This window comes from Homarus americanus, unplaced genomic scaffold (genome assembly GCF_018991925.1).
Source record: "Homarus americanus isolate GMGI-L3 unplaced genomic scaffold, GMGI_Hamer_2.0 scaffold7626, whole genome shotgun sequence".
Classification (NCBI taxonomy): Eukaryota; Metazoa; Arthropoda; class Malacostraca; order Decapoda; family Nephropidae; genus Homarus; species Homarus americanus.
Genome location: NW_024718273.1, coordinates 6,400,611 through 6,472,699, shown reverse-complemented (window position 1 = coordinate 6,472,699; position 72,089 = coordinate 6,400,611). Strand labels below are relative to the sequence as shown.

At 41.2% G+C, this 72,089-nt stretch overlaps 1 protein-coding gene across 3 annotated transcripts; it reads left to right on the top strand.

The window, feature by feature from the left end:
• The first annotated feature begins 19,076 nt into the window (after positions 1–19,076).
• Positions 19,077–57,344, top strand: LOC121859401 (myosin heavy chain, muscle-like). 3 transcript variants are annotated; one of them, XM_042356186.1, is made up of 22 exons: positions 19,077–19,156; positions 30,793–31,355; positions 32,222–32,249; positions 32,466–32,568; positions 32,754–32,843; positions 33,122–33,284; positions 35,213–35,316; positions 35,505–35,642; positions 35,773–36,042; positions 36,333–36,503; positions 43,475–43,802; positions 44,357–44,409; positions 45,179–45,266; positions 46,615–46,732; positions 49,786–49,903; positions 50,177–50,650; positions 51,102–51,988; positions 52,742–52,820; positions 53,686–53,931; positions 54,915–55,702; positions 55,817–56,270; positions 56,395–57,344. In XM_042356186.1, exons 2-22 carry the CDS (start codon positions 30,848–30,850, stop codon positions 56,950–56,952), a joined length of 5,766 nt encoding a protein of 1,921 aa, XP_042212120.1. In that variant the 5' UTR covers positions 19,077–19,156; positions 30,793–30,847; the 3' UTR covers positions 56,953–57,344. The 3 variants fall into 3 exon arrangements, with proteins under 3 accessions (XP_042212120.1, XP_042212119.1, XP_042212121.1); XM_042356185.1 differs by having other exon boundaries at positions 19,089–19,189; XM_042356187.1 differs by lacking the exons at positions 19,077–19,156; positions 30,793–31,355; positions 32,222–32,249; ... (1 more) ...; positions 32,754–32,843; positions 33,122–33,284 and adding an exon at positions 34,813–34,849.
• The last annotated feature ends 14,745 nt before the right edge of the window (positions 57,345–72,089 follow it).

Below are 72,089 nucleotides of genomic sequence, written 5' to 3'. Positions count from 1 at the left end.
ATAAAAGCAATGTAGTTAGTTGTTTACGTTAGCCTTGAATTGGTCTACCAGGACTTTTCCGAAAAAGATTGAGACGACCAACAAGTTCTGAACGAAAGGAATTAATTTTCTTCATAATTTATCTTTCGTTGGCATGTGACTGTCATCCTAATATATTAGTAATAATCTTTAAACATAGAAAGGAAGATATACACAAAGAAATGTATTTGCCGTCAGACACAGACAGGTTTTGTTGTATCACGATAATTTCACCATACAAAACGAAAAAGAGAAAATAAGTTTGTTGCTAATGTGCAGATAATAATTATGTAAATGCAAACGTCTATCTTAAACTGTGAATAATAACGTTATGTCTGACGGAGGTTTAAGGGAACTTTACTTTGTTGCCGTCCTACGCCATCTACTCATCAGGTCTGCCTCGGTGGATTCCCAAGGTAAATAAACAGATTCAAATAGGAAACAAATGTTCAGACTAGTATTTCCTGAAACATTAGGCACAGCTCCAATACTGCAGTAATTCGAAAATAAATGTGTATGTGGCAATCGCACTGCACTTGTAGCGTATCATGTATTACCCTATTTATATTTGGTTCAGAACAACAGCTAGATCATGAGGAGATCATGACTAAGTAAGCTCTCGCGTACTTAGTCTGTCCTTCCTCTTACTATATGACTTGCGCGTCCAGAGTTCATTCGGTTCACAAGTTGATGCTGTACTTCAAGTACAGTAAGTCGTTCACACACACACACACACACACACACACACACACACACACACACACACACACACACACTACTACTGCTACTACTACTTCTACTACTACTTTTTTTTTAGACGTGGCCTCCAGCCTCCCCCAATAGCCACACCTTCGCCGCCATTTTATTACCTTAAAATTAACTATCCTAATTCATAAGTAGCTACCCTAGCTGTGTAGAATTAGTTGAGCCGCAGATCGATGTGGCATTCATGACTGTTGCCTCGTAGTCAATATCTGCAACTGTTGTCGGCTTTGGGGCCGATGCTCTCGTTCCCCTGAGGCAGAGCAAAACAGACCTAAAGAGAGAGGACAGTCGACATCTCTACCAGGCTGTAACATAACTTCTGGGCTGCTGCTTCTTTTCGGATAGCACCTCCGCGAGTTTGGCGTAGAAGTATCTTGCACTTGGTCCCATCCCACCAGAAGGTGTGAACACCAGAGGAGTGAAGCTGCATTGAACAACGTTCTGAATTCTTTCCCCATATGCCCTTATCTTGTCGTTCTCGTTCCTCCTGTGTGCAGCACCGAGAGCTAAGTTACGGTGACATAAGGCAATGGGATCCAAAATCCTGATGTCGAAAAAGTGCTAGCTGTCCCCGCGTCCAGAATCCTCGAGCACTGACGTCAACACGGGCTTTGTTGGATATGTTTGAAGTCCTATGTTGGAAATTATCACCGTCCAATGGAAGGAGGGTCGGTTCTATCCTGACATCACGACAGATTTCCTTCATCATATTTGTAGTGAAATCCCTTACTTCGTCATGACTCATGCATATGAAGCCACCTTTCTTGCACACCATAGCGTGATCGACGTCATAGGAAGAGCCACACATGCATTGGGAGGGCAAACCTTACAATGGCATCTGTTAAGACTGAAACCATTTGCCCTTATCGGTAACGTAGTTAACCAGTTCGAGGCGCCCACCTCCTGCGCTATAGCTACTTTTTTTTCAAGTTCTCCGGTAAATGTTGCAACATTTGATGTAGTTTATCACTTTGGGTGTGCTGCCGTTCTGTCGTAATGAACTGTCGAATCTTGTTTAATTCGCTGGTATCCACCTGACTTGCTGCATTCTGAGCTATTATGTGCTCAGTGAGGGCTGCCATAAGTTTGATTGAGTTTTATGTTCTGTAGCAGCAAGCTCCACTGATTAGTCAGTCCCATACCTCCCAATCTTGGTGGTAGTGCAAGGAGTGACCCTTCTGTTGGGGTTAAATAAGGGTTTTTCACTAGTGTTGGGATAAAAGAGACATTGATGGCTTCTTCCAGAGGGCGGAGGAAGGTCCGATATCAGGGATAGTGCGCATCAGGTAATTCCAGGGATGCTTGACTCCAAGGGTGAATGCCGCCAAAGCCGCATGTGGTTCTGTTTTAGCAATATCAGGCAGAGGTTGGATTTCCTTCACCCACTCATTAACCTTTCCCGTTACGTTCTCGGTGTTGAAGTCCTTCGTGCCAATTACTGCACCTAGATGTCTTTGGCCATCCTTTGTTATTTTTACCTCACTTCCGCCGAACACCTGCATTACCCGTTCATAGTGTTCTGGCTTAACAATGAGGAAGGACTTGCTGGTATTTGGGTGGTACTCTATTTATGGACCTCCTGTTGTTACCAGGTCCCACCACTTTTTGATGTCCTCCACTTTTCTTGCTCCTCTTAGGTCATCAGCGTCAGCCACTTGCCAGACCTCGGTTATTTCATATTTTATTGTATGTTGGGGCACATATAGGCCTAGTGCATACACTGCCATGGCGGCAGTGTCCCCCTGCGTTGTTCCTTCAGTTGAACTGTATGGTGGTATCTCCTCGTAGGGTCCTGAAGCTTGTTATATAGAGGTCTGATGGGTTCCTATAGATGTTTTCAACATACATTGCAAAGCTTGGACACTTGATCTTGATGTTGTGCAGTGTAGCCTTGCGGTTGATTATGTTGAATGCGTTGGAAGCGTCGACCAGAAGTACTGCTTCACAATCATGCTGCTCAAATATCTTTGTCATGGCGTGAATGACATCTTCCCCTCCAGCCTGATGGCCAGCACATATTTGCAAGTTCCCTACAGCTGCCCTGACATCATCAGTTACCATCTCCATTATGCATTTTCCAATGATCCGTCACAGCACCTCCCATACTCCTATAGGCCTACTTCCTGGACTTTTATCCAGGGGGATGAGGCGGCAGGCCGTCAGAGCATGGAGGTGATGGCAGCACGAGGTTGCAAGCTTTCTTACAAGGGGGGCGATGGCATTGCGGAGATCACTTGCTATGACGCCAAACATGTTATTGCTGAGGATGACTCTCCAACCGTTTGCATCCCGGCCTGAAGGGCCGGCCCCTCCCTGTTTTTTCAGTGCCTTTTTCCACACCATCCCTCTGTTATTTTCTCGAACAGGACAGCATTAGGAGGGATATAGGCTCCCTGGAACCTGATGCCTTCCTCTTCACTTGCAGGGGGATGATTTTTCTTCAGTTGTTGTAATATCTCTCTGTTTATTGGCAGAACACAACCGGAAAATTCCTCTGTGAGAGATCTTACTGCCAAGGACACTTTTCCCTCGCGCATCTTGTTACCAAATTTTATGGCAACATCCTCGGTGTTTTGCTTTCCGTCTCCTATGATTCTTAGACTCGCCTGCAGTGTTCTTGCTTCGCGTAGGAGATCATCAAGGGCCCTTTTCTGCCACATTTTCAATCTCCTATTCATCGCTGCCACATTTTCTTTGCACTTAGACCTTGCGTGTGTCCTCTGACAGAATAGATGGGGTATTATGGCCAGTATTTGAAGAGCTAATGGGGCAATGGGGTAGTCGTGAGTGTAACTGTTGATGAGGCAAATTATCTCCCGGATCATTTCTTTGGTGGCCGTACACTTGGGTGGTTCAAAGAGGTTAACTGGCGACCACCTAACTACTTCTGAGTAGACTTCTTAGATCCATCCTACCGCATCGTCCACCAACAAGTCTTACCAATTTGTTGACTGTGTGTCATTCACCTCATGAACAGTATTTTCCGACTGAGTGGGTTCACTTCTATCGTCTGACATGTCGTCATCAGGTGATGGATCTCTGCCGTAAGGATTTTGACAACTGTTCCCTTTCCTACAACCCACACATCGTGTGTTACTTCTCACACAAATACAGGTTGTGCATTTCTGATTCCGGCCTGAGCACTGACAAGCACATATCCCAGCCATGATGTTGACCTGGGAAGGAGAGAGCAGGTAGTTGTAGTTTGGGAGGGGAGGGGTGGAAGGTCAGTTTTGGTGTACTGGCCGACGAGAAGGGGCAGGACGGGGCCGGAGCGGGGCAGGACGGGACCAGAGCAGGGCGGGGCTGACCGGGGCTGGGCACAGGGTGGGCGGGAACGTTACCACCCATGACCAGCTTGGGTTCAAGCCAGGGTCTACGTGGCACTGACCAGCACCAGCGCCACCTTCTGTACAATCCCTGGCTCTCCAGTAACAATCACCAACATTCATTCAGGAGGCCCACAGGTGAATGGCACTGTGATCACTTGATGCACTACGTACACATTCACAAGTAATAATTCCAGTACATTTGACTGGCTGCCCCTCGGAAGATCCCGGTTTTAACGAAAAACACGGAGCTAACACGACCCCATCCTCCCTCCACAACACCAGGTCTACTACTACTACTACTACTACTTTTTTTTTTTTTTTAACGTGGCCTCCAGCCTCCCCCAATAGCCACACCTTCGCCACCATTTATTTACCTTAATATTAAATATCCTAATACATAAGAAGCTATCCTATCTGTGTTAAATTAGTTGAGCCGCAGATCTATGCGGCATTCAGTGACTGTAGCCTCATAGTCAATATCTGCAGCAGTTGTCGGAGTAGGGGCAGACGCTCTCGTTCCCCTGAGGTACAGCAAAGCCGACCGAAGGAGAGAGAAGGACAGTCGACATCTCATCCAGGCTGTAGCATAACTTCTGGGCTGCTGCTTCTGTTCGGAGATCAGCTCCGCGAGTCTGGCGTAGAAACATCTTGCACTTGGGCCCATCCCACCAGAGGTTGTGAACACCAGAGGAGTGAAGCTGCCTTGATCAACATTTTGAATTCTCTCCCCATATGCCCTTCTCTTGTCGTTCTCGTTCCTCCTATGTGCAGCATCGAGAGCTAGGTTATGGTGACAAACGGACATGGGATCAAAAATCCTGATGTCGAAGAAAGCTCGCTGTCCCCGCGTCCAGAATCCTCGAGCACTGACGTCCACACGGGCTTCGTTAGATGTGTTTGAAGTCCTGTGTTGGAAGATCTCGCCATCCAGTGGAAGGAGGGTCGGTTCTACCATGACGTCCCGGCAGATTTCCTTCAACATATTTGCTGTGAGATCCCTTACCTCGTCATGCCTCATGCATATGAAGCCCCCCTTCTTGCAGACCATGGCGTGATCGCTATCATAGGAAGAGCCACACACGCATTGGGAGGGCAAACCATCTACTGGCCAACCGTACCTTAGAGCAATGGCATCTGTAAATTCTTGTTTGTTAAGGCTGAAACCATTTGCCCTTATCGGTAACGTAGTTAACCAGTTCGAGGCGCCCACCTCCTGCGCTATAGCTACTTTTTTTTGTCAAATTTTCTGGAACCTGCAGCAATAGTTGCTGCAACATGTCATTTTGGCAGTGCTGCCGATCTGTTGTAATGGACCTACGGATCTTATTAACTTCGCTGGTGTCCACTTCCCCTGTTGCATTCTGGGCTATTATGTGGTCAGTGAGGGCTGCCGTGAGCTTAAGTGAATTTTGATGTTCAGAGTCAGCAATCTCCTCTGGATTAGTTAGTCCCATCCCTCCCAGTCTTGGTGGAAGTGCAAGAAGTGTTCTTTCTGCTCTGGTTAAGTCAGGGTGTTTCACTAGTTTGGGAATGAACTTGACACTGATTGCTTCTTCCAAAGGGTGGAGGAGGGGTCCGATCTCAGGGATGGTACGCATCAGGTAGTTCCAACGATGCTTGACTCCATGGGTGAATGCTGCAAAGGCCGCATGTGGCTCTGTGTTAGCAATCTCCGATAGAGCTTGGATTTCGCTCACCCACTCATTCACCTTTCCCGCTACCTACTGGGTCTTGAAGTCTGTAGTGCCAATTACTGCGCCTAGATGTCTTTGGCGGTCCTTAGTTATTTTGACCTCACTTTCGCCGAAAACCTCCAAAGCCCGATCATAATGATCTGGCTTCACGATGAGGAAGGATTTGCTGGCGTTTGGGTGGTACCCTATTTGTGGACCTTGCGATGTTACCAGGTCCCACCACTTTTTGATGTCCTCCACTTTTCCTGCTCCTGTAAGGTCATCAGCATATGCCACTTGTTTGACCCCAGTTGTTTCAAACTTTATTTCTTGTTGGAGCACTGATAGGCCTATTGCATACATTGCCATTGCAACGGGGTCCCCCTGTGTTGTTCCCTCAGTCGACTGTAGGATGGTATCACCTCGTAGAGCCTTGTTGTTTACTATGTAGAGGTCTGATGGATTCCTATACGAATTTTCAACATACATCGCAAAGCTAGGACACTTGATCTTGATGTTGTGCAGTGCAGCCTTGCGGTTAAGTATGTTGAATGCGTTTGAAGCATCCACCAGGAGAACGGCCTCACAATCACGCTGCTCAAATATCAATCTCATGGCGTGAATGGCCGCCTCCCCACCAGCCTGGTGGCCAGCACACACTTGTAGGTTCCCTGCTGCTGCCCTGACATCGTCCTTTACCACCTCCATTATGCACTTTCCGATAATCCGCCTCAGCACTTCCCCCACCCCTATAGGTCTACATCCTGGTTTCTTTTCCAGAGGAATAAGGCGGCAGGCCGTCAGGGCCTGGAGGTGATGGCAGCAAGAGGATGCAAGCTTTCTTGCAAGGGCGGCAATGGCAGTGCAGAGATCACTTGCTACAGGGCCAACTTGTTTGTGCTGAGGATGACTCTCCAACCGTTTGCATCCAGACCTGAAGGGCCGGCTCCTCCACGAGTCTTCAGTGCCTTTTTCCACACCATCTCTCCTGTTATTTTCTCGAACAGGACAGCATTTGGTGGGATATAGGCACCCTGGAGCCTGATGCCTTCATCTTCACTTGCAGGGGGATGTTTCTCTTTCAATAGTTTTAATGTCTCTCTGTTTATTGGCATCACCCCACCAGAAGATTCCTGAGTGAGAGATCTTACCGCGAGAGACACTTTTCCCACACGCATTTTGTTTCCAAATTTTCTTGCCACGTCATCGGTGTTTTGCTTTCCGTCACCCGTAGATTTTAGTCTCTCCTGCAGTGTTCTTGCTTCACATAGGAGATCATCTAGGGCCCCAGTCCGCCACATTGTCAATCTTCTCTTCATTGCTGCCACATTTTCTTTGTGCTTAGCCTTTGTGTGTGTCCTCTGACAAAATAGATGTGGTATTATTGCCAGTATTTGAAGAGCTAGGGGGGCGAGGAAGCGATCCTGAGTGTAAACCGTCATGAAGCAAGTCATCTCCCGAATCATTTCTTTGGTGGCCGCACACTTGGGTGGTTCAAATAAGTTAGCGCGCGACCACTTGACAATTTCTGAGTAGGTTTCTTTGACCCATACGCCTGCATTTTCCATCGACATGCCATTCCACAGAGGCGGCTGTCTCTCATTCTCCTCCTGGACACCTGCTACTGAGGGAGCAGCATTTATTAGTACTACATTATCGGGTTGAGTAGACTCACTGCTATTATTTCGGATATCGTCGGGTGGTTGGGTCCCGGCAATATCCACTGTGGCCGCCTGTGTCGGCTCCCTGCCACGTGGGTTCCGACACTGGTCTAGCTTCCTGCAATCCACACATGGTCGGTTGTTTCTCGCACAAAGACAATTTGTGCAGTTTTGGTTCGGGCTAGCACAGACGCAGCAAAGACTGTTGCCAGGCATAGTGACCAGCACCTTGGGCGACAGATATTTCCGCCTCCGACCTCTGCTATTGGGCCCATACGGACGAAGAAACTAGATCTTATGCGTATGAGGCACAGAGGTGACGGCCTGGCCTGCGGTGTCCGAGTAGTAAGGGCATACGCGCGCGTGTGGTTGTGTCGGGCACCCCCCATGTGGGCGATAATCCACACATGAGAATAAACCACTGGGAGCAAGAATTGTCACACCTAACACTTGATTATGTCACTTTGGTAGAGATAGAGATAACCATTTCTATGGTCTCGCTGATGTAACATTAGTTATATATACTCACTTGGTCAGCCGGCACTACATGGAGTGGCTGTTACTTGAGGCGATCGAAAGCGCGAGGCACTTGGCCCCATAGGGGCGAGAGTCGCGATGCCACCCTTGCTAGGGTGGGCCTATCGACACACTGGCACTGACACTTGGCAACTCCAGCCACCCACCATTCAAACACTCACAGGCTTACTTGAAGATCGCCGGTGAACACGAGCAATATTTGCGTTTAATGTCGTAAGGAATGAGAAGAGCCATCGGCGATGATGCTCAAGGTGACATCCAACGTTCATCGACACACTGTGAAATTCTCACTCCCACAAACTGAGTATATCCCCACCAATAACACTTTAAATCAGGGAAGGCACCCCAACACACCCACGCCGCCCGGGCCCCTACTACTACTACTACTACTACTTTGCTGTCACTCGGAAGAAGAGTATGATGATCATCCAGCTATGATACAATGATATGAGTTATTAAAGATGTTACCTAGGTTGGTGAGTTCTGAGGCCGATACGGGATCGGCAGGATCGATCACAGATGTTGCACATGTGGGGGTCTACATCTAGTGCAGAAGGGACGATGGCAGCATCTCTTCAGCGCTCGCACTTGTCTGCCTCGTGATGCAGTCGGGCTAACTCGAAAGTATTGACACCTTCTTGTGTGGTGATCCCCCAAGCGTTACGGTGTGCAGTAATCGTCTCCCAGGTGAAAGGGTCGATTTGGCACTTTCTCAGGTTGTCTTAAGACTATCCTTATACCTTTTCAGTTGCCCACTAGCATTATGTTTACTATTTGTTAGGTGACTGTAAAGTAGTTGCTTTGGCAGTTTACTATCGTCCATTCGGGTAACATGGCCAGTCCAGCATAGTTGGTCGTGTGCGGGACACTGCCGTTCATGTCATCGTAGAGTTGCCTCACAAAGGCGATGAATTTTGGTGGGCAGCCAAAACGGCTGAGGGTTCTACCAGATGGCGTCCCTGTTGACCGTGTCAAAGACCTTGGTTAGGTTGATGAAAGCCATATACAGGTCACGACGCTGTTCTCTGCACTTTTCCTGTATCTGACGGGCAGCAAAGAACATGTCAATGGTGCCACGCCATGGTTTAAAGCCACATTGAGATTCTAGAAGAAAATTTTGCGCCTCAGGAAGAAGTCTTTTTAGGAGGACTGAGGTGATGATCTTGCCAGCTACGGACAGCAGCGAGATCCCGCGGTAGTTGCCACAGTGTGACCGGTGTCCCTTGTTCTTGTAAATATTGACGATGGAGGCGTCTATAAGAGCTTGGGGGGATGTCCTGCTTTTCCCATATATTATCCAGGAGAGAGTGGAGACGGCTGGTAAGCAGAGGTCCTCCTGCTTTATACACCTCGGCTGGGATTCTATCAGGCACTGAGGCTTTGTTACTTTTCATCTACTTGATGGCAATAGCTATCTCATCCTGGAATGTAGGATAGCTGAGGTAGGTCAGCTCTGGATGCTAACAAACCTGCTGGGTAGTCACGATTTCGACATCAATGTTTCGGTTGATCAGTGAATGGTAGTGCTCTTTCCAGCACTGAAGGAGGCCGTCATCATCTTTAATTATGGAGTTACTGTTGGATAAGTGAAGGGGTGCTGCGCCACGAGTGATGTGCCTATATAATGTTTCAGTGGAATTGAGAAATTCGCGCTTCTTGTGCTGATCTGCACATTTTTGTGTTTCACATGCTTTATTTTTAAACCAGTCGCTCTTTAGATTACGAAGTTTCCACTGGGCCACCGCTTTCTTCTTGTTAAAGGTATCAACTTTGATCCGAGACTGAGGGTTGTTCTACCAGTTAGTTGAAGCAGCACGTTTATCATCGACTACATTGAATGCTGGGTCTTTTTCATTAAAACAGTCCTGGTGTTTTCTTTCGATCTGGCCGAGGGTCTCTCTGCAGGTTTTTGTCATGAGTGTCGAGAATACCCCATTCAGCACTTGGATTTGAGTTGTTTGTTATCTGGTTGTCTATTAGCCCATGTTCGAGCTGCCCTCTTAAAGCACGTGCTACTGCTGGATCCTCCAGACGCTTTGTGTTAAAACATCTTCTGGAGGCTTGCTGCCTTCGCCGTTTTGGGGGTACGTGAAGTGAGAGCTTGGCTCTGACGAGCCAATGATCAATGTCGCTGTGGTCTGAGCCATACATGGCACGGGTGATGAGGACATCTTGATGAACTCTTTCTCTGACAATGATGTAGTCAATGAGATATCAGTGTTTGGATCGTGGTTGTTGCCACGAAACCTTGAACCTGTCGGCCTGCCGAAACAAGGTATTGGTGATAGTATGGTTGTGTGCAGCACACTTGCTGAGGAGGATTACACTTACCTAGTCCATTTCTCCCTATGGATCCCTGCCATATGTCAGCATCTCTGCCAACTCTGGCATTGAAGTCACCAAGGAGCATAACCTTATATTCACTGGGGATAGTGGTTAGCATTCTGTCGAAGTCGGTGTAAAAGGCCTCCTTGATGTCATCCTCTGCATCCAGTGTTAGGGCATCTGCACTGATGAAAAAGTTATGACGTGAGTGATTCAGTGGGACTCGGAGTGTAATGAGGCTCTCGTTGATCCCTACAGGCATTTCAGTTAGCCTGTGTACGATGCTTTGGTGGATGGCAAAGCCAACTCAATAAATGTGGTTTCTCTCCACAGCAGTGCTTACCCTTCCAGAAGAAGGTATAGCCAGACACTCGATCTGTGAATTCTCCCACGTCTGGGAGCCGGGACTCACTAATGGCTGCTAAGTCGATGTTATACCTAGCCAGCTCTTTTGCCACAAGGGCGGTTCCTCTTTCAGGACGCTCATTTGTACCAATATCCAGAAGGGTCCTGACATTCCATGTGATTTTGATTGTTTTTTCGACCCCATAAGGATGAACTTACTGAGTGCGGATGCCCAGTTAGACAGGTTTCTTAGGCAGGCTACTTTTAGGGTACTTTTTCTGGCCCCCTCCCCATGTGAAGTGTGCAGTGGTTCCTCGAAAGGACTGCTCAGTCCCATAGACAAGACTGGATTGCGCTTTTGCCTAGATCCCAGTGCATAAGCGACCAAATTATCTGTGCCGCCCATGAGCAGAGTTGTGACTAGAGACTAGAGACTCCTGTCGCCATTCGTCAGTCGTCATAGGATTTTTGGGGGTATAGGAGTTTTGAAGATGATGAGGAGTGTGATGATCTGGATGATGGCTGCGCTTTAGTTGATTTATGTGGTGAGGCAGGAGTGCAGGCTGCAACTACATAACTTGGCTCTACCTTTTCCTGATCCAGTGGTGCAAGGGTTTCAACGACTGGGGAGAGAGAGAGTTGGAATGGACTGCCGATAGCCCAGTTTTCTTGGGTTTTGCCTCAGTAGTCTGTCCATCAGGCAATGCCTTCGTCCGCCGGTGTAGTCGTTGGGTTTTAATGGTGGTCACCTCTTCCGCCTATACCACCGTTGGGGTCTTGTTGGAGCTCTGTAAGCATGTCTGCCTGATGCAGGGCTCCACCGCAGATTTTTCATTTGGGGTTCACTCCCGTAGTCTTATACCAACAGAGGTTAATCCACAAGGCAGCGGGGAAATGGTTGGTAGGCGCCAGGACGTGTCTACATGCCAGTGGGCCTATACACTATCCCTCTGGGGCACTCTGCTACTCCGAGATCCCCTGCTGGTCTAGCCTGGGCCCACGAGGCACCCAGTTACCGTGTGTTGCCACGAGGAGGCCCATCAGAGTCTTGAAGTCTTGATAGTGAAGAGGGGGAAGACTTATGCAAGTTGCTTCCCTGTTCCACACAAGGGCTAGCCAGCGGCGGTAGCTGAAATCGAGAGGGAGAAAGCAGTGCTTACACCTTAACACTAACATAATGTTGCCAAACTAGACGCATTTCACCACCTTTTACATACACACACACACACACACACACACACACACACACACACACACAAACACACACACACACACAACACACCGATGGTCTGCTTTCATCATGCCGGTTTAGTATAACAGCAGCAATGTGTGAATGCTTGCACTTTAGTGAACAGTCATAATAGAAGGATTTTCGAATGTGCGATCAATATTTTTTCAGCTTGTGAGTATTTTGGTTTATATGTCCAATTGACCTTTATTTATGACTGGTTTTCCTATATATATATATACATAAAAAATGATCAAATTGATGAATACATTTGCAATATAGTACATTATACAGGGATGTGATTTCTCCGTTTTTTCCGGTTTACCTGTTTTCTCCCATCGTTTTAGAAGACCCACATGAATCGCGTAGATCCGTTGAGAAAAATGAGGGGGAAGGGGGCTAGGACCATGACGAGAAAAATTTTTGACAATAAATAACAATAATTGACCCTCCTGGGTCGATGGGTCTGCCGTGCGAGGACGATGAGCCAGTATACTGAGTATAGTGGCCGCACTCTACATCTTTATGCATGACATCATAATATACTCTATTTCTCATTGGCTGAATATTCCTTGTTTTGCATTCCATTCTTCGATTCTTTAGCATTTCATTGATCAAAGATCAATGACGTCATGCAACACCACTATTATAATATGCCCCTCCACCCTATCCACTTGATTCTCCCTCCCGTGCAGCCACTGGCGGGGAAGAGGCTAAGCATTTTCAATATTACTAAGTTTCTATAATCATCTTACACTTACTGATGATTTTTTTTCTATAATCCATGTCATATTTCATAGTTGTATAAGCAACTCAGTAGGGCCTGTTTGTGTCCCCCAGGAGGTCAGGGCTGTAAGGCACGTGTGTGTCCCCCAAAAGGTTAAGGCTATGAGGCATGTGATGTAAGCGCGCCGGTTTCTCTACTCTTCACACTGCCACCCTTATCTTACTCTTACTTCAACTGTCTTAGTTCTTTCAATTGTTCTTTCTACTTACTTCAGTTCACTGGTTACTACGTAACCTCAGTTCTTTTTGGTAGCATGTCGAGGGTCTAGGCACATGGGTATTGTAATTCTGATATCAAGTCACTTGGACAGAAATAAAGGTAAAATACTGTGGGAAAAAATGAATACTCCTAAAATACTCTAAGGACAGGTTTATTAATATGAAATCAAAGGGAAAAGGATATTATTAACATATAACTTCAAGGTGCAACTCCTCGGCTTTACTCAACTTATAAATTATTCAGATCCTGTACTCTCACTGCACATAACCTTACTGGTGTTACATTACATTAAATATACAAGGACCAATTCCTTGTCTTCTCTCAGGCCAAACCAAGTGGGTGCCTGACTTCTCCCACATCTTCTAGTGGTACATTTCATTACAGTTACCAGACTTTACTCATAGTCCCAAGTGGACAACTTTACTTCTCACACATTACTAGGTACTTTCCATTACATCCAGTTATAAGACAAACTTGCATATGATACTTCACAGACTGTTGGTAGTGCAAATGAGATGCACTCACAACATACACGTTAATACTGAAACCAGCAAATACATGGGTCCACTACCCAATATGGGATAATTATTTCCAGTGAATTATCCCCAAACATATACAACAACACTGTGGGCCATATAACTCCAAGGCATGTCCCAGGGTATAACACTGGCGCCTCTAACAACTGACGACTGCTGTTGTGGTCGGTGGAAGCCAGCCAGTCTGGGGTCTGAGGCCCACGAGGCGGACCTGCCGTCTCAATCATGTCGAATCACCGACATCAGCCATATATTGATCACGCTAGACATCCATTGGCTCCGGGGCAGTCGTAGGGTGTTCAAATGCCCACCCTGGAATCTGGGAAGCAAACGGGAGAGGACGTCACGGTAGGGAAGCATGGACAACACAATCACAACAAATCCTTCGTCTCGCAACGTCAGATGACATTTACTTTACGTTACTTCTTACACTGGGTGAATGACAATTCCACTGTTAAGGCATGAACACTGATAATTCACTACAATGACTGAATCAAACTGAATGGCTAAAACGGTGGGAACACATCTACATACCTGGGAAGCAAACAGGAGAGGACGTCAAGGGACGCTCTCTCCCTCTCACCCGTGGTTACATACCCCTGAGTTGCCAGCGATCGCTACTCATGCAATGACAGAAATTACAAACAAACCAACTGTTACACATTCAAGGATGACCCTCAGTTGACAAAGTTCTGGCGAATTACTAAAGTTGAGCTACACAAACTAATTCAAGATTGAGCTTGCCAGTAGAAAGTGGAATAACAACGTATTGACAACTGTGTTCGAAGGCAGGACTTACTGGGAGGGATCCTGACTGTAAAACGAATGGGAAAAACGCGTCTCTTCCTAGGGATAGCTAACCAGCTACCCATTCATGTTTTGCGTTCGTGGAGTATCAGGTTCTAAAACAGACAGCAGTCAACGTGACCATGACAGTGTGAGTCCCAAAGGAGGTCAGGGCTTTAGGGCAAGTGTGTGTCCGGCAGAAGGTCGGGGTGTAGGTCATGTGTGTATGTGTCTCCCAGGAGGTCGGGGCTGTAGGGCATGTGTGAGTCTCCCTGGAGGTCAGGGCTGTAAGGCATATGTGTGTGTGTGTGTGTCTCCCAGGAGGTCAGGGCTGTAGAGCATGTTTGTGTGTGTCTTCCAGGAGGTCGGGGCTGTAAGGCATGTGTGTGTGTGTGTGTGTGTCTCCCAGGAGGTCAAGGCTGTAAGGCATGTGTGTGTCCCCCAGGAGGTCAGGGCTATAAGGTATGTGTCTGTCCCACAGTAGGTTTTTTTTTTTATGTTAAGGTGGGGAAAGGATGGAAGGCATGCTGGGGCTCAAGGCACAGCCAAACATGAGGGATGGAGAAGTCACAACATATAGTTGCGGGGGGAAAGGTTGGAAAAGAAGTTTAATGAGTTAAACAGAGGGGGACGACACCCCTTGTTTTACATATTACAGAGTTTGTTGGCTAACTAAGCTAACCTAGGATTTAGAATGAGGTTGCACAATGGTTATTTTAGTAGACAATGACTAGATTGATTTTACAATTACAAGTTTATTAACATCTTATACTGTATTACGTTATGGACTCACTTGATTGTGACTTGTTAAATGTGAATTTATATCATCTAAGTTTTAATCTAAGGTGGATCACTGTGGCGGACATAGATGGGTCGCGGGTTGGGTTGTTGTAGTGCGGGCAGACTCCGGGGCCACCAGGCGTGGGGTCTCCCTCCATTGATGTCTTCCCCACGTAGGTGGTCTGGGCTGTGAGGGTCGTCCAGGAGCTTGTCCCAAACCTTCTTCCCTAGGCGATGGAACCTGAAGTTGAGGGCCTGTTTTATTTCTTAGGTGGATGGTTTCCACTGTCTCCTGGTAGGGTGGCGCTTGGCCACTGGCTGACCTCAAACACTTGTTTTGGAAGCTCTGTAGTTGTTGTAGTCTAGTCTTCCCGAGTGTGACGAGTGGTATAGATGGGTACTCCAACACAGGCCTCACCAGCGCCTTGTACAGGTGAACTTGTATCTTCTCAGGCATCAATTTAAAACGTTTTAATTTGGCTGCGGCGACTTTGGCTTTATTTAGTCTGTCCTTCACGTGTAGGTATTCTACTTGAACCTGAAAGAAATATTCATGTTTTCTAATGTAAGTTTAATTTTCCCCACTGGCCGTTGATTAACTATCCCACAAATTTAACACCAAGGAAGCAGTGAGTGTGGCTTTGTGAAAGTTACCAAGGGCGACTATATTGCAGGCAGACGCCGCCGCGGAGCCACTGCCGATATAGCTCAGGCGAGCAACAACAGTGCTTTGAGAGTAGTTGATTCCTACCACTTATAATGATCCCAGTAACAGTAAGATACAAGTCGAGGTTCGACTTTCTTAACTTTCCGGGATACGACCGACAGTGGAGACCAGTGTCTATTTTTCACGAAACATTCGAGTTTTAATTTTCTAAATACAACCTCACAAGTTTTGTGCCAAGATGCCCAAGGTGGAGTTAAGTTTCAGCAATACCTTGGCTTGCTTCCAGATATGTTAGATCTAATTTCATGGCCATATCATCTTACTCTTAAGCCTTTACTTAATTGTCTGCTAAAACATTATATACATGGCCTAAGTCTTTCTATTTTGATCGGTAGTTGTTTTGCTAGTAAATGATCGCTGCCCTTGCCCTGTCCGCCTCATTGTAAGCTGTTGATTCTTTTGAGGTTCTTTTATAACACACTGTTCAGGAGGTCACTCATTCCTAGACAGGTAATTAGCATTCTACGAGAGAAAATCTTTGCATAGCAGTGGGGGGGGTCACTTCCATGTTTATAAGAGCTGGTATCCAGATGAGGCTTTGCAAGGGTTAGATACCACATACAACTCTAGTCTATTTTTTCAGTGGTCAGGTAAATTTGTCATGAAAAAGGAACGGGGGATGGGGGGTAAACAGTACATAAAGTTCAGCGAAAATAATTCAAATTTTCTGTGGAACGATCCTTATCTTCTTCTCTGAGGCGAAGGGTCTCCTAAAGATATCCAACCAGAGGTGGTAACCCCCATTTTATATATATATATATATATATATATATATATATATATATATATATATATATATATATATATATATATATATATATATATATATATATATATATATATATATATATATATATATATATATATATATATATATATATATATATATATATATATATATATATATATATATATATATATATATATATATATATATATATATATATATATATATATATATATATATATATATATATATATATATATATATATATATATATATCATGTACATGTACGTCACTTCAGGTGCCTCCTCACTTCCCTCGACTTTCTGGGTTTGGGACATAGGCCTATGTTTACACCTGTTACTGTTAGGTGTCGTTTCGTGTTGTCTTCTGTTAATAGAGAAAGTATGTCAAATCATTGAAGGTTAAATGTTACTCGACTTTTAAGAATGAATTACTAGTAGCATATTTCGAAGTTGGATTAGATGGGTACGAAAAAAAGAGTAATAAGAACCATATTTTTCGGAATATAACCAAATTTAAAATGTACACATGAGCTGCAGCGCTTAATACTATCAACAATGACTGTGCCAGCGTACCACTCAAGGTCATTGCCAGTACAACGTCTTGACAACACCAAGATGAAGCAGTACAGAGTTTACGTATTGCACATTACACGTCATCTCATAATTCTGAATGTTTTTTTTATACTTTAAATTTCTTTTTATTGTTTATGCTTACCGAAAATATCAAAGGATACATAATAATTATATCAACGTTTACTCTGAACTTTAATGTTGTTTCTTTTATATATTGTACTGTATATGTTTGACTGTGACAGCAGTTGCCTTAGACCTGCATGATGTATCTTTATAATGTATTGTATGTCTATCAGTGTTATATTACCCCAAGATAAGTCTCGCTTAAATGTCTATATCAACGGGAACCTTCTTCCTGGGTGTTGTGTCTTATATGTATAAGGTGATTCAGGTTACCGGACCTGCATCATATCTGCCGTATAATGTCTCCAGCAAAAATTAATTTTTCTGTATATTCTGATATTGTTGTTTATAGCTTAATGCATTTTTTTCTAGGAAATGAATTTTTACGGCATACTAAGAACTAAGTTGGAGCTGGTGAATCTACCCGTTTCCGAGTGAGCTTATTATCATACGACGATATTTTGAGCAGGGACGACCAGTGGTTGAAGAGGTTCATTGTTAAGGTTTAGTATGATATTAGGAAAAGGAAACTATGAACACCATATACACCCTGAACAGTAACTGTGCGAACGACTGAAAGCCTTTTTGAGTACTTTCAATTAGGAGTTATTGTATTTCAATTGGATGTACTCATAAATGTATTCATACAAACCTCAACTCACTAAGTTTCATACCCTGAAACAGAAGTCTACTGACACTCGCCAACGTTCTCCAAGCTCTATGTTGTCCGATATTGCCTTCCCTAATCTCGCTTTGGCAGTGAAATTCTTCACATAATTTATATTGGTTAAGTCAAAAACAGCGTTGGTAATGTTATGGTTATTCCTACTCATTAATAGTCTATATACTACCCTCATAGATCGCCCGCTCTCAGAGTACAGTATTGGTATATTGTGTCAGCGTATTACAAGGTGGTCAGTTCTGGTCTTAAATCTTCCATACAAATTCTTTACCCGGAATCAGAAACACCTTTAGCTATAAACACGAAGACTAATATATGCAGAACTCTAGTCGTTGTTGGGCCCTTAATTAACATTTACCTTACAATTACTGTAAGATGCATCATATATGACTGTCTACTGTAAGTTTACGTTACAGCTGAATGTTACCATACTTCTATTACACACATATATCCACCACTTTACACCTAAATGTTAACTCATCTACATAAAAGACTTTGTTTTTGCGCTTACATTACACCTTTTTAGACATAGCCTACAGACGAACCAAGTTGCTGGAAAATAAAGTAGGTGGCCATATGGGTGAGTATAAATAAACCCGCCTTGTTGCTGTCGTTAGAACCTGACACTCTTGTATTGTCATGAAGAATGATAACAAATGAGGATGAGATTACGAAGACTAAACAATCTTTTTGTTGTAGTTATGGTGAATAGGTGCTGTGGATACATACCACAGTCTTTAGGATATTAACTTACGACAACTAATAAGACCGAAGGTTTCAGAGGCAGACAGGAAGTGGAGGGATTAACAAAGAAGTGTTTGGTTCACCTCATACTTGCCAGCACCACAACAAAGTAATCTTGAACTTGCCCATTGTTGTTAAAGACCCAATTTTCCTTAAACACAGCTTATCATTTTGTTATTAGAAGTTCATGCATCTAAAAATTTTGTCACCAGAGAAGGTTATACATGAATGTATTTGTATGAATCTAATGCTAAGTGTCAATTTTGTGAGTAAAAATTTAACCTCCAGTTCATTCAGCGCATACTTTTAGCTTCTAATGTAATCATATTAACTTCAGAACGGGATAATCCTACATTCTTCTACTGTGATTACGTAGGTCTGCCAAATTGGATGTATTTCAAGCGCGATGGTCAGTGCGTGTGCCCGCTGCTATTCTTGCCTGCTGCAAGCTAAAACCTCCCACCACTCACCTTTCCTGGTAATAGTACTTTCAGCCTCCTTCAGACGCCCTCTGGTCGGTGCTCAAAGCAGTGGTGTGCTTGGTGTGGTGCAGTGAAGCTCGTCGTAAGTCATATTGATCTGATATAAGTAAATAGGGTGAGTGAGATGTTTTTGAACGCCTTCCTATCATGATCTGTAATAAGAGCGCCTAAAACATGTGGTGAACCCAAGAGATTTTGTTGTAGGAGGCGTAGTGAATCGATGGTTAAAAGTGTTCGTATGTGGCCAGGCGGCGCTATATTAGAATCCTACTGAAACAGATCCTATGTTATTACATATTGTTATTATCCTCTAAAGCAAGATTCAAATATTGCTTCTCGGTGATTTTATTACGTTTCGGTGGAATTATTTTTAAACATTATTTCCGAGTCTGCCAACTGCTTGTCTAGTAGCTTTACAGAGTACTGGCCCAAGCTGAGCAGTGTGAACCGGTGTCCAATCGTTGTTACTCTGCCCGCAGCTGGGGTATTGTTTTCGGTCCTGACTGCTTGCCCGACTGCATGTGTGTCTATGTGTCTTCGACATAATTCTAAAACAGGTCAGCGGACTTGCACCAAACTTGGTAGGTTGGATCAACATGTCATAACTGTTCGAGCAATGAGAACACAGAGTGTTTCGGTGATAAAAGAAAACGATGTCACGAAAGAGTCTCTAGCGGGGACTACACTAATTTACTGTAATAGCACCACTTTCGGTATTTACCTTGCCATGGTTACGGTTTGCGGGTAGGTACTGCATCCGACTTTTAATTGACATTTTGAAAACTATGAACATGTGGATTTATTACTTTGAAGGCGAAAAAAATGAGGGGGGAAGGACTCACGGTAGATGCTGTGTGAGAATTTGGGGCTAAAATAGTTCTCAAATTATAAAAGTTTTTGGACATAGGATGTTAGCGGGAAGAGCTGCTCTCCTATGACCTATGTGTGTGAGCTTACCTAGACCATGTATTTAAATACCTAGACAAAAACATATATGCAAAAATAACAGCATCCCGGGTACATGTTTATGAAGGTGGTAAAATTTCTTGTTCATATGAACTGTCGTTAAATATCATAGCAAAACTATATTATATCCAACTTAGTTTTGGTATGGTTATATTAGGTGCTCTGCAGAACCGTCCATATGTATCTATGTACACCATGTATATCATGCAGATCCACAGTGGAAACGTGGACAAGATAAATCTCGATAAAACCACACAAGAAAAGGGAGCACCTTAGCTTTCGTCTTATTCAAGACATCTTCAGAGGCAACTGAATTTACATTTGGTATTGGAGTCATGAGTTATGAGGTGAAAGAAGATTATTAGGGGTTGAAGAAAAAGTGGTGAAACCGAAATACAAGAGGAGTAGAAATAATCTGGGCTCAACCAGATCGCTTCATATTTCCTATTGGTGATTTATCTTTGTTTTGCTCCCTTTGGTCGTCAGACCTTTGCATTAGTATTAGTTTCCTTATATAGTGCTGATTATAATACTTTTTATTTCATTTTTTTTTCTACTGTGTTAGTTAAATGTTAGTTGTGTTAGTCTAAAGGTACACTGTATGGAGAGGCCTGCCAGGTTCTTAGTGGAGCTGGTAGGTCACTCTCATCTTTTATTCTCTCTATTAATGTTTTATATGTATATTGGGGCAGGAGATGGTTCAATTACTTTCTTTCTGGCTGATTTTAACCAACTGTGTTCTTGGATTTCTTCATTATCTATATTATTTATCCAGTTTTGATAAGTTTCTGTGTTTAGTTCAGTCAATTTGTTCCAAATGTTTACAGCTTTGTTGTGTATTTCTACATTGATTCCTAGGAGGTTTGCTCTCTTGTGTAGCTCTTCATTATTGTTGTGGTCTGTAGATTTTATGTTATATATAAATCTGAGGGCTATATTTTGTTCTGTTTGTAACCTTTTAATGCTCGTTTTACTCAGGGTGTTCAATGGGATGGGTGGGTAGTCCATAATTGAGTTGACAAAGGCTATATAAATCTTTCTTTTGTTATTTATGCTAAGATTGTTAAAACGTTTTATTTTTTATAATCTTATTCTTACCTGTCGTTCTTTATATTTTATGCATGTTATATATATCCCCTTTGTGTTAGTTTTAGTCCAAGCATCCTGCCTTCAGTGTCGTATGGGTATAGTTCCTGGTCGACTATTACTGGACTTGTTTTGATCTTGGCTATTGGTAATATCTTGAATTTGTTCTTATTTGTCCTGATTTTCCATTTTTCTCAAAGTGATATCATCAGCAAACATTACATATTCGCTAAAGGGGGTTGGTTGAGGTGTGTCTGAGGTATATTTTGTATACAGTATAGTGTTGGAGAAAGGCATCCTCCTTGAGGTACTCCACTCTCGAGATTAAACATTGTTCCCATAAAGTTTCGAATTTGAATTTGTGCTCTCCTATCATCTAAATAGTCAGACAATAATCTTAGTAAGTGTTCGTTAAGTCCCAAATTTAATATTTTATATTTTAAGCCCAAATGCCAAACTTTATCAAAAGTCTTAGAAAAGTCCCTTAAAATTATATTGATCTGGTTCCCTTTGCTTTTCTATTGCCATTATTTCCGTTATTGTAGCTATTGCAGTTAGGGTATTTCTATTGTCTATTGTCTGTTGTGTTAAAAAGCTTATAAGTCTTAAATTTACATTTTTTTCACTAGTTTCCCGGTAATTTCTAATGAAGCTATTGGTGTGTAGTTTATTATTTCCTTATTGTCCTTAACCTCCTTGGGAATAAATATCATTTTAACATATTTTAGTTTGTCTGGAAAGTAACCCCTTTATTAAGCATGCAATATAGATGTTCAAAAATGTTTTTAAGATGTTTTCCGGTAGATTTATGATCATATTTCGTGTAATATTCGGGAGACCGGGGGCCTTTTCTTTAAACTTCCTCAGACACTGCATCATTTCTCCTATAGTTATTATTTGATTATTAGGTAGTAAGTTATAGTCTATATATTGCTTTGGGGTGATTCTATGTATGTGTCTTCCCATTTCGTCTTCTATCCTTTCTTCGTGTTCACTCTCAAAATCTTCATTTTCCTCATCTGATATTTTAAAAACTTTTACCCATTCCCTTTTGAATGCTGACTCTTGTTCATTTTCCTCGTGCAATTTTGTTCCATTATGGTCTTTAATGTATGGTGTTTTTTGCTTGTTATGCCCCATCATCTTGTTTATGGAAGTCCAAAATGTTTTTGTGCCTTTAGTCTTGTCGGCCGCCATTATAATATCATTCCATTTTTTATTATTTGCTTCCTTACATGCGTCACTTAATTTTATCTGTCGTGCTGTCTGCGTCGTATATAGCCATCTGTTACTGCCGTGTCTTTCCATACACCTGTTTATTTCATTGTAATGGGTTTGGATTAATTTAACTTCTTCTGCTAGTCTGTTGTTGGGTAATGTTCTGAAGTGTGAAACAGGAGTGGGTTTGGTTATAGATGTTTTTATTGCTGAGTGCAGTCTGTCAATTTGTGAGTCTATGTCTTCTGTTATTTTCCCTTGTATATTCATCGAATGGTGATTACCTAAGTCTTCTTTGTAGCTATCCTAGTCTGTTTTGCTCATTTTCAGTCTCTTTTTTTATTGGCACAGTATCTGTATGGGGCTTGTTGACAGTGTTAGTATAATTGGCAGATGGTCGCTGCCTGTGAGAGGTCCTTGTTTTATATAATAACTGAAAAAGGCTTTGCTGTTAGTAAAAATTTTGTCTGGTGTCGATTGTGTATTGTGAATTCTCCAGGTTGGAAAGTTAGGGCCTAGATGATTTATTTTCCCTGGGTTTATTAATTGATTAAGGGCGTTTCCCACAGCGTTATTATTTGTATTGTCGAAAATTCTGTGTCTGGCCTTAAAGTCTCCTAAGATGTACATCGGATGACTATTGTTAGCCAATTTTAATAGGTCTTCTATAGGTAAGTAGGGTCGTCTCGGTGGCAGATAAGTAGAAGCAATAATTACGTCTCCTCGAGTAGTATTTATTTTTATTGCTAGAAATTCATCCTGGAAGTCGTCGATTAGTTTATATTTTAAGTTTATTTTAACCGCTATAGCCACTCCGTAATTTTTCTCGCCCGATTTATTTCTTTGGTTTACATAATAGTTAAAGAGTTTTATGTTGTTCTTGTCTGTCTCACCGTGACTGTTTATTAGTATAATGTCAGGGTCAATTTCTTAGGTTAATTCTCTCGGTCTTCCAGTTTCTTACGTTGTGTTGTATTATTCTTAAAGTTCTTACTGTTTGTCTGTTGTCCATTAGTTCTTAAACTTGGATTGTGACAGTTGGAGTGGAGACCTATCATCCTGTTTCCCGCTTCTGACTCTTCTAAACTCTGATGGGTCTACTATTTTAAAGTCATTCGTCGTAATCTTTAGTTTGTCCATAATGATTAGTGTCCAAACGTATTCTTCATTTAGGGATTTTTCTTGATATGTCCACTTGTATATCCCTCCTTCACAGTGTTTCGCTATTGTCCCTCCTGTTGGTCTCGAAGTTGGGATTCCATGTTTTGGTGTAGTGATCACTTCTAATCCAATATCTTCAGCAGATTCAGGTTGTCTGTTGTGATCAGTCTCCATCTTATCTTCTCTCGTCTTTGTCCTTTGTCTTGTAGACTGTCCTTTTGTTGTTTCTGTCTTCTCTTTGTCACTTCTAGTCATTTGTCTGGGGTCTCTATCAGTCGCTTGTATGTCTTGTGTATCAGCTGTTGCTCCTTGTGCATACATTTTTCATAGCTGCAGCCTTTCTTTCAGTTCACTTGTGTATGCCTGAAAAAATTTATCGGATTATGGATTCTCTGGGAATATCATCTCCGGTAGGTTATTAAATTAAAAATTTTCCCTTAACTTGTCATTGTATAATCCGGGTGCAATGATATTGTGCAGATGTGCATGGATCATACTAATCATTACCTTGTCGTGTATTGTTTCGCTTAAGTTTAAGATGGTGGATTCTGGTCTGTGAGCCTCTTGGACCGCTCTCTTGGCTATTTCAACGTATGTCGTGTCTTTCTTTTCTCGTTCCCTTTCCCTTGTTTCTTGTTCCTTGTACTTTATCATGTGCTTTTTTTATTGGGCATGCCATTGCTAACGTCCTGTGTCTTATATGTGCATTCCTGTTTCTCTTACAGTTGAGACAGCCAACATGTGGGTTCTTACATTCAGTGTAGGTATGGTCGTCGCCTGCACAATCTGAACAGGCCTTTTTCTCTTTTTCTGGGCAGTCTCTCGGTGTGTGTTCTTCGTACTTGTAACAAGAAAAACAAGTTTACAGATTGATGAATGTTTCCTTCTTTATTTGATGAGGTGTTGAAGACATGTTCAAGATTAGAAAATCTTGTTGTAATACTTTTTCAGCCACTGGAACTTCTTCGAAGGTAATCTTGAAAGTGTAGTCTTTTATCTTCCAGCTCTTAAGAACATAAGAAAATAAGGAGTCTGCAATTGGTCTGTTGGCCTGTGCATGGCAGCTCCTGTCGAGAGTTACTACCACTCTCTATCATCCATGAATCTATCTAGCCTCCTTTTGAAACTTTCCAGAGTTCCCGCACTTACTACAAAGTTGCTAAGCTTGTTCCACTCGTCCACCACCCTATTTGTGAACCAGTTTCTTCCTATCTCCCTCCTAAACCTAAACTTATCCAACTTGAATCCGTTGCTCCGAGTCCTATCCTGCTCGGATATTATAAGAACTTTGTTGATTCCTTTCACCCACTTAAATACTTCTATCATATCTCCCCGCACTCTTCGTCTTTCTAGGAATGCAAGTTAAGTTTCTTTAACCTATCCTGATATGGAAGGTTTCTAAGTCCCGGAATCATTTTTGTCATTCTTCGCTGCACCGACTCTAGTGAATTTATATCCATTCTATAATAGGGGCACCAGAACTGAACCGCATAATCGAGGTGCGGCCTGACTAGCGCAAGATATAGTTGCAATAAGACCTCTGCACTCTCGTTACTTACACTTCTAGATATAAAACCCAATACTCTGTTCGCCTTATTTCGAACATTAACGCACTGTTTTCTAGGCCGTAGGTCCGGGCTTACAAGTACCCCTAGGTCTCTTTCACAAGTCGACTTCTCTAGGTTGATGTTGTTAAGGCTGTATACTTTATACATCTTCTGATGTCTTCCTCCCGATCTCCTGGTCGACTTGACGAACAAAAACTGATTTTTTTGGTTTTTGTTCTGGGGGCATGAAAACAACAAGTCCTTCATTGTAAAAAACATCTCGGGCTTCTTTGGAAAGGCTTTTGTCTGAGTCAAAGTCATCTTTGCAGATTACTTTGAAACCTTCGTTGGGACTAAATGTTCTTGTTAATGGGACTTGTAATTTGTTATAGGTGATTTCTGCCACTTTTCCTCTTCCAATAGGGTGTCCCTTATCTCTATGTTTAATCATAATGGTTGCGGTCATCTTCCCTGTTTACATCACTCTACTGCCTGAGAGCAGTGCAATTTTAGTTCATATTAGGAACAATAATCATCCCATTGATTGGGACAACAGGATAGAAGTGTATAAATCATTATCTGTCACAGAGAGACTTCTGGTTGGCTCAAGTTTGATTAGAGAAATGAATTCTATAAACCTTAGTGATGGCCAGTACAAGCTGATAATATGTTACATAAATTTATTTGTCAGTGGCCCAGGGTTAAAAATGCTCTGAAAGCATTTGAGGTAGATGTAGGATAGATGATTAGTGGGTCTCATGTTTTTGACCTGACTTGACCTTACTTGTTACGTCGCTCATTTTATATAAGCTCTTCTTTCGAGTGTGGTGAAGGTGCTGTGTGGATAAGTGAATCCCATGTTATCGACCTGACCTGATGTTATGTAGGTCACCCTTTGTACATGAGCCTCTTTTAATCCCTGTAAATTCAGTTACCTCTGAAGATATCTTGAATAAAGACGAAAGCTAAGGTGCTCCAGTTTTCCCCTTTTCCTGTGTGATTTGTAAAATTGCCCACTTCATTAACTGGGCAATTTCGCAAACGGGGCAACGGCGCCTAAAGTGTACAGTATATAGTGCATAAATATTATTTTATCTTTTTTTTTACGAGATTAGCCCACCAGGGCACAGTTCAATGGCCCACATCAGGGCCATAATAAAAAAAAATTAAATAAAAAAATATTAAATTAAATATAATGATAGTGAGTATGATCATAATAATAAAGAAGGACGATATAAAAAAATCAATAGTGAGAAACGATATATGTATGTTGTTTTGTCAGGGTAAGAGAAACAATTGAGACCCTGCAATTGTGTGTAAATGAGGCAGAAAGTCAGATAAGCAACCTGGGACTTGGTCACAATTTTCGTGATGCCATATGGCAGCAGGGTCTACCATTAGACAACACATTATGCTTCCATTATCTTCCCAGGCGGTAGTACCTCCCCGATTGACAGGGATAATCGCCGATTAAATTTAAAAAAATAACAGATGGTTTACCCCAATAGGGAATTTTTTTATTACTATAACTTAAGGAAAATAAATTTGCATTCAGTAAAACTTTATGTTTCTGTTAAGACGTTATTTACCGTCATAGGATAGGCAAATAATACCTGAATTATGTTAAGAAAGGTTAAGTTAGGCTATGTTTCGTTAAGTTAGGTTTTCTATGAAAATATTCATAAATAATAATTTTGATGATCTACATGATCATCAATGGCCAGCCAGAAGCTTCCTAACAAGAAACATTGAAGTATACACTGTACACTGAAGTTCTAGAAGTTAGGATGTAAATATCCCAAGCGCTTTCGTGTAATTCACATCTTCAGGGGTGAGTACAGACTAAAACAGAAGTGCAGAACAAGTTATATATATATACAGAGGAGGGTTAGAACACGCCCACAGAGGTCAAGTATAGGTAATGACCCTACTAATCTTTACAAAAGCACCGCAGCGGTCGGTAGTCAGGTCAGAGGGAAAACTGACCCAACCTTCTCACCTGGTTACAAATCTTCTTAATTACAAAATTGTCCAATTCATGTTAACGGATTCGGTATGTTTAATGAGACTAGATTCTATGATGTTCCTACTGTCAGTTGAATTACAAGGTAATATTGAGGAGGCATTATCCCAGTCAATGCAATGTTTATTATCCCTCAAATGAACAAACAGAGCATTGGATTCCTGGCCTGTCCTAACACTGTATTATCCAATGCTCTGTTCGTTCATTTGAGGGATAATAAACATTGCATTGACTGGGATAATGCCTCCTAGTGTTTTCTTTTTCCTTGTGGTTATCAGCACATACCTGGATCACGCGCACCTCCAGTGATTTTATTGCATATATATATATATATATATATATATATATATATATATATATATATATATATATATATATATATATATATATATATATATATATATATATATATATATATATATACTTGATAAAATCACGAGTGTAGGAAAAAAGCCCCCTAGGACAAAAGTCCCCCAGGAGAAATGATAAAAAAATTAAAATAATATTTTACAGTTTATGAACACTTCTCTAAAATAACCTAACCTAACCTAGCCTTACCTAACTTAACCTAACCTAACCTTACATAAGAACATAAGGAGTCTGCAATAGGCCGGTTGGCCTGTGCATGGCAGCTCCTGTCGAGAGTTACAACCACTCTCTATCATCCATGAATCTATCTAGCCTCCTTTTGAAACTTTCCAGAGTTCCCGCACTTACTACAAAGTTGCTAAGCTTGTTCCACTCGTCTACCACCCTATTTGTGAACCAGTTTCTTCCTATCTCCCTCCTAAACCTAAACTTATCCAACTTGAATCCGTTGCTCCGAGTCCTATCCTGCTCGGATATTATAAGACCTTTATCTATATCTCTTTTATTGATTCCTTTCACCCACTTAAATACTTCTATCATATCTCCCGCACTCTTCGTCTTTCTAGGGAATGCAAGTTAAGTTTCTTTAACCTATCCTGATATGGAAGGTTTCTAAGTCCCGGAATCATTTTCGTCATTCTTCGCTGCACCGACTTTAGTGAATTGATATCCATTCTATAATAAGGGCACCAGAACTGAACCGCATAATCGAGGTGAGGCCTGACTAGCGCAAGATATAATTGCAATAAGACCTCTGCTGTCTTATTACTTACACTTCCAGATATAAAACCCAATACTCTGTTTGCCTTATTTCAAACATTAACGCCCTGTTTTCTATACCTTAGGTCCGGGCTTAAAAGTACCCCTAGGTCTCTTTCACAAGTCGACTTCTCTAGGTTGATGTTGTTAAGGCTGTATACATTGTCAGTATTTGTTCTTCCAATATTAAGTACGCTGCACTTGCTGGTGTTGAATTTCATTTGCCATTTTTCAGACCACCACTGCAGTTTATTTAGATCCTCCTGTAATGCATTTGCATCCTGCCCTGAATTAATCTGCCGCCCTATTTTGGTGTCATCCGCAAGCTTGCTTATGTCACTGCTGATCCCAGTATCTAGATCGTTTATGTAGATTATGAACAAGAGTGGGCCTAGTACTGACCCCTGGGGAACCCCACTGGTTACACGGCCCCACTCAGATTTAACACCATCTACGCTGACCCTCTGCGTTCTATCGGTGAGCCATGATTTTATCCAATTTAAAACTTTCCCCTCGATACCATGAGCCTTAATTTTTCTCAGAAGCCGCTGATGCGGTACTCTGTCAAATGCTTTGCTAAAGTCTAAGTAAATAACAGCGTAATTTTCGTCATTATCTACTACCTCGAAGACTTTCTTAAAAAACGTCAGCAGATTTTCCCTCTGTAAACCCACGTTGCGAGTCGTAGATTAATTTGCTTTTCTCTAGATGCGATCGGATGCTATCTGCTATAATTGATTCAAGAAATTTCCCCACTACTGACGTCAAACTGATCGGCCGGTAATTTGACGCTGATGCTCTGTCTCCCTTTTTGAATATGGGTACTACATTTGCCTGTTTCCACAAGTCTGGCACAACTCCGGTGTCTAATGATTTTGTAAATAAATTTACAAGGGGTCCGCTAATCTGTTCCCTACACTCTTTCAAGACTCGAGGGAAAATTTCGTCCGGCCCTTCGGGAATTCTGTTACTGTTATACATAAGTATACAAGGAATGTTTATTAAATGTGCAATGACGTATGTTTTGTCTACTGGGGTAAATACTCCCCTGACATTCAGTGACCTCACTGAATCCTAGGGTCACCTCAGTAAATACAGAATGTACATGAAGGTAAAATATGTCGTCTGTTTTCTTTTCTATTTACAGGTATTTAATAATGTTCTATAACAAAATTTAAAGAGTTATAATATTCTAATTATTTAAGTTGTAGTAATTTCATATTTAAATCAATATATTGTTACTATTTCTAATGACCCTCTCTTTAACATAAAAACAGGGGGCTTCTGACCTATTTTGCACTTTTACTGAGGGGCTTTTGTCCGGGCCCCTAAAATCACATAGGAAAAAAGGAAACAGTGGAGCACCTTAACGTTCGTCTTTATTCAAGACATCTTTAGAGGCAACTGAATTACATGGACGGAGAGAGGCTTAAGTACACAGGGTGACCTTACAAAACATGAGGTCAGGTCATAAACATGACATCCACTAATCCGCACACCAACAAAAGGAGCTTAAAAGAAAGAGCGAGGTAACTAGTCATGTTAAGTCAGGTAAAAAATATGGGACCTACTAACCATCTATCTTACTTCTAACTCCAATGCTTTCAAAGAATTTTTAACCTTGGGCCACTGACAAATAAATTTGTGTAACATATTAGTTTTGTACTGACCATCACTAAGGTTTATAGATTTCATTTCTCTAATCAAACTTGTTTCAACCAGAAGTCTTTCTGTGACACATGATGATTTATACACTTCTAAGCTGTATGTTTTCCCAATCTATGGGATTATTATTGTTCCTAACATGAACGAACAGTGCACTGCTTTCTGACGTTATTCTTATATTATATTTGTGCTGTTTAATTCTGAGTTGCAATGCTTTCCCAGTCTGTCCTACATAATTTCCATTACAATTCATACATGGAATGCAGTAAACACTTCCATTTACACTCAAGGTTGGACTATTCTTGATTAATATATTGGTAATAGTTGAGTCATACTTAAAAACAACATTAATATTTAATAATTTAAGGGACTCAACTAACGGGACAAATTCATTGTGATAATGTAGAGTCAAAATATTCCTAAATGTCGGAATTTGCCTGGTTTTAGTAGATTGTAAGCTAAGGTGCTCCATTGTTTCCCTCTTTCCTGTGTGATTTTATCAAGATTTATCTTATCCTCGTTTTCAGTGTGGTTCTACATGAAAAAAAAAAAAAAAAAAAAAAAATATATATATATATATATATATATATATATATATATATATATATATATATATATATATATATATATATATATATATATATATATATAGATCCTAGAAACGTGGATGAGATGAAATCTTAATCAAAATCTGCACTGGAAAGAAACAACAGACAGCAGGTGCTCATTTCCCTTCCATGATTTTATCAAAAGATATATATATATATATATATATATATATATATATATATATATATATATATATATATATATATATATATATATATATATATATATATATATATATATATATATGTATATATATATATGTATATATATATATATATATATATATTTATTTCTGAAGTATATTTCATATTGCAGGGAAAACAGAATTTCAATATAAAGAGCACGACAACTTTAGGCACCCACCACCAACATGCCCGGCCACGTGAAGAAGAGCACGGGTCCCGACCCTGACCCCTCCGAGTTCTTGTACATATCTATGGAGATGAAGATGCAGGATTCAACCAAGCCTTACGACGCTAAGAAATCCTGTTGGGTTCCTGATGACAAGGAGGGCTTCATTGAGGGTGAGATCCAGGGTACCAAGGGCGATCTCATTACTGTGTATGCTGGTGGTGAAACAAAAAATTGGAAGAAGGACCTTGTGGGTCAGGTCAATCCTCCCAAATACGAGAAATGCGAGGACATGTCTAACTTGACCTACCTTAACGATGCGTCTGTCCTGTACAACTTGAAGAGCCGTTACGTCGCCAGGCTAATCTACACCTACTCCGGTCTCTTCTGTATCGCCATCAACCCCTACAAGCGGTACCCCATCTACACCAACCGTGTGGTCAAGATCTACCAGGGTAAGAGGCGTAATGAAGTGCCTCCTCATCTCTTCGCCATATCCGATGGTGCCTACATGAACATGATGCAAGGTAAATATCATATTTTTAGCATCTTTAGCGTAGCATTTTGTACCGTCCTGTTACTGTAGGTTATCTTTTTAGTGGACTTCAATGCAAACTCTTATTTTATCAACCTCAAACTCTTATTTTATCAACCTCAAACTCGCTTCAACGTATTAATACAGTTTGTAATGACCGATAGTGCTCAAGACGTATTTTAATGATGAGCCTCATGCACTCTTAGCTTCCACCCCTTAGTATTATTCTGGGTTTACAATCAACACCAGAAGCTAAGTTTCTACATGGTGTCGTTGATCCGAAGCTGTGACAGGGCAACACACATCCCAGGCGCATTGGAGTTGATATTTGTATGAACCTTGACTGATAATTAGATTAAATTATGGATTAACTCTCTCTCTCTCTCTCTCTCTCTCTCTCTCTCTCTCTCTCTCTCTCTCTCTCCCTGGAACTTTCCAATATCTGAAAAGTTAAATAAAAAACAGAGGAATACCGTGCATTTAATTGGATTTTCAAGAGATTACGTGTATGCCGTGATATGTCTCTCATGAGGCCTGTCTCTCAAACTCTTGCATCATGGCACGCTCTTAGTTCATTGTCTGCTGTCATTGTACTTACTAGCTTATTTGCCCGCTCACTGTGTTTTTCGCATACAATCTGCGTTGTGCAGTGCTGTTCATTACTGTACCAGGGTACAACCGGCCAAAAATACCGTTAAAGCCGTGTTAAGACGTAAAAGTGATTACTGTACAGTTATATATACTGTACATTCGATAAGTGTGGAAGTACCTTACGTACAGTGCATAGCAGAGTGATCAGTAATATAATATAACAAGTTACCCTTCTATTATCAACTGATTTTTATTTTTATTTTGCAGGTGGAGAAAACCAGTCTATGCTTATCACGTAAGTCAACTTGAATTTATAAATGCAAGCACAAACAATGACGTACGGTAGTTTTTCATGAATCTTAAAGTTAGATAACAAAGAATTTAGCATTCTTAAATTAGTTAACTTTGAAAAACATAATATGATTTGCATGTTTTTATAGTTTATATAGTCAGTTTTAAATGTAACTTGATGCATCTTTCAATAAAACTAATAATATATTTCCTACCACAGCGGTGAGTCTGGCGCTGGTAAGACAGAGAACACCAAGAAGGTACTCTCCTACTTCGCCAACGTCGGCGCCACCACCAAGAAGAAGACCGAAGAGAAGAAACAGGTAATAATACAAAATAAAATACAAGCTAAATATTATAGGCCGGACATTTATATTTCATTCTATAACTACTCTTAGATTAATGTTCAAGTGGATATTAACATGACATGAGGAACTTGCCCGTAAAACTATAATGTTCGCGTAGCTTATTTAAATAGCATTAGCATTGACTGCGTCAATCCTTTCAGAACCTAGAGGATCAGATTATCCAGACGAACCCAGTGCTAGAAGCCTTCGGTAACGCTAAGACCGTTCGTAACGACAACTCCTCCCGTTTCGTAAGTAATTTTCGTTTATAAACTCAAAATTTAGAATTAAAACTTACTGTACGTTTACCTAATATTGTCATCAGTTATATAACTTATACGAAGTCTAGAGTTTATTGGCTGTAGGAAAAAGAACTTCTTTCAGAACTTCTGAAATTAACTAAAGGATTTTAATCGAATATAAAGTTTAATTGGCTAAACAGTATATTTTACTGAATGAATAATGAATATCGGTAAATCATCCATAAATGCTAAGTACTGATTATCTCATTCAATACATTCTTCCACAGGGTAAGTTCATCCGTATCCACTTCCAACCCAATGGCAAGCTGTCCGGTGCTGATATAGAGGTCTACCTGCTGGAGAAGGCTCGTGTCATCTCCCAGCAGTCCCTCGAGCGATCCTACCATATCTTCTACGAGATGATGTCCGACCAGATTAAGGAGCTCAAGCGTAAGTATCTATAACATGATGGAGTTTAAGATTGACAGATGTGATATAATAACTTCCTAGCAAAGGTTACTGTTTATATTTTAAACATGAACAGGGTTAAAATTTATAAAGACGAAATCAAACACCAAGATTATTTTCCTTTCACTTAAACTAACGTTTTTATAGTCAATTATATTATTATATTTGTATCTTGATCTTCAAAACACAGAATAGTCCTTTTCACTTTGAATTAAAACTTTATAGAGTAAATAGATATTAAAACTGTACATAATACAAATTTGACATTTGTTAATTAACCATTTTAAATCTTAATCACCACAATTAATAAAAAAAATAATATATATATATATATATATATATATATATATATATATATATATATATATATATATATATATATATATATATATATATATATATATATATATATATATATATATTTCATTAGCCCATAAAGAGCACGGACATCTACACATAATCAACAACCTCACCCTGCCAGGACTCGACGAACCCACGATCATATCTGTGTGTGACCAGGGAACATTACCTCTAGACTACCAGGACACGAAAAGCTGTCCTAGACTGTGTTATATTTCACACAAAGTCTGTTCATCGAGCTTATGGCGCCGTGAACCTCTAATTGAGGACTACCCCTGCCTCTTAGGTGATCAGAGTAACGTTTTACCAAATCCGGCTTCGAAACACGAGGTTCCATATATATTTCATTAGCCCATAAAGTGTGCGGACTTCTACATATAATCAACAACCTCACCCCGCAAGGACTCGAACCCACGGTCTATGTGTGTGACCTGTAGTCTAGAGGTAACGTTCCCCGGTCACATACATAAGATCGTGGGTTTGAGTCCTGGCGGGGTGAGGTTTTATATATATATATATATTACTGGCCGAGTATCCATGACTAGGTTTGTTAATTTGATGTACAGTAGTAACAATGACAGGTACTCAAGGGTTCAGTGAAAACAAAAATTTAGATTAAATGTTCTTTACTGATTTTAAGCCTTAAAATTCGTTTAGAACCATTAGCGAACGTGCTTCTTAAAATCGAATTCTAGTAAGTTTGAAATATAAATTTTTTTGCTGAAATTTACCACGCCATGGAAAAAAACAAAACTCAAACACAAAGAAACATAGAAGACGTGTCGTTCCATTTTCTTCTACTGTCGCTCTTGTTGAGAAGATTAAGTAATAATTAGCTTCGATATTCAACACTTTTTTCAATATGTTTAAAACCGCCATTAACTATATATAGCAGGAAAAAATACAATGAAAACTTAAATTGTGAAAAATTCCTCAAAGTAATTACTAAATTTCCTTTTTAACGGTGATTCAAAATTCAGAGTAATTTTTTTATATGTGTATATCACAAAGATTCAATAAATCTGCATCGCTTATATTTCTTTTAAGCATTTCGTTCTATTTCTGGCAGATTTTTTTATTTATTTTTATAAATTGATATCCTCGCCCCTAATTCTTTTAAAAAATATTTCTTTTCAAATTACAGCCTCGATCAGTGAAGAACAATACTATCTCCTCAGTTGAAGAAGGTGAGCCAGCCTCTGATATATTAATGTTTACTTTAACCAAACTACTCAACCGAATTAATTAAAATATCGATGTGTGACGAGACAAATATTCGATATTTTAACCGAAAATTACTCAAAATATCCACACTTCAGCTATCAGAAGGTGTCCAACCCACAACTGAGAGAAAAACAGCTGGACCGAGAGTTTTGTGTTGAGAACTACACGACGTTCTTAAATCTGTTAACAATCAACACTGCTCATTAAATAAGTATAATAAGTGTTACTAAATTTCTTTACCTCTATTTCCAATTATGTTTTCCCTAAAACAGTCTGTGGTAAATAATTACGTCCTGTGGTATTAATTTTTTGCTTAACTTCTCCAGCCTCGTGTTTACTTAGTGACGACATCTACGATTATCACTACGTGTCTCAGGGCAAGGTCACCGTCCCCTCCATTGATGACAAAGAGGACATGCAGTTCTGTCACGTGAGTACCTTCCTACCCATATATATATATATGCAGTATATATATATATATATATATATATGTGTGTGTGTGTGTGTGTGTGTGTGTGCACCTATAATTTATAAATTGAAAAGGTCTCTAAAAGACTATAATACTATAAGGAAATTTGAATTTCTTTGTGTAACATTGATGTCCTTCATCCACTACAGGACGCTTTCGATATTCTTGGCTTCTCTAAAGAAGAGGTTGAACAAGTCTATAAAATCACTGCTTCTGTCATGCACTTTGGTGAAGTGAAGTTCAAACAGAGGGGTCGAGAGGAACAAGCTGAACCTGATGGTACTGAGGTACTCTTTCTATCTTTACATTTCTGTTTTATTACTGCACTTTATTGCACCCCGGATCATAAGACAACAATCAGGGCTCTCTATTATATATTAATGATATGTTTTCAAATAAATTATTTTATTTTTCAAGGTTGGTGAGACAGTTGCCAAACTGCTGGGTGTTGACGGGGCTGACCTGTACAAATGCATCACCAAGCCCAAAATTAAGGTCGGTGCAGAGTTCGTTGCCAAGGGCATGAATGTGAATCAATGTTCCTACTCTGTCGGTGCCTTAGCTAAGGGTCTCTTCGATCGTGTCTTCAAGTTCCTGGTACAAAAGTGTAACGTGACTCTTGAGACTGGCCTGAAACGAGCTTCGTTCATCGGTGTGCTCGATATCGCCGGCTTCGAGATCTTCGATGTAAGGAGTTAGGGAACTGTTTTCCAGTAAATATATAATAACTTATTGAGACTTTACATAACAACTACATCATTATTATTAGTATAATATTTTTTACATTTATCCTAGGGGCTTTTATACTATGGGTTCAATTAAACTAGTAATATTATTATCCTTTGCAATTGGATTTGTTAACAAATGAATACTAATACGGCCACCTTAGTCGTGTATTAAATAATGGCTTCTAGACTTTTGTTGTCACAAGTTTTTCTCTATAAGGTGTTATTTGTGTCTAATTTTGTTCCCAACAGTTCAACGGCTTCGAGCAGATCTGCATCAACTTCTGTAACGAGAAGCTGCAGCAGTTCTTCAACCATCACATGTTTGTGCTGGAGCAGGAGGAATACAAGAAGGAAGGCATCAACTGGCAGTTCGTGGACTTCGGTATGGATCTGCAGGCCTGCATCGAGCTCTTCGAGAAGGTAATTACACCTATTTTATTTATTCAGAAGCAACGGTATAAGTACAATAAAAGTTACAATAATTTTTAAATGCCACAATATATATATATATATATATATATATATATATATATATATATATATATATATATATATATATATATATATATATATAACAAAGAAGTATGTCTGTGTGTGTGTTTGTGTGTGTGTGTCAGCACGAGAATCTCGGAAACTACTTTACCGATCTGTAGTGATGATGGATGGTGTTATATGTAGTGATGATGGATGGTGTTATATATAGTGATGATGGATGATGATGTTATATGTAGTGATGATGGATGTTATATGTAGTGATGATGGGTGGTGTTATATGTAGTGATGATGGATGGTGTTATATGTAGTGATGATGGATGATGATGTTATATGTAGTGATGATGGATGTTATATGTAGTGATGATGGGTGGTGTTATATGTAGTGATGATGGATGATGTTATATGTAGTGATGATGGATGGTGTTATATGTAGTGATGATGGATGATGTTATATGTAGTGATGATGGGTGGTGTTATATGTAGTGATGATGGATGGTGTTATATGTCGTGATGATGAATTATGTTATATGTAGTGATGATGGATGATGTTATATGTAGTGATGATGGATGATGTTATATGTAGTGATGATGGATGGTGTTATATGTAGTGATGATGGATGATGTTATGATGTTATATGTAGTAATGATGGATGTTGTTATATGTAGTGATGATGGGTGGTGTTATATGTAGTGATGATGGATGATGTTATGATGTTATATGTAGTAATGATGGATGTTGTTATATGTAGTGATGATGGGTGGTGTTATATGTAGTGATGATGAATTATGTTATATGTAGTGATGATGGATGATGTTATATGTAGTGATGGTGGATGATGTTATATGTAGTGATGATGGATGTTGTTATATGTAGTGATGATGGGTGGTGTTATATGTAGTGATGATGGATGATGTTATATGTAGTGATGATGGGTGGTGTTATATGTAGTGATGATGGATGATGTTATATGTAGTGATGATGGGTGTTGTTATATGTAGTGATGATGGATGGTGTTATATGTAGTGATGATGGATGATGTTATGATGTTATATGTAGTAATGATGGATGTTGTTATATGTAGTGATGATGGGTGGTGTTATATGTAGTGATGATGGATGATGTTATATGTAGTGATGATGGATGTTGTTATATGTAGTGATGATGGGTGGTGTTGTATGTAGTGATGATGGATGGTGTTATATGTAGTGATGATTAGACAATAACATAATAGCAGTTTAATGCTAAAAAAATATACTTTGCCGTACCGTTGTAGTGGAACTTACATACACCATTAATGAAATATTGATGGAAGAAGTTTTGGGGAGTGAACAATGTGGAACTTCCTGGAGGCTGGCGTCCTACCGTGGCCTAGCGAATGAGCCGCCCGGACCAAATTTGACATGGATAGCAAGTGTTTCCTTGCTTCTCTCATAGACAGTTCTATGTTGGATGCTCCAGAGTGGGAGGCAAAAATCTGTACATAATTGCTGCTAATGGCAAAACCAAAAACGTGGTCTACCCTAATGCACTACAGTGAGACAATGTGGAGCCTCCCGGAGGGTGGCGTCCTACCGTGTGTGTCCGCACGAGAATCTCGGAAACGACTTTACCGATCTGTAGTGATGAGGGATGGTGTTATATGTAGTGATGATGGATGGTGTTATATGCAGTGATGATGGATGATTTTATATGTAGTGATGATGGATATTGTTATATGTAATGATGATGGATGGTGTTATATGTAGTGATGATGGATGATGTTATATGTAGTGATGATGGATGGTGTTATATGTAGTGATGATGGGTGGTGTTATATGTAGTGATGATTAGACAATAAAATAATAACAGTTAATGCTAAAAATATATACTTTGCTGTACCGTTATATTAAAAACCATGGTGGAACTTACATACACCGTTAATGAACTATTGATGGAAGAAGAAGTTTTGGGGACTGAACAGTTGGACAATGTGGAGCCTCCCGGAGGGTGGCGTCCTACCTGGGCGGCGATTCTGCTAGTGTATAATAACATATACGGTACATTTTGTGTTGCATCATCTATAATTTCATCACATAACATAAATTCAGAGCACATTTTCGACATTTACTCTGAATTGAGTGTTGGCCGGTTGTTGACCTTTGTTCGTTTTAATGGCCATCGATTTCGATGGCCTTTATGGCTGTAGTCTTGTACTTTTGACCTTTTCCTTTTTTTTCTGTACTACCCATTTTATTCTTTCTGGTCTTCTAGGTCTGGTAATGATTCGTAGAGGTCGATGAACTCTGAGTTTCTTACCGTCAGTATATCTGGTTCTTGTTGTTCATTCTCTTGCTTTTCCTGGTTCTTCTGTGTTGTTTTGTTCTTGTTTCTTCTTTTCTTCTTCCTTCGCAGATTAGCTATCCTACTTTCCTCCCTCCACTTGGGACACTCCCGGTCAGATGAGGAGTGAGAGCCACCATAAGCTGCACATTTCTTGTCAGTTGTCGTACTCGTGATGTGCGGTAGTCTGGTTGTCCCGCATGTGGCACATACCTCCCGAGCACGCCACTTCTTTACAGGATGTCCATATCTGCCAGGTAGTAGGTAATCGGCAGCGACCAAACAGGGAGGTACTATCTCCTGGGAAGATATTGGAAGAATAATGTGTTGCCTAATGGCAGACCCTGCTGCTATATGGCATCACGAAAACTGTGAACAAGTCCCAGGTTGCTGATCTATCTTTCTGCCTCATTTACACACAATTGCAGGGTCTCAACTGTCTCTCTTACTATTGATAACACCACACATAAAACCGTACTCATTCTTGATCTGTTTTATTCACTCTATTTTATTCTTCTATGTCAGTTGATATTAATACTAAAGCGGGGCTTTCTCGGATGGGTCCCACTGGTCGGGGAGGTTGTGGACCCCAGGGCCGACCTGATCATTATCAAGCTACTGGGGCCTCAACTGACGCCACCGCGGTTGCTGGAAGATCGGCTTTTTTCACACTTCATTTTTCCAACATTCGCGGACTGAGATCCATTTTTTCTTCTGTGGAGCACCATCTATCAACCTCTTTCCCCGACCTCTTACTACTCTCCGAACTTCAACTGACCAAAGCAGCTTCACCCAAAATTTTCAAGTCTCTAACTACAACCTACTTCCGTTCTAAGGGAGGTGTATGCGCCTACTGCAACACACGTACACCTATAGCCCGACTCACAGATCTTGAATCTCCCCTTTATGATGTCATCTGGCTCAAAATATCTCTACCTACTGTGACTATTTTCCTTTGTTTCCTATACTGTTCTCCCAACTCTACCAACTATTTCGAACTCTTTGACTATCTCACTTCTTGTCATGAGTCGTTGCTATCCTCACACCCCAACACCGTGATCCTCTACCTAGGGGATTTCAATGTACATCACAGAGAGCGGCTTGGCTCTGCAAGGGATGACCCAGGTGGAGCTGAGGCACTCTCTTTTTCCTTACTTAATGATTGGAACAAATAATCAAACACCCTACACGCGTTCCTCATCGACACGATCAACTTGCTAACATTCTTGATCTTTGTTTTACCTCTAACCCGTCACACTATTCATACTCAATTTTTGCCCTCTTAGGGTCTTCTGATCACAACCTTATTTCTATTAAATCAAATTGGGCACGACCACCTCCCCCACCCCCGTCTAAACGTCAACTATGGCACAATCGGAGGGCAAGCTGGCAATCCTTGCGAGAATTATTCACCGACTTTCCTTGGGATGAATGTTGCTTTTCCACTCGGGATGCCTCGGTATGTGCTGACAGCATTGCTGGATTATACAGTGTGGTATGAGTGCATTTATCCCATCTTCTACCAAAACTTTCACATTACAATCATGGTTTGATCGCTCCTGCTCTCTTGCTTGCAGGGTGAGAGATAGGGCATGTCGAGCTATGAAACTATCTCCTTCTCGTATTACCCACACCTCTTTCATTACTTCTAGGAATCGTTGTAAGGCTATTCTTCGTAGGGCTAAGCGGAATTTTATTAAAAGAAAGACCGCTGTCCTGACTAATTCTTCCTCTAGTAAATCCTTCTGGTCCTTAACTAAAAACATCTGTAACAACTTCTGCACGCCATCTTTTCCTCCCCTCTTCCGTCCCAATAACTCTATAGCCAAATCTCATCCTGACAAAGCCAACCTCTTTGGCACCTTATTCTCCTCTAATTCCACCTTAGACGATTCCCACTCTATCTCTCCTATCCCTGCACTTCCTACTGAACCTATGCACTTTCCTATAATCTCCACTCGCAGGGTTGCCGGTGTGCTATCCAGGTTGGATGTGAGTAAGGCGCATGGACCGGACGGAATACCCCCTCGTGTTCTGAGGGAGTGTGCTGAAGCCCTGGCCCCTCTGCTTGCTCGCCTCTTTCGCCTTTGCCTCAAAACCCAAACTTTTCCTTCTTCTTGGAAGCATGCCTTGGTTCAGCCCATCCCGAAGAAGGGTGACCATTCTAATCCTTCTAACTATCGCCCCATTGCCCTAACTTCATCCCTCTCTAAGATTTTCGAAACTATCTTGAATTTCGATTTTCTCCGTCACCTTGAACGCCTTTCTCTTTTGTCGGATCACCAGTATGGCTTTCGCCAGGCGAGATCTACTGGTGATCTGCTCTCCTATTGCACCCATCTTTGGTCATCCTCTCTTAGGGATTATGGGGAAACTTTTGTCGTGGCTTTCGACATCTCCAAAGCATTTGACAGGGTATGGCACAAGTCTTTGCTATCTAAACTTCCCTCTTTTGGTTTCTCTCCCCGACTTTGTTTCCTCATCTCTAGCTTCCTTGAGAACCGATCCATGGCAGTTGTTGTCGAGGGATCGATTTCTCGCTCTTTCTCTCCCAGTAGTGGCGTCCCACAGGGTTCTGTTCTTTCACCAACTCTCTTCCTTCTTTTTATCAGTGATTTACTTCACACTACAACTAACTCTATCCATTCTTATGCTGATGATTCTACTCTTCACTCTTCCTCACATTTTCCCCTTCCTCCTAACTTTAAAACTAGATCTGTTTCTAGAACTGATATCATTACTTCTATCAACGCGGATCTGTGCAGCATCTCTGAATGGGGAGATACAAACTTGGTTAAGTTCAATAGTAATAAAACTCAATATTTACCATTTACACTTTGTAAATTAGACGATCTCCCACCAATTACATTTCAGGACGCTATCATCCTCCCAAATTCTGAAATAAATTTGTTAGGCCTGACCATTTCCCCCAATATGTCCTGGAAATCACACAGCCCTAGTATAACTAAAGCTGCCTCCCGAAAGTTGGGAATGCTGTACAGATGCCGCAGCTACTTCACTCCTGAGCAGTTGCTCCAAGTATATAAGAGATTCATTCGTCCTAACTTGGAGTACTGCTCTCATATCTGGGGTGGCTCTTCTTCTGTCCAACTATTAGATAGGGTGGAATCAAAGGCATTTCGTCTTATTAACTCTCCTCCTTTAGTCGACAATCTCTCTCCCCTTTTTCTTCGCCGCAATGTTGCTTCACTCTCTCTCTTTTACAGATACTTTAACGGGCAATGTTCGGTGGATTTGGCATCCTGTGTACCGCCGGCAAGGCCGTGGGTTCGTAACACACGTGTTGCCCGCGGTGCCCACCGTTTCTCTGTGGATGTCGGTCACACGAGAATAACCCGTTATAGGACCTCCTTCTTTCCTCACACAGCCAAACTGTGGAATGCTCTGCCTTCTTCTGTGTTTCCATGCTCTTACAATCTGTCTCACTTTAAAAAGCTGGTTTTCCAGCATCTTCGTGGTGTAGATTAATTCAGTATAACCTTTTTTTCTATATTTACAATTTCTTTCCGTTTTTTTTTCGCCCTCTAGGCTCCGTTGTGGGTCGTTTGACCTGTGCCCGGGTGGGCTAATTCCCGTAAAAAAAAAAAAATCTCTGGCTCTTATTGCAGAGTGTGGATCTGGCAACGTAGGTCATAATTGGGATGGTCTTTCATCTCAGTCGTACTTCTTGTGGTAATGTCTTCGGGCAGCCGACTAGTGTCGCTTGATTGGCTAGCTTCCTTTTGACATCTAGATGGTCACCGATAAGTTGGGCCAGCTAGTCTTGGTCTAGGTGTTCAATTTAGAAGTGGAAGATCACCCCCATCACAAAGTTGTCGTTTTCTTCAATTTCTATCTCGATTGGGACGCCATTAATGACGTTGACGTCTTACACTTGCTTGGCCTGTCCCCATTCGGTGAAGGTGACCATAAGGCCACCACTCTCTGATCTGTGGATGACCTTCGTAACTTCCTTAATCCCAGAGGAGTCGGCAAACCTCCTCAGGAGGCGCGCTCGACCCGGTACAGCCGAACCACATTCACTTGGTATCAACCCAGTGTCATGTCCCTGTGGTACCTCAGGAGCAAAGATAGACGTCTTCATTCGCCGAGGTTCAGCTCTAGAATATTGGCCGGTTTTTGTAACGCCTCTTTACTATTTGTTCTAAGAACATTATCATCACCACATCAAACAATAATGTTACTTTACCATTGACATTTATTCTTTCATCGCTAGTCTCATCATACCTCAATACAAATTCTAAACTGATTTTTGTATAATGTTTGAAATTGGACGCAGGCTTTTCAAACTACTTATGTAACCCTAAAGTCCTAAACCATCCAGTACGTGTCCTTTACACTGCAGCTCTGATCCCAGGAAATATCTGAAATTCTGGTGTTCCCAATTCCCTAACATTTTGTTTTTTCTGGTTCACTTCGCCTGTCCTTCTCTGCACGGCCCAGCAGTTACAAACAAATATTAACATTTAATCACATAATTTTCTTAATAATTTATTATTTCTTTTACTATTTTTTTTTAAACTTAAAGGTGACGAATTTCTTAAACTCTCCACAGAAAATGGGCATTCTCTCCATCCTTGAGGAGGAGTCAATGTTCCCCAAGGCTACTGACAAGTCCTTCCAAGAAAAGTTAAATGCTAATCACCTTGGTAAATCTCCTGTGTTCATCAAACCTAAGCCACCAAAGGCTGGTCAGCCTGACTCTCACTTCGCCATTGTTCACTACGCTGGTACTGTCAGCTACAACCTGAGTGGCTGGCTCGAGAAGAACAAGGACCCTCTCAACGACACTGTTGTTGACCTCCTCAAGAAATCATCCGACTCACTTGTCGTTCTGTTGTTCGCTGATCATCCCGGGCAGTCCGGACCTGCAGATACTAAAGGTAGTAGCATTGTTCTCATATTTTCATCTGACCATTACTGATATTATAAATTCGTGGACATTACAATAAGATTTATCTACTGTAAAGTTTTCACTTATGATTCATGTGTAATTACATCACTTAAGTCTCTTCTGGACGTGGGTCTCAGGACTGTGAAGCCGGACCCTCATCACTTCTTTAAGAGAGTACACAATGAGTTCTATCTCTCATAATTTTTAATTTTGTTAGACTAATTAGTGTATTACTAACCTTGCTACGCGCTTAAAGACCTTCGTTGTTGAAGCGTAGTAATAAGATAACAATATTGCTCTCTAAAACTAATTATGTCCTCTACTATAAATTGACCACCATTCTTTTTTTACTAGATAGAAGTTTATGGTAGGATTTTTGCGTTCAACATTTTTTTTTCAATGTCATATGTATAGTTTGTCATAGTTTTGATGAATTCACTTCAGAGTAACATGTTCATGAGAAGATACAGTAGATACAATCATAAGAACATTGATATTATATTTACCGACATGAAAATATATGTAAATTTCTACTGCTTTCAGGTGGTCGTGGCGCGAAGTCTGGTTCATTCAAGACTGTGTCATCTTCATATCGAGTATGTAGTTCAGTTCTGGTGAATCATATCCTTGCCTTTGCTCTGTTGATAGTTTGAATCGTTCAAGTTCTTTCATAAAAATTTTAACTACATATAATTCGAACTTTATACCCGTATAGTTCCCATTTTTCATTCTAGTGGTTCAGTTACCCATTATTTTTGTCGTCACAACTTCACCTAAGGATAAATATTTTAATAAAAATATTTAAACGAAGCCCATGCGCGTGTTGCTAGGAATCGCACTTGAATATATTACACTTTATTTCCATATAAAACTGTCTGCACGCTGCGGGGTTTATTTATATAATGAAATTCCAAAACGTACCCCTTTTACCGTTACACTGCCTTGTACATTAGAGATAATGGATGAGCTGGCGTTCATTCACTGGCCATTGGTAATACTTCTATCAACTATACCTACAGTATTCCGCCACAAGTGAATCTGATGCTCGCTGGAATTATCCTTACTGACAACACCAGTATAAATTTTGTTGAATCCATTAACGACACGTAAAGTTAACTCTGACGGGCTCTTATTGTTCACACTTATATGAATCTGATGTTCAGGTCATGTGTTCTAAATACTATTAGTTTCAACTATACCTCTACCTGTTCGTTAAAATATTTGGGACCTAATGGTCAATATTAACGAGTCACTTATGAAAGTACCAATAAAAGTTATGAAGTTTAATCATTGTTGAGTTACACCATTCACAATAAAAGGAGTGTCCTATTCCAACTAACCTCGTCCTTCGTCTTCTTCCCACAGGACCAGTTGAACAACCTGATGAAGACCCTGAACGCCACTCACCCTCACTTCATCCGTTGTATCGTCCCCAACGAAACCAAATCTCCGGGTAAGTGAAGGGAGCCAAGCTAGTTTGGTCAATCTGATCATTATATTTGATTCATCAGAAAACGAGTTGAGCGTAAATGACTCTATGGAAAGCCACCACCAAGAGAATGTTTCTCGTTGTACGAACGAGACGTCTCAAAGATTATATCGTATCCAAAGAGCATTATATTAAAGAACAACTTAATTTCATAAGAACATAAGAACATAAGAAAGTGGGATACTGCAGGAGGCCGACTGGCCCATACAGGGCAGATCCCTTTCACACCCATCCCAGCACTTCCATGTGCCTACCCAACTTCGTCTTGAAGCTCCCTAGCGTCCCCGATCCTACTATGGCACTCGGTAGTCTATTCCACATATCCACAACTCTATTACCAAACCAGTGCTTGCCTATATCCTTTCTGAATCGGAATTTATCTAATTTAAAGCCATTTGTTCTAGTTATTTCGTTATTACTGAGCTTCAGAACATCTTCCATTTTACCCTTGTTAATCCCACTTACCCACTTGAACACCTCTATCATATCTCCCCTAACTCTACGCCTCTCTAATGAATGCAAGCCTAAGCTTTTCAGTCTTTCTTCATATGGAAGGTTTCTAATATTATGGATCATTTTTGTCATTCTTCTCTGTACTCTCTCCAAAGAATCTATGTCCATTCTATAATAAGGACACCAGAATTGAACCGCATAACCCATGTGTGGCCTCACTAATGCTAGGTAAAGTTTCAAGATAACGTCAGCAGTTCTGTTACTCACACTCCTAGATATGAACCCAAGAATCCTGTTTGCCTTGTTGCGAACGCGAATACAGAAAAACCAGAAAACCAGAAAAAGGAAAAATGAGAAAGAACAACAAGAACCAGAAAAAAAGATCAAAACTAAGAACAAGAAATTAAAACACTAAGATTTTTAGAATTTATTGACATCTACGCAGACCAAGAAGCAGAACAAGAAAAATAAAATAGGAGGTAGAGAAGAAACAAAAGAGCAAGAGGAAGCGGTTAATGTTTACATTTCAAAATTCACCCCAGTGTCTTAAACAGCAGTAATCCTTGAGAAAGATCTTTGAAGGAATTCGGCTATTACAATACAGTGTTTTGTGAAGATGAGAAGCACTAATGTCGGCAGGGCCTTGGCTGTGATACTACTCACCAGTGATTGAAAACTGTGCTGTAAAAATCGATTACCAGGTGTTTCAATTCGTGACGCTTTTGCCTAGGGCAATTAGGTTAAAGCAAGTCTTAGGCTACAATACCCCAAGGGGCATGTCACACAACCACTGGTGTTATTGTCAAAGGCGTCGTGTTCAGAGGAAAATGTAAATGACAAATTTTCTTCGCCCCCTCAGGTGTTGTAGATGCAGGCTTGATCATGCACCAACTGACCTGTAACGGTGTACTTGAGGGTATCCGTATCTGCCGTAAGGGCTTCCCCAACAGGATGGTCTACCCTGACTTCAAGCACCGGTGAGTTGACTTAAACCTTTTCATTTATTTAATACTAAAATAAGAGGAATTTCCGGTGTGTCAATGTTTTCTGGCAAGCACACGTCAAGAATTTTCTACATAAGCTGTTTACTTTACCTATCTGCCTACTTTTTAGAACGTCTGGTGTATATGAGCAGCATCTCTTTATTATATCACGTATTATAGACTTTAATCAAGATATAAATGGTTACTTAGAACTTCCAATGAATACTTAGTGAAATATGGAAGTAAGATGTTAACCAGAAATTCCTCTCGTGAAGAAAAGTAGTGTGTTCTCAGTGAATTTAAGTATAAGTGAGATAAGAGTCGGTAATTCCTTAGATATCAGATATTGGGAGTGAAGTTAAACATACAACGATAATTTTGTTATAATTACTTTCAACAATAATGTTAATGTATATATATATATATATATATATATATATATATATATATATATATATATATATATATATATATATATATATATATAAAATCAACGACCTCACCAGCCAGGAATCGAACCCTCGACCTACTGGGTGGGACTAGGGAATGCTACCAACCAACCCACAAGGACACTAAAAGCAGTCCTAGACTCTGTTATAGTTCACACAAAGCCTGTTCATCGAGCTGATGGCGCCGTGAACCTCATTGGGAACTGCCTGTGGCTCGTATGTGGTGCCAGTAGCGTTCCCTAGTCCCACCCAGTAGGTGGAGGGTTCGATTCCTGGCTGGTGAGGTCGTTGATTATATGTTCAAAGTCCGCGTGTTATATGGACTAAAAATGAAGTATATATATGGTACCTCGTGTTTCATACCAGCTGGATTCGATAAAATGCTACTGACACCACATACGAGGCACGGGCAGTTAGTTCCCAATGAGGTTCACGGCGCCATCAGCTCGATGAACAGGCTTTGTGTGAACTATAACAGAGTCTAGGACTGCTTTTAGTGTCCTTGTGGGTTGGTCCGTAGCGTTCCCTAGTCCCACTCAGTAGGTCGAGGGTTCGATTCCTGGCTGGTGAGGTCGCTGATTATTTGTTCAAAGTCCGCGTGTTATATGGACTAAAAATGAAGTATATATATATATATATATATATATATATATATATATATATATATATATATATATATATATATATATATATATATACAAAGAACGTCAACTGGATTAGCTTAGGTCATAAAAAGACGCTAGTGCTACGTTAGGTATCATTAAATGCACAAGGATTTTACAGTGGTTAAATGGTGACAAAAATAGACAATAATAAGAGCACTGTGGTGGCCTCATATATTGGAGCTCGTTAAGTACGACGTAAGTTAGTCTCGGACCTGGTATCACTCGTAAGAGCATTTGCGTCATATAATAGAATATTGTACACTAGTCACTTAGGGTCACTTAGACGAGAGAATCAACTACACAAATGGACTTAGCCATATGTAGTTGACACCAGACACAGACTAGGCGCCGCAGTCGAAAGAGAGTTAGGTCACACACGCAGGATATTGAGAGTGGACAGTTGCTCTGAGCTAAGTGATGAGTAGAGACTGCTGGACAGGGAATGCTTCCAAATGAGAGAATGCTGCTGGTGCTTGGTTGATTGGTTGATTTTATTTCCTGGCCGTCAACTGCCGCGGTTATTACAGCCACAGAATTATAAATTTAACCGCTTCCTCTTGCTCTTTTGTTTCTTCTTTACCTCCTATTTTATTTTTCTTGTTCTGCTTCTTGGTCTGCGTAGATGTCAATAAATTCTAAAAATCTTAGTGTTTTAATTTCTTGTTCTTAGTTTTGATCTTTTTTTCTGGTTCTTGTTGTTCTTTCTCATTTTTCCTTTTTCTGGTTTTTCTGTCGTGTTCGTGTTTCTTCACTGCAAGGAGAGCCTCCTTATAGCTCAATTTCTAATGTTGCACCTTGGTTACCCTACACTCCTCCTTCTAATTGGGACACTCCCTGTCGGAGGAGTGAGGGCCGTCACAACCAGCGCATTTCTTGTTGGTCGCCGAGCAAATGGTACGCTGGGGCTCGTTTGTCCCAGCACTTCTTTCCTGGCTGCCCATAGCGCTAACATATGTAGCACCGGGTGGGTATTGGTGTGTATACGGTTACATTGAGATAGTGTCCCATCCCAGTATAACCGTCTTGGGCAATTTGCGGTAAAATCTCTTCATCTTCCTTCCAGTGTAATCGTCTTCTAATATGACTTGTAGCTCGTTTTTTTCTAAGTGCTGTATATCGCCGTGGGAAATAATTCCCCACACGGCGTTGTTGACGAGACAGACTTCCACCTTGATGGAGACGCCATCGATGCTTGTTATATCCTTTAGTTGTTCAGACTGTCCCCAGTCATCGAAGGTAACCACAAGGCCACCACTCGGCTAGCGGACAATCTTCGTAACTCTCTCTGTACCTAAAGAAGTAAAACACCTTTTCAGGACAAGGAGGTTTAGCTTCTCAGGAGGGGTGGAAGATGGAGGATGTAGCCTCATCACCTTCACCTTGCTCCCATAAGACTCACATGTCTGCTTTCGTTGAGGTCTTGTCTCGGAATCGACACTGGTGTCTGGTGGCGAGCCGACATGGCCTTTTAAGAGGCCTGCGATGTTGATTGGCTCATCGGTGACGCCTTCTCCCTCAGCAGCAGGCGCTGCAGAAGGAGTGAGGCCAGGCTGGCGCTCTACAAATTTATGGTGGTGAGACATGCCAATAGTCTTAATAAAAATGAAATAAAGAAATGCGAAAATAAACCTAACCACATAAAATCTATCTAAGGAAATAAGTAACTCTTTAAGATATGTGTAATCTGCCGCCATAGCGTTAACCATTGAATTTTACTTATCTTAAGGATTTTTATGCAAATAATCTCTCACAGTCACTTTCAAAACATAACATAATGCTTACAAAAAACTGCTAAATAATTAAATGGTTTTCATTATAAAATCTTAACTTATATATCCTTCTCCATTTGGACCCCAAGGAATTGTTTCTGGAATACAATGAAAGGAAATAACATGTTCCCTGACAGTTTCACTTCGTCTCCCTCCCCTCGTAGGTACAAGATCTTGGCTTCTAAGGAAATGTCTGAAATAAAGGACGACAAGAAGGCCGCCAAGGCTTGCTTCGACAAAGCCGGCCTGGACGAGGAATCGTACCGTCTTGGCAACACTAAGGTTTGTTTATAAATCATTCTACTACATATCTGAATTCATGATCAAATATTTCAAAAGTAGATACTGTTTACAGCTTCCATGTCCTCTCACGTAATAATAAAAATTTTATCATATCCTTTGTATGCCTCATTGACCTCTAACCGAAAGATGATTGAATTATAAATGCATCGTGTATACGTGGAAAATACTGTATTTTAAAAATAGGTTTTAATCACATCTGATAAAGGGATAAGTGTCCTTTACGTTTATTAATAATTTATTTGGTTTTCTCAGGTGTTCTTCCGTGCTGGTGTTCTGGGTAACTTGGAGGAGATTCGTGACGACCGTCTGGGCAAGATGTTCTCATGGCTGCAGGCTTGGATCCGTGGTTTCATTGGACGAAGAGAATACAAGAGACTTCAGGAGCAGCGCGTTGCCCTCATTGTTGTTCAACGCAACCTGAGAAATTTCTTGAAGATGCGCACCTGGGCTTGGTTCAACCTGTGGCAAAAGGTCAAACCTCTCCTCAACGTCACCCGCATTGAGGACGAGATGAAGGCTCTAGAAGAGAAGGCCGCTAAGATTCAAGCGGATTATGAGAATGAGGTGAAACGTCGTCAAGAAGCTGAATCTACCATTGCCATCCTTCAAGAAGAAAAGAATAATCTCCTGCTTGCCCTAGATTCCAGCAAAGGCAACATGTCTGAGCACCTCGAGAAGCAAGCCAAGCTTCAGAAGCAGAAAGCTGAACTGGAAACTCAAATTGATGTTAGTATTATGAAATAGATTTAGTTGGGAAAGCAGGATAAATTATACAGTACAACCATATTACAGCAGGGTTTTTACAAATAAATTAGGCACCGTTATATTGTACCAGTTACGTAAATCACATCACAACACATTTGATCATTCACAATTCCTAACTGCATATTAAAACTCCCGCGAACACACTTGAGTTATCCAAAACATCCAAATCATCCAAATTTTATAAGGAAAATCACTAATAATTTGGTTCATATTTACAGTGTTAGGATTTGTGTGACAATACTCAATTTCTTCCATATATATATAATCTTTACCCCACTTTATGGAGGATAAACTGATGCAATATAAAATGTACATATTTACAAGTAAGAATTTGGTTTTAAATATACTTCACAATAATTATTATATCTTCTATTGAAAGATTCCATAATTATTTACTTTTTGTTACTTACAGGACATTGCTGAGCGTCTTCAGCAAGAAGAAAATGCCCGCAAGAAAGTTGGTGAGGGTAAGAGAGAAATAGAACAAGAGGTTAGAGACTTGAAAAAGACTTTGGGTAATCTTGAAAGCAGTAATATTCAGTTAGAAGAAGACAAGGCAGCCAGGGATCATCAAATCAAAACCCTTACTGATGAAGTTGCCCATCAGGAAGAACTTATTAATCTAGTAAAAAAAGAGAAGAAACACCTTCAAGAATGCAACCAAAAGACTGCTGAGGACATTCAGTGTGTCGAGGACAAATGCACTCATCTTAACAATGTGAAAACCAAGCTCGAGCAAACACTAGACGAGCTTGAGGAGTCTCTTGATCGCGAGAAGACGAACCGTGCGGAGGGAGATAAACAGAGACGGAAAATTGACAGTGATCTTAGACTGACTCAAGAAACTGTAAGGGACCTCGAACGCAGTCGAAAGGATCTGGAGAGTACTATTGAGCGCAAGGATAAAGAAATTTTCGATCTCACTTCTAAGGTTGAGGAAGAACAGGGGATAATATCCAAATTCAACAGACAGAACAAAGAACTTCAAACACGTCTGGATAATCTTGAACAAGAATATCAGCAAGAGCGTCAAGCCCGTATTAGGGCAGAACAAGCAAAGACTAGGTTAACCCGGGAGCTCACAGAGACAGGAGATCGTTTGGAGGAGGCTGGAGGGGCCACAGCTGCCCAGATTGAGTTGAACAAAAAACGGGAGGCTGAGCTGGCCAAGCTGCGCCGAGAGATTGAGGAAAACAACATGAAGACTGAATCTGCCCTCAGTATCCTTCGGAAGAAACATTCTGATGGCGTTAGTGAATTGACTGAACAGATCGCTCACGTCAACAAATTAAAAGCCAGGTAACTTGTTAATACAGAACAAGGGTTAATAGTGATTACAGCTGTACATTGAATGCTAGTATAAATGTCTTCATGTGTGCCCAAGACTTGGTTATTGAACAGTACCTTTCAAACACGCACACACACAGAAAAACTTGCCATACACACACGCACGCACACACACACACACACACACACACACACACACACACACACACACACACACACACACACACACACACACACACACACACACACACACACTTTATCCACAGCGTGTGTGTGAAAGCATTTATTATATTCAAGATCCTTGATCGTGTAGAGTTTATAATTTTCTCGAATATCCTTCATGTTGCCAGTATACAAGTACAATATAAAAACGGAAGATAATGTACATTTTAGATTAATCAAATTTGAACTAAGTATATATATATATATATATATATATATATATATATATATATATATATATATATATATATATATGTATATATATATATATATATATATATATATATATATATATATATATATATATATATATATATATATATATATATATATATATATATATATATATATATATATATATATATATATATATATATATATATATATATATATATATATATATATATATATATATATATATATATATATATGTATATATATATATATATATATATATATATATATATATATATATATATATATTATTATTATTATTATTATTATTAAATTCCTGATTATTTTGTTATATAATCCCCCACTTAGGGCTGAGAAGGACAAGGAATCTCTTAAGGCTGCCTCCGAGGAAAGCAAGGCCGTCATAGACCGTCTCGCCCACGAGAAGGTAATCACTGACCTCTGGTTATAATATGGGACCAAAAGTACAGAAAATAAAGTAAAAATTAAATAAAGAGAATTCCTTGATTCTTCGTCTGTTTATTTATGGTATCTTTTTCAGCTATCCATTTATCATGATCTAATTAATAGTTTATATATTTTGAATAATTTTAAATAAGGTTAAAGCGAATAGCGAAATAATATAGTCTGGGGACTTCCTCCAGTACCTCGAAGACAAACTGTATGGCCTTTTGTTAAATCAATTCATTTATAACCTAACTTTTTACAAATTTCTATCCGTCATTCAACCAGGTACTATGCGTTACTGATCTTATTAAAACAAGGTTGTACAGAGCTTCTAATCACCTATACCTGACAGTTTTAATGTCTTCTCTGTAGTCAACATCATCATGTTGGTTTGTTATATTGTAACAGGTATTGGATGATGCAAAAACACATTAGCCATCTACCAGATTTCCGAGTGTATATGGTACTGTCACAACGCTACTGGAGTCGCCAGACTAAGTGGACGTAGCTAACTTTTTGCTGGGAATTCGGCTGTAGTGAAACTCCTCTTGGTGTTGTTAACTTCACTGTGCCATGTATCATATTCCCAGTAGCGTGTACTGGCTAACTACCACCCTTTGAGTCAGTTGACCTTGCTTGATAATTACAGCTTAATTGTGTCTGATAAAGTCTGAGTCTTCTTATTATAATTCTAATGAAATCATTAAGGATTAATAAAACAATCTGGGAATAATATTTTTATTCTTTGTACGATTACGATGGTCAAAGATAATAGACTAGAGATATCCGAGACTTGATAAGGGGCAGCACCTCAGACACACATACTAACCAACCTCATCTTTCAGGCAGATGTTGAGAAAATCAACAAACAGCTGTCTCATCAAAATAACGAAATTAACTTCAAGCTTCAGGAAGCTCTTCGTACTATCAGTGACTATGATCTCTCAAAGAAGAAGTTTGCTGATGAAAATTCTGATCTCATTCGCCAACTGGACGAAAGTGAGAGGAAAGTAGGAGAGCTCAGCACAATCAAATTATCACTGACTAACCAACTCAGTGATGCCAGAAAACTTGCCGACGCCGAAATCAAGGTAAGACCAGCGCCTCCCCTTGATGCTGATTTGGCCACTGTCATGGCAATGTGTTCAAGTCCTCATACACAGTTTACTGTGTTTGTACAGTTGTTGAGAATGTAATTAGCTGTCTAAAACTACAAGCACATATTTAAATACCTTAATTCCTTTTCAGTGTAAATCGGAATTATATCGTGAATAGATGATTGGCAAATTCAACAATAAAAGAGTGAATATTAATGCATACAGATTTTGAATGTATAAAATTAATTAAAAAAAGACTCAAATTATCATATGATTCAGTCAATTTCTCTTTGATCTAATGAGTTTGCTTATGGTCGTCTCTATGGACAGGGGGCAATAAAAGTGTGCCTATGGATCAAAGAGTCTCGGTTCTTGAACGCAGAGCCTCAGGTTACTAACCATTAGGCCCAGTGTACAGGTGACCAAACTCATTAAGTTTCTCTGAATATTCAACAGTAATTTTCTTAGTTATTATTTATAGTTTTATATCAATTTAATGAATCATGAGCCTTATGAAATTTCAAGGCAGGTTTGCGAGGATTGAATGTGAGATAGTAAGCCATATCATACCTTTCATAATTTTCCTTATAGGAAATTGAATGAAAAGTGTTTGTTGAATGCAAACATTTCAGTTCAAGAGAATATAGATCGACATAAAACTAGCAAAAGACTTTGTTTAACACAGTGCCTAATGAGAAGTGGTCTGACATTCCGTGATTTAATTTTTAGCAACATTACTGAATTGATGCGATATGAATAGGTACTTAACAATATTACAGAGTAAATGTTTCTTTTAAATGATGTCTAAAAAGTTTGGCTGATTTACGAGTGGCAGCCAGTCTGAAGCTCATATTGAGTTACAGATTTTTTTTCTCAGAAATTCCTCTATTTATGAGAATGCTTAGTACAATGGGGGTTGATTGTGAGTCATAAGTTAATTAACTGTAGAAGTAAGAACATTGCCTTCTTTCCCCCAGAACCGTGCCAATCTTCTTGGAAAGTACCGCAACCTGGAATTTGATATTGAAGGACTTCGAGAACAACTAGATGAAGAAAATGATTTGAAGTCCGACTTGCTACGTCAACTTTCCAAGGCTACTGCTGGAGCACAAATGTGGCGGGCTAAATATGAGTCAGAGGGTGTTGCCAAAACAGAAGAACTTGAAGCTACTCGCTTGAAACTTATTGCCCGACTTGACGAAGCTGAAGCGCAAATTGAAGAACTGAACGTCAGAAATATGAACCTTGAGAAGAATAAGCATCACATTACCTCCGAATTTGAGCAGGTACAAGTTGAGGTTGACCGTGCCCAGTCCATGGCAATTGCTTCTGAAAAGAGACAAAAGAATTTTGATAGAATCATTGGTGAATGGAAGCTGAAGGTTGACGACCTTGCAGCAGAACTTGATGCCTCGCAGAAGGAGTGCCGCAGCTGCACTTCTGAACTCTTCCATTTCAAGACCGTCTATGAGGAGAATCTTGAGAATCTCGATTCTCTTCGTCGTGAGAATATTAATCTTGCTGATGAGATAAAGAGTTTGGTGGATCAACTAAACAACGGAAGTAAATCTCTTGATGAGTTTCAGAAAACAGCCAAACGTCTTGAACTCGAAAAAGAGGAGCTTCAGGCTGCTCTCGAAGAAGCTGAGTCCGCCCTTGAGCAAGAAGAGAACAAAGTGCTCCGTGGTCAGGTAGAACTAAATCAAGTCAGACAAGAAATTGAAAGGCGAATCCAGGAAAAAGAAGAGGAATTCGACAGCACTCGGTAAGTTAAATATTTGTCCACTATGATTTGTGTATAATCTTTCTAACTATCCAGAACATATTAAATACCTAAATAGTCGGTTATTATATGAGTTTCTTCTTCTATGATTCACAGGAAGTGCCATCAGCGAGCCATCGAAACTTTGCAAAGTTCACTTGAAGCTGAGGCTAAAACAAAGGCTGAGGCTCTTCATAATAAGAAAAAGCTGGAGTCAGACATCAACGAACTACAGGCTGCACTTGACCACTCTAATAAGGCTAATACCGAGATGCAGAGACAATGCAAAAAATATCAAAATGATCTCAGTGACTTGCAACATCGCTTTGAGAATGAACAACGCACATCTACTGAATATCGCGAACAATATAATATTGCTGAACGTAAAATCAACTCTCTTAGTGGGGACCTAGAGGAATCCCGCACACTTCTCGAGCAGTCTGACCGTGGCCGTCGTCAGGCTGAAACAGAACTTTCTGATATTCAACAACGGTTTACCAGACTGACAACAGACCACGTTGCTCTAACAACCATAAGGAGAAAACTAGACAGCGAGGTTACGACTCTTCAAGTAAGCATAACTATTTCGCCAGGTAAAAGCAAATGTGATACAGATGATGACTTACATATAACTGACTAGTGTGTGTAATATTTTGTTTACTATTCTTAATGTGGCACGTGTTTCTTTATAACAGGCTGACCTAGATGAATTGGTAACCGAGGCCCGCAACTCTGAGGATAAAGCTAAGAAGGCCATGCTTGATGCCTCACACCTCGCCGACGAACTGCGTGTTGAACAGGAACATTCCCAGACTCAAGAAAAGACTCGCAAGGGCCTTGAAGTAGCAGTCAGAGAATTGCAAGTTCGTCTTCAGGAAAGTGAACTCATTATCGAGCAGACTGGCAAGACTACTGTAAATAGACTAGAAGGCCGAATCCGCGAACTGGAAGGTCATCTTGATGAGGAGCGTCGCCTTCACGCAGAAGACCAGAGTAACCTAAGGAAGTGCGAGAAGCGCATAACGGAGATCACCTTCCAATCTGATGAAGAAAGAAGGAATCATGAGAAGATGCAAAACTTTGTCGACAAGATGCAGCAGAAAACGTCATCGTATAGGCGGCAAGTAGAGGAGGCGGAGGAGATTGCTGCTCTAAACTTGGCCAAGTTCCGTAAGGCCCAGCAGGAGCTGGAGGATTTCGAAGAACGGTCCCGTGTTACTAACCGATTTACTGTAGTGCACAGCGCTGTATAACAGGTTGATTTCTGAACATTCTTGAGGTGAGCTTCGAAATCAAAACAAAATTGAGGATAGTATAGAAAATGTGTACAGAAATACAATTTTCTTGAAGGATATTTCTGCCTTTACTGTTGCTTGTACTCGTAAGGTGTACAGTACTGTACCACTTGTTGCAGAGTTGCATACAAGATCTTAGTATTGAACAATATTTTTTTCACTGTATGGTCAATCATATTTAGCATCCTAGCAATATTATTTTGTAAAACGATGGCAATTTATACCCTTCACAAATTCAATAAAATAACTAGAAAACAAATGTACGCAAAAAAAATGTATTTGAAAGCATAGTTACATGCCATCTTTTTTTTTTTAATTACAGCTGATATCATTCAGGTGAACTAAATGAACTAATCTTTCAATAGCCTAAGCTTTTGTGTGAGAGGACTTTTTGTGCGAGATAGGAAACGTAGGACTAGGGTGTGTTTTCCTGGGGCTGGGATAGGGCATGTAGCTGAGAGGTTAGACAGGGTTTTGTCAAGGGAGGGTACCAATCCAGTAGTGTGTCTTAGTGTGGGAGGAAACGACATAGGTAAGGTTAGGAGTGAGGAACTTTTCAAGAGGTATAGGGAGGCGCCGGGGAAGATTAGAGATAGGGGAGGGATCCCAATAGTATGTGGTGTCTTGCCTAGAAGAGGGGTTGGTCGTGAATGGCTGTCCAGGGCAATTGCTATAAATTGCCGACTGGAAAAACATTGTGCAAACAATGGTTGGACATTCATTGATAGCTGGCAACGATTCTATGGCAACGACTACCTGTACAGTCGCGATGGAATACACTTGTCTCGTGAGGGGGTAAAGACGTTGTCTGCATCCCTGGAGCGTGAAATTGTTACTCCAAAGGGGGGATTTCGCCAGTAGAGAGAGGTCGGGGAAAGTGGGAGTCAAAAAACAAGCAGTAGGAGCGTTAGAAATAAAATAGACTTGCTGAGAGCGGTTTTATGTACCGAGAATGTAGACGTCATAGCAATCACCGAAACTTGGATGAATCTGGCGAGCAAAATTTTTTTATCAGAGTACTACATAGAAGGGTACAACCTTTTTCACAAGGACAGGGAAGGTCGGAAGGGGGGAGGGGTCGCACTCTTCGTCAAGGATACATTAAAATGTTGTATTAATAATTCAATAAAGGGTGAAATAGGAACCGAGTCTGTATGGGTAGAAATCACGGAAGGAAGAGGAAAACTAATCATGGGAGTGATTTACAGGTCCCCAAGTCTTGACAAAGAAGCAGCTCAGCCCATTTGACAGGAAATGAGTAGGGCAGCAAAATATAACAACCTATGCATTATGGGGGATTTCAACTTCAGAAATATTGACTGGGACAAGATTGTAGGTGACTATGAATCTGAAGACTTCCTAGACGCAGTACAGGACATTTTTTGAAACAACTAATTACAGAACTTACTAGAGGTGACAATATATTAGACCTAGTATTAACAAATAAAGAAAATATTATTAGAGATATCACAGTAGGGGAAGAACTAGGTAACAGTGATCACAGAGAAATCAGGTTCACCCTAAATTGGGAAACGAAAAACAATGACAATGTGTTCAGAGTCCCAAACTTTCGGTTGGCGGATTATCAGGGGTTAAGAAGGTACCTAGGTGAGGTGACCTGGGAACAGTCACGTCAGTCCCCAGTAGGAAGGGGTGAGGTCATAGATGACACAACAATTGATCATGACTATAATATATTCACTAGTATACTACATAAAGCACAAGAACAAAATATACCATACAGAAAAATTAGGTCAAATAAGAATGAGACAAGGTGGATGACCAGAAAACTTAAACATGACATAGGAATAAAGAAAGGAATTTATAAAAAAATAAAGGGAGGGGAGGAGCAGCTCAGAAATAGGTATAATGAACTATCTAGGAATGTTAAGAAAAATGTAAGGAAAGCAAAGAGAGACTATGAAGTCAAAATAGCAAGAGAGTCCAAGGTGAATCCCAAGGGATTTTTCCAGGTTTATTGGACAAAGGTCAAGGACAAAGTTGGGCCTTTAATGTCAGGGAGGGGAGAAGTGATAAATGAAAGTGAAGAAATATGCAAAGCATTGAACAGCTACTTCTTATCAGTTTTCACAGAAGAAATTTGCGATGAAATTCCAGAGGTGGAAATGATACTTAAGGGAAAGGAAGAAGAGAAATTAAAGAATATCACTATCAGAAAAGAGGATGTTCTTAAGAAGATAAATATACTAAAGAAAACAAAATCCCCAGGGCCGGATGAAATTTTCCCTCGAGTCTTGAAAGAGTGTAGGGAACAGATTAGCGGGCCCCTCGTAAACTTATTTACAAAATCATTAGACACCGGAGTTGTGCCAGACTTGTGGAAACAGGCAAATGTAGTATCCATATTAAAAATGGGAGACAAAGCATTAGTGTCAAATTACCGGCCGATCAGTTTGACGTCAGTAGTGGGGAAATTTCTTGAATCATTTATAGCAGATAGCATCCGATCGCATCTAGAGAAAAGCAAATTAATCTACGACTCTCAACATTGGTTTACAAAGCGAAAATCTTGTCTAACAAATCTGCTGACGTTTTTTAGGAAAGTCTTCGAGGTAGCAGATAATGACGAAAATACGATGTTATTTACTTAGACTTTAGCAAAGCATTTGACAGAGTACCACATCAGAGGCTTTTGAGAAAAATTAAGGCTCATGGTATCGAGGGGAAAGTTTTAAATTGGATAAAATCATGGCTCACCGATAGAACGCAGAGGGTCAGCGTAGATGGTGTTAAATCTGAGTGGGACCGTGTAACCAGTGGGGTTCCCCAGGGGTCAGTACTAGACCCACTCTTGTTCATAATCTACATAAACGATCTAGATACTGGGATCAGCAGTGACATAAGCAAGTTTGCGGATGACACCAAAATAGGGCGGCAGATTAATTCAGGGCAGGATGCAAATGCATTACAGGAGGATCTAAATAAACTGCAGGGGTGGTCTGAAAAATGGCAAATGAAATTCAACACCAGCAAGTGCAGCGTACTTAATATTGGAAGAACAAATACTGATAATGTATACAGCCTTAACAACATCAACCTAGTGAAGTCGACTTGTGAGAGACCTAGGGGTACTTGTAAGCCCGGACCTACAGCCTAGAAAACAGTGCATTAATGTTCGAAATAAGGCAAACAGAGTATTGGGCTTTATATCTAGAAGTGTAAGTAACAAGAGTGTAGAGGTCTTTTTGCAACTATATCTTGCGCTAGTCAGGCCACACCTCGATTATGCGGTTCAGTTCTGGTGCCCCTATTATAGAATGGATATAAATTCACTAGAGTCGGTGCAGCGAAGAATGACAAAAATGATTCCGGGACTTAGAAACCTTCCATATCAGGATAGGTTAAAGAAACTTAACTTGCATTCCCTAGAAAGACGAAGAGTGCGGGAGATATGATAGAAGTATTTAAGTGGGTGAAGGGAATCAATAAAGAGGATTTAGATAAAGTTTTTATAATATCCGAGCAGGATAGGACTCGGAGCAACGGATTCAAGATGGATAAGTTTAGGTTTAGGAGGGAGATAGGAAGAAACTGGTTCACAAATAGGGTGGTGGACGAGTGGAACAAGCTTAGCAACTTTGTAGTAAGTGCGGGAAGTCTGGAAAGTTTTAAAAGGAGTCTAGATAGATTCATGGATGATAGAGAGTGGTAGTTGTGGTGTGGTGGATGTAATCCTAGACAAGGTTCTTGAAACTCCAGGGCACGAGCAGTAGATATATTCGATAAGTGGTACAAGGCTGGGCGTGATAGCCAACCGATACAGGAGCGATTACTAGGGACCCCGGACCGTAGGTAGGCCGAGGCCGATCTGAGGGAAATTAGCTAGCCAGGCAAGGGGAGTTGCTAGACATTCCTAGGACAATAAATGAGGTCTTCTAATTACTCGACTAGCGCGGTACAGACATAGTACATCGGGACATAGTAAATGAACATAGGCATTAGACATAAGCATGGACATCAGACATGCTATAATAATATGTAGTAATACAGACATGTGAATAAATGGTACAATGAATGGTAACAAGAGTCCTGGTGTCAGGCGTGTTCACATATCTTGGTATGTACATATCTATACACCTCCCTCCCCCTTTACGCTCGTAGTGCAATCTCGAGCGGCTACGGACTCTTTTTCCATGAGTCGGGGGGAGCGGCGAGGGACAATGGGAGGATCAACTGACGACCTTCGTTCCTGGTCTGGGCAAGGGGACACAGGGGACGGGGAGGAAGGTTCGTCACTAGAGGATGGCACTGGGCGGAGATGGCGTCTGTTTCGCCACCACACACGACCACTGGGGAGGCGGACTTGGTACGAACGAAGATCGCCACCTCACTACATTCATCACGCCCTACGGCCGCTTCCAACACTGCCGCGGACCCATGGGCTTCGCAGCAACGGGGGATGCGTACTGCCTCCGTGGGGATATGGCTCTGCAGGGTGTCACCAACTGCGTGAAGGTCGTGGATGATAGAGAGTGGTAGTAACTCTCGACAGGAGCTGCCATGCACAGGCCAATCGGCCTATTGCAGACTCCTTATTTTCTTATGCTCTTATGTGAGATGAATCACATTCTGTAAACCTTTGTAACTTGAACTACACAAGTCTCCCTCCGACATAGGACTTTTACCTTTACTTTTTATATACTGTACCTTCTGTCAAATCATGTCAGGTTTTAACCACAAACATCATAAGTTAAGTACTCGTGTTAAAAATCCATACCCACTAAGTCAAATGATACCAGCACGGTCCACTGCTGAGTGAACGATCGCCCGAGATGAAACTCTCATACAATATTCCTGTCGCTTATGGTGTTCTGAAGGTTTTGTTCTGGTAACCAAGCACTTGAGCTCACTGGAGATATATCAAATCACGTGAAGATTAGCCCTAGCTTATTTCACCTCAAGATTAACTAACTTAACCTAACCTAACCTCCCAGGTAGTGCAAGAGTGCTTAATCCTCAGGTAAAATATGAGCTGGCGACTAATCTTAAGGCGATAGACAAATCTGATAAAACAGGAAATCTATCGTCAAACTAAAACTCAAACACACTATCGACTTTTTTACTGTACGTCATATAGAACTTTAGATCCAGCACAGAAAAACAAAATGCCACAATATGTCTTGATATGAAAATGGCCATAATTTCGTCACGTATCATTGGAACAAACCACTAACACAGAAATTCTGAGCTAGTGAAGGACTACTAACCTCGTTGACTTTCTACAAAATCTGTAAACCTCTTCAAAAGAGAGAATAATCAACACACGGACTTAACATGAAGGGTGACCACGGACTAAACGTGAAGGGTGACCACTGACCTAACATGAAGGGTGACCACGGACTAATCGTGAAGGGTGACCACTGACTAAACATGAAGGGTGACCAAGGACTTAACATGAAGGATGACCTCGGACTTAACATGAAGGGTAACCAAGGATTTAACATGAAGGGTGACCAAGGACTTACATAAGAACATAAGAACATAAGAATGGAGGAAACTGCAGCGGGCCTATTGGCCCATACTGGGCAGTCCCGTTTACACCCAACCCCTATTGCTCATATGAGCATCCAACCTATGTTTGAAGCAATTCAGCGTATTCGAGTTAATGATGATATTTGGTAACTTGTTCCATTCATCCACTACTCTGTTTCCAAACCAGTGTTTACCTATTTCACGCCTAAATCTAAATTTGTCCAATTTAAAACCATTGTTACGAGTTCGCTCCTGGTTGGATAATTTGAGTACCTTTGTAATGTCCCCTTTGTTTAGCCCTGCCTTCCACTTATACACCTCTATCAGGTCGCCCCTCGCTCTACGTCTCTCAAGGGAGTGCAGATTAAGATGCTTTAACCTGTCTCTATACTCAAGGTTCCTAATGCCCGGGATTAGTCTTGTCATTCTCCTCTGAATTCTTTCCAGGGATTCTATATCCATTCTGTAATACGGTGACCAGAACTGAACTGCATAATCCAGGTGTGGTCTCACAAGAGCAAGATACAGTTTTAGGATGACCTCGCTAGTCTTGTAACTAACACTCCTTTGTATGAACCCAAGTACTTTATTAGCCTTGTTACGAGCAAAAACACATTGTTTACTTGGCTTAAGGTTCCTACTTATCATTACTCCTAAATCTCTCTCGCAGTCGGATTTCTCTATGGCATCGTTGTTCATCTGGTATCTGGTTTCCCTGTTTACATTTCCTATACTGAGTACTTTACATTTGTCGATGTTGAATGTCATCTGCCATTTTTCAGACCATTCGAAAAATTTGTTTAGATCCTCCTGTAGTTTTGCCGAGTCCTCGTCAGATTTGATAACACGTCCTATTTTAGTATCATCAGCAAATTTACTTATGTTGCTGTCTATGCCGATATCTATGTCGTTTATGTATATAATAAACAATAATGGTCCAAGTACTGAGCCTTGGGGAACTCCACTTGTGACGTTGCTCCAATGGGACTTAGTGCCGTTAATGCTCACTCGCTGTTTTCTGTCCTGTAACCACGCCCTAATCCATTTAAGGATGCCACCTTTGATGCCATGAGCTTCTACCTTTCTAATTAGTCTTTCGTGGGGGACTCTGTCGAAGGCTTTGCTAAAGTCGAGATATACCACATCATAATTGTGCCCCTCGTCCACTGATTCAAAAACTGATGAAAAGAATGTTAATAGATTAGTTAGGCAAGAACGTCCGCTTGTGAAGCCATGCTGGGAATCATTGATCAATCGGTGCTTCTCCAGGTGATTTCGAATAGAGTTTGAAATGATTGCTTCCAGTAATTTGCCTACTATTGATGTTAGACTGATTGGGCGGTAGTTAGAAGATAGTGATCTATCCCCCTTCTTGAAAATCGGTATTACATTCGCTATCCTCCAGGATTCTGGTACTACACCTGTTTTTAAGGACATGTTAAACAACTTTGTTAAGGGCATACTAAGCTCTTCCTTACATTCCTTAAATACTCTGGCAAATATCTCATCGGGACCAGGTGACTTATTAGGCTTTAGTTTGTCTATTTGCTTACTAACATCGTTACTAGTCACTACTATCTCACTTAATTTGTTTTCTTCACTATCTCTGAATAGAGTCGGTGCCTCGGGTATCATGTTTAAATTTTCGGAGGTGAAAACTGTTGAAAAATATTTATTCAAATTATTGCTCATTTCTCCGTCGTTATCAGTGAGCTCGCCGGAGTCTGACCGTATTGGTCCAATCTTTTCTCGTGTTTTAGTTTGATACATTTGGTAGAATCCTTTGGGGTTTGTCTTCGCCTCCCTTGCTATCCTTACCTCATTATTCCTCTTTGCTTTCCTTAACTCGGTTTTAACCCTACTCGCCAATACCCTATAATAGTCCCGGAGGTGAATTTCGCCACGATTTATCCTTCTACCTATAGCCTTCCTTTGGCCAATGATGTTCTTTAAATAATTATTTATCCATTTAGGGTCGTTGTTGTCTGATCTGAGTTTTTTGTATGGTATGTTCTGCCTTTGTGCATTAAGTAACTCGCTATTTAAATTGTCGTGGAACTCGGCAATCTCAGATCTCGTTATCAGGTCGGTGTCATCTGTCAGGTTCACGGCCAAGCGCGACACCCCCTCTCTCAGCTGCCTCTTTAAACTGTCAAAGTTTGCCCTTCTGAAATCTGGTACTTTAGTGGAATTTTCCTTACGTCTGCCCTGAAAATCTAACTGGAATCGAATTTCTTTGTGATCGCTGTTTGCAAGTTCGTTCCCTACCTCGACATTGCTAATGAGGTTTTCTCTGTTTGACAAAACTAAATCCAATATATTATTACCCCGTGTGGGTTCGGTTATATGTTGACTTAGGAAACAGTCCTGGATCGTCTCGAGAAAATCCTCTGATTCTGAGTTACCCGTAAGGTCGGTCCAATCTATTTGGCCAAGGTTAAAGTCGCCTACTATACAGACTTTGTTGTGTATGGAAGCCCTGCGCATTTCATCCCAGATAAGTCGCTCATGGACTCTATCAAGATTGGGGGGTCTATATATTACTCCTGTGATTAATTTTTCCCGACCGTCGCTTAATTCTATCCAAATTGTTTCTGTATTCCTCTCAGTTTTTATTTCCTTATTTATTTCACACTTCAGATTATCCCTAACATAGATTGCTACTCCGCCTCCTTTCCTGGTCTGCCTATCGGTATGGAACAGTTTGTAACCCGCAATTTGGTATTCGACTGGTAATTCACGTGTGTCTAGGTTGATCCATGTTTCAGTGAATGCAATTATATCGATTTCTTCGGTACATACCAAGGCCTTAATATCATCCATTTTGTTTCTCATACTTCTACTGTTCGCGTAGTATACATTTAAGTTAGTCGTGTTCTGAGTCCTCCCCTTACCGCGTTTAGTTTTAAACTCCCTGTCTAATTTAGTTTTGTCATCATTCCTAACACTGCTTCCCTGTAATCTTTCGCCTTGTTTACCCACTCCCACTGCAGTCTCCTCCACCCCCGTGCCCCCATGTTCTCTTAGCAGTTTAAAGACTTCGATATCTTTTGAACTGCCCCCTCTAGAGCCCCAGCCAGGGTTGCTACTCCATCCCTAGACAGGTGCACCCCATCCCTAGCATAAAGGTCCCTTCTGCCATAGAAGTTGTCCCAGTTGTCAATGAATGGGACTGATATTGACTTGCAATATCTGTCAAGACGGTCGTTAACACCAACCGCCCTTGACAACCATTCACTGCCAACTCTCCTTCTAGGCAGGACACCGCATATGATAGGGATCCCTCCCTTAGTCCTAATACAATCTATGGCTGCCTTGAACTTATCAAGAAGTTCCTCACTCCTAACCTTACCTATGTCGTTTCCTCCCACACTAAGACACACTACTGGTTTGGTACCCTCCCCTGACAAAACTCTGTCTAACCTCTCGGCTATATGCCCTATCCCAGCCCCAGGAAAACATACCCTAGTCCTACGTTTCCTATCTCTCGCACAAAAAGCCCTATCCATAAACCTCACCTGGCTGTCACCAACTACCACGACCTTACCTGTGGGCAGGGTTTGTACAACTGCCCTTTCCTCTCCTTGATCCATACCGTCCTGCCTCTTCTCTTCCTCTCCAGCTTCCTGCAGCACCTGGTAAGGGTTACTGCACTCCACACCCTGGTCAGCTTTCCTAAGCCTGACCCTAGTCCCCTTGGAGACAACCACTCTCCACGCCTGCTCCTCCTTCGCAGGTGTCCTGCTAGGCAGGACACCTACCTGAAGGAGTTCCGTCCTGAGGGCTTCATTTTCCCCCTTTAGAGTGTCAACCTCACTCCTCAACTGCCCCAGCTGCCTTAACAGCGTGGCAAGGAGGTCGTCCTTCCCCACACTCCCCTCCTCTTCCCCCACGGCACAACGATCCAAAGCGGCCATTTTCCTTGGTCTCTAGCGGGAGCACGATCGCACGACCTTCTCCAAGCTGGGTCAGAGGTCAACTTAACGTGAAGGGTGACCATGGGCTTAACATGAAGGGTGACCACTGACCTAATTTGAAGGACAAACTTCTTATTTCTAAACGAAGGACATTTCACAGACTTTAAAGAATACAATAAGAACCATTTCATAAGTATCTAATACCCGTCCGCCACACCTGAATTAATATCATACACACACGACTACTACTACTTTTCTGTCACTCGGAATCGAGTATGAAGATCATCCAGCTATGGTAAAATTATATGGGTTATTAGAGATGTCACCTCGTTTCGTGAGTTTTGAGGTGACTAAAGAGGCCGATACGGGACCGGCAGCGTCGTCGACATCCGTTGCACATGTGGAGGGCTCCATCTACTGTGGGAGGGGCGGTGGCAGCATCTTTCCGACGTTGGCGCTTATCTGCCTCGGTTTGCAGTCGGGCTAACTCGTAAGTACTGACACCTTCCCGTGTGGTGATCCTCCAAGAGTTACGATATGGAGTAATCGACTCCCTGGTGAGGGGGTCGATTTGGCACCTTTTCAGGTTTGTCTTAAGACTATCCTTATACTTTTTCAATTGCCCGCCAGCGTTACGTTTACTATTCGTTAGGTAACTGTAAAGTAGCTGCTTTGGCAGTCTACTGTCGTCCATGCGGGTAACATGTCCAGTCCAACGTAGTTGTTCATGGATAATGGTAGCCTCGATGCTTCTACAGTTGGTGCCAGCAAGAATGCTGGCATTTGTTCTCTTGTCTTCCCAGCGAACTCGGAGGATGGAACGTAGACTACGTTGGTAAAGGATTTCAACTGCCTTGAGGTGCCTCCTGTATGTGACCCATGTCTCACTGCCATATAGTAGGGTGGGCAGGACCACTGCTCAATATACGTGCAACTTTGGGGATAATTTCAGCTCACTACAGCTGAAGACACGATTTCGGAGTCCGCCCAAGACGTGAGATGCACATCTGATCCGATGCTGAATTTCTTCATCGATGTCTGCTGTGGAGGACAGGTGGGAGCTGAGATACTGAAAGTGGGCAACATTAGAGAGTGTAGTACCGTTAAGCTGGATGGAAGGTGGAGGTGTGTCTGAACCAGGGGCAAGTTGAAAGAGAATCTGAGTCTTACGTACATTCACCTCAAGGCCGAAGTGTGCATACGCGTCTGCATAAGTGTTCAGGATCTCCTGTAGGTCGTTTTCAGTGTGAGCAACAAGGTTGAGGTTGTCTGCATACTGAAGTTCAGTAATGGAAGCTGCCGACACCTTTGTTCTTGCCTGGAGTCGTCTTATGTTGAAAAGACTCCCCTTACCCGGTACTCTGTGTTCACCCCGCTGGCTAAATTGGCACTGTCACGAGTAAGGAAGGCAGCCAAGAAGATGGAAAAGAGAGTTGGTGCCAGTACACTGCCTTGCTTAACCCCAGTTTGAGTAGGGAAGAACTCTGACTGGGTGCCGTTGTGCAGGACACTGCCGTTCATGCCATCTTGGAGTTGCCTCACAAAGGGCAGCTTAAACGACTGAGGGTCCACCAGAGGGCTTCTCTGTTGACGGAGCTGAAGGCCGTGGTTAGGTCGATGGAAGCCATGTACAGGTGACGATGTTGTTCTCTGCACTTTTCCTGTATCTGGCGGACAACAAAGATTATGTCAGTGGTGCCACGTGATAGTCTAAATCCACATTGAGATTCTGGGAGGAAGTTTTCCGCCTCAGGAAGAAGCCTGGTTACGAGGACTCGGGCTTTAATCTTGCCAGATACGGAGAGCAGCGAGATCCAACAGTAGTTGCCACAATCTGACCGGTCCCCTTTGTTCTTATAAATATTGACAATGGAGGCATCTTTAAGAGCTTCGAGGATTTCCTCCTTTTCCAAATATTCTCCAGGAGAGAGTGGAGACAGCTGGTAAGTAGAGGTCCTCCTGCTTTATATACCTCGGCTGGGATTCCATTAGGCTCTGAGGCTTTGTTATTTCTCATGTGTTTGATGGCAGTCGCTACCTCATCCAGGAATAGAGGATAGCTGAGGTGGGTCAGCTCTGGATGCTGAGGGACCTGCTTGGTAGTCAGGACATCTACATAGGTGTTTCGGTTGAGCAATGAATGGTAGTGCTCTTTCCTGCGCTGAAGGAGGCCTTCGTCGTCTTTTATTATGTGGTTACCGTCAGATGAGCGAAGGGGGGCTATCCCACAAGTGACTGGCTATAAAATGTTTGTGGAAATGAAAAATTCGCCCATCTTGTGCTGATCTGTAAGCTTTTGTGCTTCACATGACTTATTTTTAAGCCAGTCGTTTTTTAGATTGTGAAGTTAACGCTGGGCTGCCGCTTTCTTCTTGCAGAAGGTATCAACTTTGGTCTGAGACTGAGGGTTGTTCTGCCAGTCAGTAAAAGCAGCACGTTTATCATCGATATGTTCTTTGATTGCCTCGTCATTTTCATTAAAAGAGTTCTGGTGTATTCTTTTGAATTGGCCTAGGGTCTCTCTGCAGGTCTTTGTCATAACAGTATTAAGAGTATCCCATTCGGCACTGGGATTCAAGTTGTTTGCTGTTGGGTTGTTTATAAGCCCATATTCGTGCTGCTCTCTGAAAGCATGTACTACCAGTGGATCCTCCAGAAGTTTAGTATTAAATCCTGTTTTGGAGGCTTGCTGCTTTCGCCGTTTTGGGGCAACGTGAAGTGAGAGCTTGGATCTGACAAGTCGATGATCAGTGTCACAGTGGTCTAAGCCACGCATGGCATGGGTGATGAGGACTTGTCGGCGATCTCTTTCTCTTATAATGATGTAGTCAATGAGATGCCAGTGTTTGGATAGTGGGTGTTGCCACGATCCCTTGAACTTGTCAGCCTGCCTAAACAAGGTATTGGTGATAGTGAGGCTGTGAGCAGCATACTTGCTGAGAAGGAGTAGGCCATTGGCATTACACTTGCCAAGTCCATTTCTCCCTGTGGTTTCCTGCCAAATGTTAGCATTTCTGGCAACTCTGGCATTGATGTCTCAAGGAGCACAACCTTGACTTCTCTGGGGATAAAGGTTACCACTCTGTCGAGGTCGGCATAAAAGGCCGCTTTGATGTCATCCTCTGCATCCAGCATTGGGGCATATGCATTGATGAAGAAGGCATGACGTGAGTGATTCAGTGGGACTCGAAGCATCATGAGGCGCTCATTGATCCCAATAGGCATTTCAGTTAGCCTGTGTAGGATGCTTTTGAGGATGGCAAACCCAACTCCACAAATGCGGATTCTCTCCGCAGCAGGCCTACCCTTCCAGAAAAAGGTGTAGCCAGGCCCTCGTTCTGTGAGTTGGCTCTCATCTGGGAGCTGGGACTCACTGATGGCTGCTATGTCGATGTTATACCTAGCCAGTTCTCTTGCCACAAGGGCATTTCTTCTTAAAGTACGATCATTTGTGCCAGCATCCAGAAGGGTCCTTACACTCCATGCAGTGACCATAAGAGGTTGTATGGTTTGTTTTTGTTTGGATCTGTGATTTTGATTGTGTTTTCTACCTCATAAAGATGACCTTACTGGGTGTGGTTGCCCAGTCAGGTTGGATTTTTAGGCAGGCTATGTTTAGGGCACCTTTTCTAGCCTCCTCCCGGCGTGGGGTGAGCAGAGTGGCTCCTCGTAAGGGCTGCTCAATCACACAGACAGGACCGGATTGCACTGCTGCCTAGATCCCAGTGCATAAACGACCATTTTATCTGTGCCACTTATGTGCAGAGTTGTGACTAGAGACTCCCGGCAGTTATCTCTGCCTGTCCCCGTCGCCACTCGTCCGTCGCCCTAGGACTTTTGGGGAGTATAAGGGGTTTGATGATGAGGAGTGGCACAATGAGCTGGGTAATGGCTGCGCGTGAGTTGATTTATGTGGTGAGATAGGAGTGTAAGCTGCAACCACACATCTTGGCTCTCCCTTTTCCTGATCCGGTGGTGCAAGTGTTGCAACGACTGGGGAGAGGGAGAGTTGCAATGGGCTGCTGATAGCCCAGTTTGATGGGTTTCGCCTTAGTAGTCTGTCCATCAGGCATTGCCTTCGTCCGCCGATGTAGTCCTTGGGTTTCCATGGTGGTCACCTCTTCCGCTTACACCGCCGTTGGGGCCTTGTTGGAGCTCTGTAAGCATGTCTGCCTGATGCAGGGCTCCACCGCAGATTTTTCGTTCGGGGTTTACTCCCGTAGCCTTATACCTGCCAAGATTAATCCACAAGGTAGCGGGGCGGTTGTTGGTAGGCGCCAGGACGTGTCCACATGCAAGTGAGCCTGTGCGCCATCCCTCTGGTAGCCACTGCTCCGAGATCCCCTGCTGATCTCGCCTGGGCCCACGAGGCACCCATTTACCGTGTGTTGCCACAAGGAGGCACAGCAGGAGTGTTGATGGTAAGGAGGCTGTGTATTGGCAGGGGAAGATTTATGCAAGTTGCTTCCCTGTTCGCCACGAGGGCTAGCCAGCGGCGGCAGCTGAAAGCGAGAGGGAGCAAGAAGTGTTTATACCTTGACACTAATATAATGCTTCCAGAATAGACGCATTTCACCACCCTGTGTAGTGCACACACACACACACACACACACACTGGAAAGGTTTGGCAGTGGACTACTGCACCACCCTCGTCATCGCCACCTCCTGCCACCTGCAGCCCCCCACCCAACTCGCGCAGTCCGCCATCTCATCTATTGTTAAAATAATAACAACTCCTGATTTATGTACTGTACAGCCCTGTAAATGTATTCAATGCATATTATATCATTATGTCTAAATCAAATATAAGTCTGTATATATTCAGCCACCGGCTGCATCTCTATTAGTAAACCGTGTATTATTATTATTATCATTATTATTACACACACACACACACACACACACACACACACACACACACAATGAGAACATGAATAATGTTCTCTCTGCTGCAACAAGTTACTGTGCGAAAAGCACAGGTTTTTGAAGCATTTTCTTTTAGATGAGGTGAAGATTTTTTTCTTTTACAATAATGGTAGTAGGCAGTAAGGAGCTACCAATCGGGGAGGTACAACCGCCTGGGAAGATATTGGAAGCATAATGTGTTGTCTAATGGTAGACCCTGCTGCCATATGGCATCACGAAAATTATGACCAATTCCCAGGTTGTGATCTGACTTTCTGCCTCATTTACACACAATTGCAGGGTCTCAATTGTTTCTTCTACTTGATAACACAACATACATGATGTGTGTCGTTTCTCACTCGTGGTTTATTTTTTCGTTTTTTTATTTATTTATGGTTATTATTATTATTATTTTATTTGTATTTGTATTAATTTGCTATTATTTTATTAATTGTTGTAATAATAATAATACTAATAATATTAAAACTACTAATAATATTAATAGATATTATTATTATAATATTTTCGCCCCCCAGGCCCTGATGTGGGTTAGTGACCTGTGCCCTGGTGGGCTAATCCCTGTAAAAAAAAAAAAACACATTTGTTAGCGATACAGTTACCACAGCTCTTTGTTGTAAGTTTAAAAAGCATCAGAGTACTGAATCAATTTACATTAGGCTGTCAGTCATGGGGACGTCACTTTTAATATTTAATTTAGCTAACCCAGAAAATTTGATCAGTTCAGAAGGGATCCCGTACACTAGAGGTTAACTAAGGCAT

Coding starts and splice junctions, on each gene's coding strand:
- LOC121859401 (XM_042356186.1), top strand. CDS start 30,848: ATGCCCGGCCACGTGAAGAAGAGCACGGGTCCCGACCCTGACCCCTCC. Junction 32,844..33,121: donor ACGACAACTCCTCCCGTTTC/GTAAGTAATTTT, acceptor ATTCTTCCACAG/GGTAAGTTCATCCGTATCCA. Junction 36,504..43,474: donor GCATCGAGCTCTTCGAGAAG/GTAATTACACCT, acceptor AACTCTCCACAG/AAAATGGGCATTCTCTCCAT.